The following is a 70,830-nucleotide window of genomic DNA, read 5'->3' on the forward strand; positions in this document are numbered from 1 at the left end:
TTTGCTAGTTTATTTATCACAAGGGGGGTTTTGCTATTTGGAGATTACATAAGGGTATTTTTTGCAGTTTACTCGTATATTGTTGGACCATTTGTATATGAAAAACAAAAAAGATAGCAATTAAATATACAAATTGAACCGATCACCACGTCTCATTCAATTTCCTATGTAAGAACTCGTCTCCTTGATCCTTCAAAGCCTGTTTAGATCAATTGAAGAATATTCAGCAGATCATTTTTTTTGTAATCCTCGAGAATATATATATATATATATATATATATATATATATATATATATATATATATATATATATATATATATATATATATATATATATATATATATATATATATGAGATTGGAATTTGAGGTTATCTTGTTCATCCTCAATTTAGACTGTGTTTGAAAAGTGAAGGAGATCGATCATCTGCAGATGGAAACACTCCATTTCAGCCACCCGCACCCTTTGAAGCCCATCCCGTATCAACAAACCCTAAACCTAACTTCGCCATGCCCTGCATGCAAGCTCAAACCCTCTGCAGGTATTCTCTACACGTGCACAGTTTGCAAAGACTATTTCCTTCACAAGAAATGCTCCGACATGCCGCAGAAGATAGATCACTTCTGTCACAAGAAACCTCTAACCCTTCTCCCGAAGCCCGCGAGTACCAATGGCCGCTTCGTGTGCAACGCCTGCGGCAAATCGGGGGACGGCTTCTCGTACAATGGCATCGACGTCGATCTGCACATGCTCTGCGCGCTCATGCCTTTGTCCGTGGCCCACGAATCTCACGTGCACATGCTCAGTCTTATATTCGAGTCGTCTTATCCTTTCAAGAGTTACTCCTGTGGGATATGCAACGCGCCTGGTTCAACCCGACACTGGCTTTACAGGTGCAAATTGTGTGAGTTTAATGCACATCTCGACTGTGCCACGGCTGTAGTTCCAAAGAAGGACACGAGTTTGAATATCGGTTTTGATAACCAATCGCCGTGCAAGACACCGCCAGAGGCGGCCGCGGCAATTTTGTCGAGATTGGCTCCATCCGCGCCACAGCTTCCCCCTATACAGATGCGGCAGAAGAATGTTACGATGCCTCGTGATCCTTTAATGATGAACATTAACGATGTAGCTTATGGATTTTCATTGGGGGTTCCTGTTTCGCCTAGTTTTCATGAGGTCAATAGAAAGCTCGACAATGATTTGGCACTTTTGACCGTTCAGAAAATGATTGTCAACAGAAGTAACGCCATTGCTCAGGCGGTTCAGCAAATGATTGTCAACAATAGTGAAGCCATAGCTCAGGGCATACTGATTTCGGGGGGGAGGGGTTATGGAGGCGGAGAGAAGGAAGGATTGCATTTGCTGACTGACTTAATATGCGTACTTACTAACGCTGGCGGTAGTGGTGGTGGTGGCCAAGACTCGGTAAACAATGGTGGTGGTGGTGGTGGTGGTGGTGGTGGTGGTGGTGGTGGTGGTGGTGGTGGTGGTGGTGGTGGTGGTGGAACAAATTATGTACCATCTTTTCCAGGTGATGGAAAGGCATGGTATTGATATTCTTGGGGCAATTTGTGTGTGTGTGTGTGTTTTTCTCTTTCATAGCTTTCTAATGTGAGATTTGTTTTTCTTGGTTTGTTGGGGTTTGATGAAGACAATAAAAGAGTAATGTATTTCAAATGATCATTATTGAGGTCTATTCCTTGTGTAAATATCTTGTTTGCTTATAGATTTTATGTGTTGTAATCTTTACCGTTGAGAAATCTGATGTTTCTGTTTTAATACAAATTCCACCCACTTCTAGTAACGCCAAAATTTGTCACCAAATGTCCACCTTTTCGACACCCGAGCTTTTTTGTAACGACATAATTGGTTATCTTTGTTTGTCCTATAAAGCTCGATGCTAGAAGTTAAGGTAAGAACTGCTGATGATTCGTTACCAATACACTAGTAACGCAACATAAATTGTTACAATAACTTCTTACCAGTGACAAATATATATGGTCCTCACTAAATTCTCTTTTTGTCGTTACGAAAGTTGGAAAAGGTCGGAATTCGTTACTATAGGAAGAATAAAATTGAAGAATGAGAGAATTAAGACGCAACGGAGAAATATTGCAAGGTTTGATTTGTATTGATTATATATAGAGAAATATTACAAGGTAATAGACTAATGTAGAATTCTAATATTACAAAAGTTCCATAATATAATATACTCTAACACGCCCTCTCAGTCGAAACGTGACGAACATGAAGACTGGACGATCACTTGCTAACAGGAACGAATAAACACCAAACGTGAAGACCAGATAAGAAGCCACAAAATACAGCAGTAGCGAGAAATCCGTTGTGAAAATATATGCCAAATTGATGAATTCAAAATAGGAAGAAGGAAATAACCGGGGAGAGAAAATAACACCGAGAGGAGACGTGCTAGGGAAAGGGAAGATGGGTCCACCTATGCAACACCGAATAGTATTTGAAGGTAACAAGTGGAGAACACCAAAAGGAGGAGAGACTGCCAAGAAAACGAAAAGAGAGAAGAACATAATAGAGGGAGGAAATAAATTGCTTTTGCAATATTTTTTTTTCTTGGTAGCTGAAACGTGAAATCTATCATTTAATATTAATATCTCCAATATTATTTAATACGCTCCCCTCAAGTGTAAGGGGCATTTAATATTAATATTGTAGGATTCGAACTCAGTACCTTTGGTTTAGCTTGCCTCTGATGCCATGTTCAATGATCATCTCAACCAAAAGTTTAAGTTGTTATTGAAATGTATCAATTAATATTAATATCTTCAATAATTACCAATAATCAATTTCATATATATTTAATAAATAATAGGGTTGTCCGGCAAGGGATGGCCTAGCGGTTGGAGCAAGTGATTTTGTATCAATTGACCCAGATGTGAATTCTCTTGCCAACGGTCGGTATCATGAGCTTGTGACACCTGATTAGCCTAATGTGAAGTTTCTTTTTGTAATAAGAATTTTGTCACTGATACTAAATATGACGAACAAAGTTCTCCGCAAATAACTTTATTTTTCACATTATCTTTTAGGTATAATTTTCAAAAACAAAATCGTAAAATAAAATAATAATTGGGAATTTCTGATAGCAAAGAATATTCATTCATAATATAATAACTATGTAAGATAAATATACCATTCCAAACACAGAAAATAATAAACTACTTTGTCTCAATAATGCTGCTGAAAATACAGATCGTGCATCATGAATGTGTCACTTGGTTTTATTCAATTCACATACGTTTGGAAGACTACTGATTCTATAATTGGTCTATGCTATATTTCGTTTGAAGCATGCCAAGAATCAAGAAAGAAGAAGTCTAGAGAGAGAAACAAAGGATATATAATATTCAAGGGAGTTTTGTAATTAGTCAATTGAGTGAGAATTATAGCAAAGTGCTTTTTTTTTTTTTTTTTTTTTTTTTAAATCTCATCTCCACTTCTATTCCTTTAATTTGTATTTCGTATTTTAATTCGTGTTGGTGTTGCGTATACACTTTATCTAACTGCAGGCTTGAAGCTACTGGATTTAATTAACGTATAAATTACGGCCACCCCTAATGTATGTTTAAATTATGAAAAAAAATTCTCATGTTTGGATAATTACAACTAACCCCTTAACTATGAATTTCCTTACACATTTACTCCTGCAGTGTCAAATTTAGGGGATTCTTCTAGACTATGTGGAATATTGTCCAATTTGTACATGTTTTACTCCACATTTTGAAATAAGATGATCCTAAATGTTTCTCTTGGTTTGTAAATATCAGATTATAGTGTATTAGAAACTGCATTTCAGCACAAAACGAGTACAACCAGAGAACATTCCACGGAGGCTAAAAAATTATGTCGAATTTGACACCATAAAGATGGATGTGTAAGAAGATTCATAGTTGAGGAGATGCTTGTGAATGTAATTACCCAAACAAGAGGAGGTTTTTTTCGTAATTTGACCTTAATGATAAAGCAGAAAGCTGACATAAAGTCACCAGCTGAAAGTCAAGTCTTTATGTACCTCCTGAGGAAACTTAGAAGTTTAAGAAATTCCAATACAAAATTATATATGATAAAAATTTGCAATATGATTCGGTTCTAACATTCGTCCAAAGTTTGGCTCTAAAAGAGACGATGGAAGAATTCAATCGAGAAACTGCAAAACTCCATTTCAGCCACCCACACCCATTGAAGCTCATCGTCTACAATCAAACCCTAAACCTAAATTCACCATGTTCAGCATGCAAGCTCAAGCCCTCTGCGGGTATGCTCTACTCTTGCATAATTTGCCCAGACTATTTTCTTCACAAAAGTTGCTTCGAAACACCACTCTCTAGATGGATTATTCCCACACCATCGCGGGTCGATAGTAGCGGACAAAACAATGAAATGGCCGTTGAGGTAGTTCAGCAAATGATTATCAACAACAGTAAGGCCATTGCTCAGGCGGTTCTATCAGGGGACGGTTCCGGAGATTACAACAGTGGATTTCATCAGCTGATTCAATTGATATCTGTTATTAACAACAACAGCAGCAGCACTAGCGGTGGCGCTGCAGGCGGCCCCCAATACTCTTTGCAGACGACAGTATCGGGTGGTGGTGGTGGTGGTGGTGGTGGTGGTGGTGGTGGTGGTGGTGGTGGTGGTGGTGGTGGTGGTGGTGGCTCCTCTTTGCCGGAGAAATTAACTCACCCTATCGATAAAAGACATGCTTTAACCCTCTTAGCGGAGCCCGCCTACGGCGAAGGGCAATTCCGATGCGATGCTTGCAGAGAGAGCGGAAATGGTTACTCCTACCATTGCCGAATTTGCGCCATTGATTTGCATGTATCTTGTGCCATGTTACCGTTATCAGTCACACGTATATCGCACGTGCACACTCTACATCTTGTTTTTGAATCACCATATACTAACAATAAGTTTCCGTGTGATATATGCATGAAGCCTGGTTCGCGACAGTGGCTTTATAGGTGCAAACCTTGTGGATTTAATGCCCATCTCAAGTGTGGGGCCCCCGGTGCGATGAACGGTGGTTTTTCAGGGGGAATCCCGACTCAGATTACGAATACAAACAATGGAGCAAATACGGATGTGGCTCAGGGATTGATCGGATTAGTATCCGGAAATGGTGTTGATATTCTTAGTGGCTTACTTGGAGGATGACTTCTTAAATATCCATGAACCTGATTAAAGATTGCCCGATTGCTGTAAATATTCTCGTTTTTTTCTTTCTTTCTTTCTTTTTTGTTCTTAAATTTGTCTATGCAATTTAATTTAATTTGCTTTTCTTGATTTGTTGGATCAGCTTGATTTGGATGATGTATACATGCATTCCTGGTGTAAATTTTGAATTCATTAATGCTTCGACGATGTTAGGTATTGTTTTTGTATATTCAATATTATTCATAAATTGATTGAAATAAATACATTATAAATAACTAAATGAAAGAGTTAATCCAGGAACAATACTTTAATTTGAACTATCTAAATTACATGAATTGTTTATTTGATGGTACGGGTAAATAGCGTAAAACCTCCGCAGGAAAACTTGAGTCAAATTCCCCCTGTGTTTTTTATCTTTCATAAAACTTCTTTATGTTTCACTTTACGTTGCACGAAATCCCCTTTTCCGTTAAAAGTTAACGCCGTTAACTATAGAGGAGATTTTATGCATTTTTTTTCCTAACAAGTGGGATTTAGTGCATAGTTTCTAGAATACAAGGGGATTTTATGCAAAATTAATTTATTCATTTAAATATCACATTATTTTCTTAAATTAAGTCAACACGTTTATTCAATTAGAACATGTGCATCGCACGTGCGTCAGTAAATGAGATGATTCGTTGGAATATTCGCCGTAGATGGTTATGTGCGTCAAAAAAGTGAATTTGGGTGTGCCCATGTGATTTTTTTTAGTTAAGGTAGTAAAGTGAAAAAACAAGCAAAGTACAGGTGGCAAAATGCTAATAACCATAATATTAATATGCAAATTATGTTTAGTGATTCAAATTGCATGATTAATTTCGTTTTTGGTTGAATCAATTATGATTATCGTATTTATTTGGGTGAAATTAGTCAATTGATGGTTGATTGATTTCATTATGAAATACGTTTGTCTGGCCTGTTATTGTGTTAATTAATTTCAATTTGAATAAAATTTGCATGTTCAATATGATTAACCGAATCAAGGTTTGGTGTAAATCTTATATTCGGATTGATAATTAAGGTTTAAGGAATGAATTTTCAAATTCAGTAATCACTAAATCTGAAATTCCTACTCACAACGGTAAATCAACGGCGGCTGATTTGGTTTGCCGGCGGTGGGTTCCGCTGTGCGAATTATTCCGTTGGTGGTGTTTTGTGGGTGATGCGGCGGCCGACGGTGGATTTGGCATAGGTGATGTGAAGAAGCAGCCAATTGGGTTTAATGAACCTTTTGGAAAATTACAAATTAAACCGCCAATTTCAATTTGATCCCATATTTTGGTTAGTCCCGATTTCGGGCTGGGGTCAATTTGTAATTAATTGAAATCTGATTTGAACCCCCTAATACTTCCGAAAAGTGAATTTCAGTCCCCAGTTTTAAAGTTTCTCTCAAAACTGTGATATATTTTCAGAAAATATATTTTCATCCTAAAATTAAGTATTTCTGCATTTAAGATCCTCTTTTCAATTAAAACAGGTCGAATGAAGGAAAAAGGATGAAGAAGAGAAGAAATAGAGGGGAAGAAGGAAAAACAAGTCAACACAGGAAATTTCAACGATTAATGAGGGGGTTCGGGAATTTTGATTGAAGTCAACACAAAAAATTTCAACGATTAATAAGGGAGTTTGGGGATTTTGATTTGAAAATACAATTAAGCCCTTTAAATAGCGATGTGCAATGCACAAGTTGTGAATTCAGGCCAAAATTGCCTGAAAATAGACAACGCGATACAAAATAACGAGTTTGGGAGTGATCGTGCAATGTTTTTTTTTTAGGTGGTAATTCACAAAAATGGGCAAAGTTTAGGTCGTTTAATGCTATTTACCCAAATTTATTTTGAATATGTTTGTAAGAAAATATATAAAATAAAAAAAACTTATATATGATTATATAGCATATACCCCTATACTTTTAGTATTTATACATTTCTCCTAAATTCCCGTATCCCTATTTTTGGGACATGCCGTTTCTCCATGTTTGTTTCCCCGTATTGTCGTTTACGTGTCCGTGCTACATAGACTCAATATAGATCGTGCAATTGCATGCGTAACTTGGTTTGATTCACATATGATTGGAAGAGTATTAATTCTATAATTGCTCTATGCAGTATTTCATTTGAAGCATGTTGTAAACCACAAGTTTTTCGAATCTGTAAAACATAAATACAAGACAAGAAAAATATAGGAAAACAAATAAATATATTATCAAACGAAAGCGGATTACAATCTCCGTAATTCCCCTGATTCTTCTCTCCTATTCCAATTTTGATTCAAGGGCTTAAAAGCTTGTTCTTGAATCGAACATATGATTTCCTATCACGAACATCTCGAATCTAAATATGTTATGAATTCGAGGAATCGAATATATGGTTTCCTATCACGAACATCTCGAATTCAAATATGTTATGAGTTCGAGGCGGAGGCTCGAGACGTGAGCTTGAGAGCTCGATATGTGTCTGTGTGAGTCTTATTTTTACATGCACCGAAAGCCCTCTTTTTATAGCCGCGAGCTAGGGTTTCTTGACTTGTAGGATGGGCTGGTCATTTGTAAAGCCCAAATATATTATGGACTTTGAGTGAGACCCAATTTAATAATCGATTTATTGGATTATTAATTGGTGATTTATCTCAAAATTTCGATGTCTACAAATGCCCCCACTTCTAGTCTCGGCGAAGAACATGTCGAGTAAATGTGAGACGAGACTTGAAGTACTTGAGTTCCCTTTCATTTACTTGCTTCAAAACCCCTTCCCTCAATTTTGGGGTGTAATTTAATAAATCCTTCACCTTGAGGGAGTTAACTAATAAGTCATATTCTTTGACTTTAGCGAAGGACCCAACTGCAAATACATTTTTCTTGACTTGAGGATCTATTTGGAATTATCCTTTCATTTCAAGGGCCCAATTGTAGTTTTAGTCTTGATTAGAGGATTGATTCTTCTACCCGTCTTCTTCATGAGGCCCACCAAAATCATCTTCTTCAATTTTACTGGTACCATTCCACAGCCGCGCAACATATTTTGGTAGTCAACCGCCGCTGGAGCTCAACCTTTTACCAACTCTCGTGCCCTTCTCGTAGGTTTAACAAGCTTCGTACTGAGCTGCCATTTATGTAACGAGTAACTGCGGCGACCATGGCGGCAGCGAGGAGGAGCAGAAATAGGCAATATTTGGCTTGTGAGCAAACGTCTTTGTGTCTACGGAGTACATGCGGCGCGGTCCTCCAGTCGATGGTGATTTTGAGGCGGCGGATTTGAGCGAACCGAGGTTTGCTGAGGTGCTTTGGGCGGCGATGGTTCTTCTGGCCGGCGGTTTTGGGTGATGATGTGGGAGGCGACAATCACATTTTTCAGATTTAAAGCGGCGTCGCTCTGGACGGAATTTTTAGGCGGGACGGACGTTCCTGCAGCCTCCCCGTGCTAACGGTGGTGGAGACTGGAGAGAGTTGTTGGTAGCTCTTGGGGCTGCTGTGGCTGGTCTCACGCCTCTTTTTTTTTTCTCTCTCTCTCCCATAAAATAGGGATATGGCAAAGATACGGCAAATTCAATCCGCAAAGCTTGGTAGCCCTTTTTATGCTTTTTTCACGTAAATCTTCCATGATTTCTTTTTTTGGGGAAAATCTTCCGTAATTGATAGGTGAAGAATTTGTAATCCTTTCAAATTTTTAGAAAGGAAAATACGTCTCCTTTAATTACTTTGCCCCCAAGCAAAAAAAAAAAAAGGTTTTACCTTTTCTTTATTCCAATCAATATTTACGAGCAACAAAGCCGGCCGTCGGGTGGTTGAACTTTGACGTAGGAGAAAGAGATGAGGGGCGGAGATTGTCCCACCGGGCGTGCCAATTTGTAAACCACAAATTTTTCGAATCTGTAAAACATAAATACAAGACAAGAAAAATATAGGAAAACAAATAAATATATTATCAAACGAAAGCGGATTACAATCTCCGTAATTCCCCTGATTCTTCTCTCCTATTCCAATTTTGATTCAAGGGCTTAAAAGCTTGTTCTTGAATCGAACATATGATTTCCTATCACGAACATCTCGAATCTAAATATGTTATGAATTCGAGGAATCGAATATATGATTTCCTATCACGAACATCTCGAATTCAAATATGTTATGAGTTCGAGGCGGAGGCTCGAGACGTGAGCTTGAGAGCTCGATATGTGTCTGTGTGAGTCTCATTTTTACATGCACCGAAAGCCCTCTTTTTATAGCCGCGAGCTAGGGTTTCTTGACTTGTAGGATGGGCCGGTCATTTGTAAAGCCCAAATATATTATGGACTTTGAGTGAGACCCAATTTAATAATCGATTTATTGGATTATTAATTGGTGATTTATCTCAAAATTTCGATGTCTACACATGTCAAGAAACGAGAAAGAAGAAGTCTAGAGAGAGAAAGAGAGAATAATCAAGTAAGTTTTGTGATCCCACCTCCCCTACGCTTTACTATTCCTTTGTATTTTCGTATTTTATTCGGTGTTTGGGTGTTGCGTATACACTTTATCTAAGTGCAGGGTTGCAGCCACCGGATTGAATTATATATACAGCTGAAAGCTGACAATGTCATGACCAGCTGAAAAGTCGAGTCTTTCTGTACCTCCTGATGAAACTCAGCAGTCGTCGAATAATTTAAGAAATTCGATCCACTGCAAAATTAGATATCATAAATTAATTAATAGGACAAAATGCACTTCATCTCCTATAAATTTTTCATTTTGCACTTTGGCCCCTAAAAGTTCAAAAATGATACTCTCCCTTCGAAATGTTATTTTGGTTGCACTTTGCTCCAGAAGTCAATATTTTGAGGGCATTGTGCAACAAACATAACATTTTGAAGGGACAACGTGCAAAAATATAGTATTTTTGAGGGGCAGAGTGCAATAAAAATAACATTTAGAGGGCAAACGTGCAACAAAGATACTCAACTCCGATGAATAATCCATTGGATTTTCGCTATCGGGGCAATTTGCAATAAGAATAACATTTTGAAGGGGACATTCACTCTTTATAATTTTGAGGGGGTAAAGTGAAATAATTAGAAATTTTGAGGGGGTGATGTGCAATTTTTCCTAAACTAATAGGACAAAATGCACCTCACCCCCAACAGTTCCCATTTTCACACTTTTGCCCCCTAAAAGTTCAAAACATGGTACTTCCTCTTCGAAATATTATTTCAGCTGCACTTTGCCCCAGAAATCAATATTTTGAGGGCATTGTAAAACAAACATAACATATAAAGGGACAACGTGCAAAAGAATAGTATTTTTAAGGGGCAATGTGCAATAAAAATAACATTTAGAGGGCCAACGTGAAACAAAGATACTCAACTCCGATGAATAATCCATCAAATTTTCGCTATCGGATCAATGTACAACAAGGATAACATTTTGAAGGGAACATTCATTTTTTAAAATTTTGATGGGGTAAAGTGTGAAAATTAGAAATTTACGGAGAATGGTGTGCAATTTTCCCTAATTAATAATATGGAAAATTTTCAATCATGAATCTATAAAACTCCATTTAAGCTACCCACACCCATTGAAGCTCATCGTCTACAAGCAAACCCTAAACCTAACTTCACAGTATGATCAGCATGCAAGCTCAAGCCCTCTGAGGGTATGCTGTACTCTTGCATAATTTTCCCACACTATTTTCTTCACAAAAGTTAAATCTCATACATTATTGAACAAGAGAAATTGGGAAACGGGATTGGGGAGAATCAGTAAAATGAAAGGGAAGGGTGTAGACATCGAAATTTTGAGATAAATTACTAATTAATAACCAAAATAAATCGGTTATTAATTTAGGTCTCAAATTAAAGTCCATAATATATTTGGGCTTTAAAATGTCTGGCCCACTCTGCAAGTCGAGAAACCCTAAACCTAGCTTGTGTCTATAAAAGAAGATCTTTGGTGCATCTAAAAAATGAGACTCACACAGACTCATATCGGGCTCTCAAACTCACGTCTCGAGCCTCCGCCTCGAATTCATAACATATTTGAATTCGAGATGTTCGTGATAGGAAATCATATATTCGATTCCTCGAATTCATAGCATATTTAAATTCGACATGTTCGTGATAGGAAATCATATGTTCGATTCAGGAACAAGTTTTTAAGCCCTTGAATCAAAATTAGAATAGGAGAGAAGAATCAGGGGAATTACGGAGATTGTAATCCACATCGTTTTGATTAATAAATTATTTGTTCTCTATTTTCTTGTCTTGTATTATTATTATATTTTGCAGGCTCGAAAATTTGTGGTTTACAAAGGGGTTTAATAATTTATGTTTCTTTTCTCCTTCGTCGTGATTCAAGCAAGGAGTCGACGGTCCTTCGGTTTCTCCACCTGGTTTTTGCTTGAAAAATTCACAATGATGAAGTGGTGCTGGGAAGATGGCTTTTATGAAAACATGAAGGACTGAATTGAAAATTTTGAAAACTTCACCTTGGGTCTGAAACTTTTGGGGTGAATCTGTAATTTTGAAAATATTCTAATTAAAGGGTATTTAGGTCTTTTTAGGCCAAAAAATGCACCCCCGCTGCTGAGTGTAACGCACGATAAGCTGTCAAGGCCTTTATGGATTTTTTTAAAACATGAAGGCCTGAATTGAAGCTTTTTAAAACTTGACTTTGGGTCTGAAATTTTTGGGGTGAATATGTAATTTAAAAAAATTCTAATTAAAGGGTAGTTTAGGTCTTTTTTAGGCCAAAATATACACCCCCACTGGTGAATGTAGCACGATAGACTTTCAAGGGCCTTTATAGCTTTGACTAATTTTCATAGAGGAATTCTTTCTAATTTTTTTAATATGAGGGTGTTTTTGATAATTAGAGATTTCACATGAGTGGTTTCTGCGAAAAACCCGATATTTAATACAAAGAGCTACTATCTATATATGTATATAGTTCTATTATTTGAAATATATTTATATTATTTGACAATTTTTATATATACAATAAAAAAACTTCCAAGATGCATGTCAATCAAATATAAAAAAACCTACTGATGATCACCACGTCTCCAAATTAAAGTCTGTAATATATCAACTTGTCCGATTCCTCTAGGGAGAAAATTGCAATTTTAAACCCAACAAGTTTGCAAATTTAGCATTTTTGATAGAATTTGGATCATAATTCATATGAGATAAGAGTTTATAAACCAAGTTAGAAGAGCATTTATAATTTCCAAACCTGCATATAATCAAATTCCATAAACTTTTTTAACCACATCATTAATCAACGCATAATATTGAAGTTAGAAAATCCAGCGAAATAGGACCAAAAATGCTAAATTTGCAAAGTTATTGCAGGTAAAATTAAAATATGACAACTTAGTGGGATGAATTCATAAATAGTCTAACATAAGGGACCAAATTACAATTTCCCAACAATTATATGTAAATGAGGTTGGAATGAATTTGGGGTTGTCATCTTCATCCCAAATTTGGACCAAGTTTGAAAGTTGAGGAGAGAGAGATGGAAAACAGAGCAGACCATTTCAGCCACCCACACACGTTGAATCTCGTCGTTTACGATCAAACCCTAAAGCTAAAATCGCCATGCCCGGCATGCAAGCTCAAGCCCTCTGCAGGTAGGCTGTACACCTGCACAGTAAGCAAAGACTATTTCCTTCACAAGCAATGCTTCGAAATGCCGAAGAAAATCGATCACCTCTGCCACAAGAAACACGGGCTAAACCTTCTGCCGAAGCCCGCTTATAAACAAGACTACTTCGTGTGCAACGCATGCGGTGAAAGTGGGGTTGGATTCTCCTACAACTGCGGGCGCTGCGACGTTGATCTCCACATAACGTGCGCACTCTTGCCTTTATTCGTCAAGCAAAAATCTCACGCGCACAAGCTCGACCTTACTTTTGAATCTCCCTACCCGAGCAGGAGTTTCACATGTGCGATATGTGATGCCCCTGGTTCGCGCCACTGGCTTTACAGGTGCAAATTGTGTGAGTTTAATGCTCATCTCACCTGTGCTAGAAGTGTTGATCAAACTCTTGATGCTCCACCTATGCAACCAAAAAAAGAGGTTAGTTTGATTGGTTTTGATGAGTCTCGGTTAATATCGCCCAAGGCGGCACCACCTGATTCGGTGGCATCGTGCTCTGGATTGACTCCGACGGCGCCTCAGCTTCCACCTGTGCAGCAGTCGAATATCATGACTAATAATGTAGCTCTTGGTGTTGCTTCGGGAGTTCCGATGATGCAGCCTCGTTTTCATGAGATGAACAGACAGATGGTCAACAATGATTTGGCCCTTCATGTGGTTAAGCAGTGGATTATTAACAATATTGACGCCATAGCTCTGGCGATACTTTCCGGCAGGGGTTCTGGAGGCGGTGGCTTTGGCGGTGGTTATGGAGGTAATAACATGGGGGCGGGCTTACAGCAGGTGATGATGCAATTGATGTCTAGCGGTGGTGGCATCCCTGCTTTTGGTGGTTATGGTGGCGTTAGTGGTGGAGGTGGCCAAGGCTCTTCGCCGGCAGTAACCGGCAGCCAAGTCTCCATGCAAGCGGTAATTGGCGGTGGTGGTGGTGGTGGTGGTTGCATCCCCGGTTTGAGTGGTTTTGTTGGTGGTGGTGGTGGTGGCATCCCTGGTTTGAGTGGTTTTGTTGGTGGTGGTGGTGGTGGCATCCCTGGTTTGAGTGGTTTTGTTGGTGGTGGTGGTGGTGGCATCCCTGGTTTGAGTGGTTTTGTTGGTGGTGGTGGTGGTGACATCCCTGGTTTGAGTGGTTTTGTTGGTGGTGGTGGTGGTGACATCCCTGGTTTGAGTGGTTTTGTTGGTGGTGGTGGTGGCGGCGGCCAAGACACTTCGGAGGCGGAGATGGGCGGTGTTAGTGTTGGAGGAATGGTGAATCCTATAGTACAAACTTTATTGGGCGATGAAAATGGTATCGGTTTTCTTGGTGCCATGCTTGGAGGCTTATCCAACTGAATTATATGTGTCCATAAACCTAAATAAATTAGAGATCGATCACTCGATCGTGTGCGAATTTTTTCGGTGTTTTTCGGTTCCTAATTTTCTAAGGTGGAATTTGGTTTTGTTCCTTTAATTTGTTGAAGTTTGAAGAGAATAAAACGGTTGTGTAAATGACTAATTTGATTCATGTCTATTGTGGATAAGTTCCTTGTTGATTGTTTTTGTTTAATTCAAACTCTTCAGCTTTATCTTTAGTAACTGAATGGAAAAATACAGCTTTCAGTTTGCACCGATTTCACATTTGGTCATTCATGTTTACAAAAAATACATTCGGTTCCTTGTGTTTCTAAAATTCGACATTTTAAGTCATTTCCGTCAATATCCCGTTAAAACTAACGGAATCAAGCGTGTCTCGGGGTGAAAGTCGGATGGATCAGATCGAAATTAGCCTTTTCAGAAAAATTCTAAAAAAATTCGGAAGTAAAAAATCAATTCTCCAATTCCAAAATTTTCGGAATCTAAAAATTCATTCCAATTCCAAAAGGCCCGGAAATTTCGGAAATTCTAAAAAAAAATCGGAAATCACATAAGCTTAAAAATTTCAACACTTAGCGGAAATTTTCTAAAACGTTCATAATTTTCCAAAAATAATTATTGTATGCATTTGACATTGAAAGAGAGATGGAGAAGAAAAGCTCTGAGAAAGAAACCCCATCTCCAGTAATTACCCATTTCAGCCATCCACACCCATTGAACCTCATCATTTATGATCATCATCAACAACATCAACAACAAACCCTAAATTTATCATCTTCTTCGTCGTCTTGTTCAGGATGCAATCTGAATATTTCGGGAACATTCTACTCATGCACAATTTGCAGCGACTATTTCCTCCACAAGATCTGCTTCGAAATGGCCAAGAAAATCATTCACCCCTTTCACAGGCAACACTCTTTAGCCCTTCTGCCCATGCCCGCGTACGGCAAAGCTCGATTCAGATGCGAAGCCTGCGGTAAAACAGGGAAGGGCTTCTCCTACAACTGCAAACCTTGCCGTGTCAGTTTGCATGTATTTTGCACCCAACTGCCGTTATCCGTCACACATATTTCCCATACCAAGCATAGTCTCGATCTTACTTCTGAATCCCCATACCACAACAACAGGTTCTCCTGTGATATATGCCGTTGCCTTGGAAATTCACGCGACTGGCTTTATAGGTGCAAATCTTGTGAATTCGACGCGCATATCAACTGTGCCAGAGGTGTTCCGCCTACTATCCCTTCACCGTTAGAGCCCAACGCAGACAAGACGCCCGCCACGTGTTCGATATTGAGTCCATCAGCGCCTCCGCTTCCCCCTATGCAGGGGCAGCAGCAGCAGCCAAATGCAATGAATGATCCTCCTTTTGAGGTCAGCGTACAGAAAAATGAATTGACGCTTAAACTCCTTCAGCAATTGATTAGTGCCAACGTAAGCGCGGTAGCTCACGCGTTACTTTCAGGGGGCGGCAGTAGTTCTGGAGGAGGTAATAACAGGGGATTACATCAGCTGATTCAGTTGATATCTGACAGTAATAACCACAGTGGCGGCGGCCGCCAAGAGGATGGTGGTGAAGGCGGCCAAGAGTACTCTTTGCAAGCCCTACAAATAGATGGTGGTGGTGGCGCCGGCGCCGGCCAAGAGTACTTTCAGGCAGTAATGGACGGTGGTAATGTTGCTGGTGACAGTTCCGATTTGCAGGCGGCGGTGATTGAAGGTGATGGTGATGGAGGAATAAGTGGAGTAGATCCGATACAATCTTTATTGGAAGATGGAGATAGTATTGATTTTCTTACTGGCTTACTTGGAGGGTTTACCTTTTGATTAATGTTCCATAAATAGTAGATTATTATAGTCTGTGTAGCACATAAACTTCAACTTCTCAACGTTTCCGCGTTTCGAAAACGTTTTCTGTCGGAAACTCGAAGACAGCTGCCGGACATCTTATGGGCCATTTTGCAATTTTTAAAAAGTTAGAAACATGTTTGAATAGCAAATTTTTAAATATTTTTATTGTTTCTCAAATTATTACACGATTTAATGATCAGTTGCAAATTAAGAGTTGATAGTAAAATTTAATTTCAATATGTTTGTATAAAAATATATAAAAAGAATTTATATATAAATAAAAACTTATATATATTTATATATAATATTAATAAATACACCCTTATACTTTTAATATTTACACGTTTCCCCTAAGTTTCTGTGTTCCCATTTTCGGAAAATGCCGTTTCCCGAAATGTAATACGTAGGCACTAGATCACTTTTATGAAGTGTATTTCAAGATTATTGCTTCTATTGGATACGACGTGACGAGTAATCTACAAAATGTAATACGTAGGCACTAGTAGAAAAATGATTTTTTACTACGATCATTAACCGTAGCAAAATGTAACAAATTCGTACTAAAAAGGCTTTTGCTACGCATTTGCTACGAATTTACCCCGTAGCATATACAGGCGTGACAAAAGCTTTGCTACGGTAAATGGCCGTACCAAATACTTTTTTGCTACGGTAAATCCTAGTATTTACTACGACATCAAAATTGTTCCATAGTAAAAAGTACATTTTATTACGGTTTTTAACCGTAGCAAAAAAATTCGTACTAATAAGCAAATTTTCTACTAGTGAGGATCCAGCCGATAATTCTGAAAATAATCATTTTGTACCAAAAAATTATGTTTGAAGTTCTAATTTTCAATTTTACAAACACTTTAGAATGTTTAATTTCAAAAAATATTTGTTTCTAATAAATACTAAATCTGATGCGATCGGATTTGCACACGAGTAATTGATACAGCTTTATAAGTCAGTGTCATTCCGTTGTTATCACTAAGATATACAGTAGAACTTTGATAAATTAATATTCGATAAATTCATAAACTTTTTTAAATAATATTTCTTCAGATCCCGACTCAAGAACAATGTATTAAAAAAATATTTCGCTAAATTAATATTTCACTTAATTAACAGAATTTGACTTGTCCCTATTGTATTAATTTATAGAAATTTTGTAATAGAGTTCCACGTGGTCGGTTGTAATTATCCAACCAGAAATAATGCCAAGTAGTGCGCCTGGATTAATCAATGATAATCATGGTTGACTTGGTCTCTCACTCAAGCATCAAACCCTGGCTTCTTTGACTTCTTATACAAGAGTTGACTCCATTTATCAAAGTCAACCATGTATTATTGTCTTCTTAAAACCTCACCACTATATTCATTATTTGAAAATTGAAAACATACATCACACAATTAACGAAAACCAATCAGCCAATGGGGAACGCAAACGCCGCCAAACCCTCCGATGAAACTCCGGCGATCACCCATTTCAGCCAACTGTTAAGAACAATCAACCCGTGAATCATGGCTCTATTGAAAAATAATATATGGAGCTAAACTATGGCAAGTGATCTTGAAGATAAAATCAATATCAATTATGTGAATATTCTGTGCAGATTCGATTGCAGATTTCCTTGTATTTTCTATTTGTATTTTCCTGTAAATCTTGCAACTTCATCCTCCACCAGAAATGCAAAAGAACTCTCCATTTTTATTTCACATTTTTAAATCAATCAAAAGAATTCGTCAATGCAAACAGCCAATTATTATATTTCCTCTCTTTTAATAAATCAAAAGAATTCATCAAAAAATGGAGAGTTCCTTTTCCACTTATTTAATTAATTTTATGAAATAATCATAAATAATATATGATGAATTCTGAATAAATCATTGTTGATTGATCTTTGTTAAAGAAAAAAAGTGTTGAGCACTCTTCACCATTTTGCATACAAGTCCTGCAATTGAAACCTGATATATCTTTATGTTTAGGGTAAATTACACCTACACCTCTGAGTTGTGCTAAAATAACGTTAAGGTCTCCGTGGTATTAATAATTACGGTCACATCCCTGAAATAATTACCCGAGCCAAGATTTCATGTCTTGGGGACCGATTTGCATCATATTTGTTTTCCGAGGGGCCGTTCATGCAGGTTAGACAGAGCCGATGGAGGCGGCGAGCTCTATGTTGTCAACACCACTTCCTGAAACTAATAGCCCGTTAGAACCCTAACGGAATAATTTATTATCCAATAAAATATTCAGTTAGGGTTTCTAACGGTCTGTCAGAGGGTCATTGTAATTATCAATATCACATGGACCTTAAAATTATTTTAGCATACCTCAGGGGTGTAAGTGCTATAATATTGGACTATTCAACTAAATTGATAAATCAATTCATTGCATCATAACGAGGTCACATCATTATATTATTGAATCCCTAGAACAAATAGTTAGGTGATGATGCAAGTAAATAATATATATCAATGTATTCATGACCATAAACTAATTAAGAGAGAAATAATCAGATAGAGCTTGGAGAACTACTGTAATCTTCTAGTTATTTAAAGTTATATATAAAACCTAGATACTCATCATGTCACTTTAATTTATAATTGAATGCGTATAATTATATATATATATATATATATATATATATATATATATATATATATATATATATATATATATATATATATATATATATATATTAATATATGTGTGTGTGTTTTCTTTCTCCCCATGAACTGGCCCAGAATTCATCAACTATCAGATTATATTATATATCTAGGCTCTGTTTGATTGGCAAGATAAGATTAGCAAAGATAAGATTAAATAATTTAATGAAACACAATTATTTTATTGGAGTTTGCCCAACAAAAAAAACTCACAAGAAGCCAAGATAAAATAAGATAAGCCATGATTATAGATTATATAATTTTGGCGGGTCGACCCGGCAATTTATTGGAGATATCAAACATCAAATTAAGTCCAACTATTTAGTTAATCATGGCTTATCTTGGCAATCAAACGGGGCCCTAGTATATTTTACTTCCTCCGTGATCCCTTTTAATCGTCGTTTTTTTTTTGGTTTTACACAAGGATTAAGTATTTCATTAATAGTGTCTTGATTTTAGAAAAATCTATATTTTTTGACTAAGATGACCTTGTTTTATATTTAATAAGAGAGATAACTGAGTTTTAAAAAAAAAAAAAAAACTATTAGAAAGAGTTAATAATGGGTATAAACTGAAAATAAAGTATTGTTGAAAATTTGAAGTAAAAGAAAAAAGAAATATTATGGAACAAGTGGAGTAATTAGCAGAAATTGTTTGACTAGTTTGTAAATAGAAGTTTACACGTAATGCATGCACTATCAATAAACATATGACAAGATTTTGTAATATAATTAATATCCTACTCAAATTAAAGCTAAGTCCTTTTATCTTATCTTCTTAAGTATAAACCTAAACTTTGCAGAGTTGTTGTCTCATGTATGTGTGAATTTGAAAGTGAAAAAGGAGATGGGAAACAAAAGCTCTAAACCCAAGAAAGAAACTTTACCAAAGCATTTCAGCCATCGCCACCCTCTAAAGCTCATCACTCATGATCCCGAAACCCTAACCCTAATTACTTCACCATGTTCAGCATGCAAGCTCGAACTATCCGGTACGACGCTCTACTCGTGCACGGTTTGCAACGACTTTTTTCTTCACGAGAGTTGCTTCGAAATGCCCAAGGAAATCATTCACCCTTTTCATAAGGAACACGTCTTAGTCCTACAGCCGAAGCCGGCTTATAAGGAAGGCCGTTTTCGGTGCGATGCTTGTGGTGAAAAGGGGAAGGGCTTCTCCTACCACTGCCACCCTTGCGGCACTGATTTGCATAATTATTGCGCAGTCATGCCGTTTTCTGTCACGCATGACTGTCACGTGCACAGGCTGAAACTTGTTTTTGGATCTTTGTATGCTAACAAGAAGTTTTCATGCGCTATTTGCCAGATGCCCGGTTCGCGTCAGTGGCTTTATAGATGCAAACCGTGTGAGTTTTACGCCCATTTGAAGTGCGTGAGAGGCGGTGGCGGCGGCGGCGGTGTTGGTGGTGGTGGAATTGCTGCTTTGGGGACTTTGACTGTTGGTGGTGGAATTGTTGTTTTGGGTGCTTTGCCGGGGGAGATGGATGACGACGGTGGTGATGACGAAATAGATGGTCAAGATTTGGCGGACGTCGGAAATGGTGCTGTTGATTTGATTGGTGCCTTGCTTGGATTTTTGGTTTGACATTTTCTTAATGAAGAATTAAGAAATAACTTTTGTGAATTTGGGTTTTTTCTTTCTTTAATTTCCATTATTTGTAAGATGTGATTTTGCTTTTCTTTCTTTGGTTGAAGACGATATAAAGTCGGTGTAAATTGTTGGCCTGGTTTTGGCGGCAATTATGTATACGTGGTGGTGGATCGGAATCGAATAGTGTCGATGTAAATATTTTTTTCGATTTGAACGCATTGCAAATTAAAGTTATTTTGTGTACATTTTCTCTCTAATAGTTCAACTTCTACATGTGTCTCAATTTTTAAAAGAAATAGATTATTAGAGAATGATGGTTGGTTGGTGTTGATCGAGATTAATAAATTGGTTTAATGTAACCGAAGATCTGTAAAATAGGTTTATGTACGTAGAACACAACTTCATTAACCGACTGGCCGAGCTCAACCGTTGAAGCAAGTGAGTTTGTGTCGATTGACCCAAGTTTGAATCTATTTGCGAAAAGAGATTTAACTTAATTATTTCAATATATCAAAAGAGAAAAAATGGTGAAATATATATGAAAAAAATTATTTTTCATAAATTTATCAAAATTATTTTTTTGGTTAATTAATTGAATTCGTCAAACCAAATGACGAATTTTACTTCATATTTTTAAATTAATCAAAAGAATTCGTCATAGTAATTAAATGAAAATTTATATTTCATTTTTTTTTAATTAATCGAAAGAATTCGTCAAAATAAATGACGATTTCTATTTCAACTTTTAAATTAGTTAAAAAAATACTCATAAATAAATGATGAATTCTTTAATAAATTATTATGAATGAAATCATCATCTAATTTGATGGATTCTTTCAATTAATTAAATAATAAGATAAGTTTAAAATTATCTTTTGTTTGGAGTTGGACGAATTCTTTCAATTAATGAAAAAAAAATGAGATGGAATTTAGTGGGGAACCACTTGGAATAGTTTAATGCGTCCATTAGTTAAAAATCGATTAAAATTGGTCATGTCTTTACATTTCTAGCCAAAGTCAATGCAAAAAAAATATCATTAATTTTTTATTTTATTTTTTAGAGGAAAAATATAATAATTTACTATAATCAAAATGGATATGAATTAAACTATACCATGTTGTATTTATCTATAACCTAATCCACGATAATTTGATTAAAAAAAATATTCACCCACAATCTTACCACCTCCGTAATCAGTTGAGCTACACCATGCAGGCTATCCACCCACAATATTGTCTCATTTTATTTAATTTATTACAAAATATTACTTTAATTATTGACTTTCAAGATTCATTTATTTGTTTTACGATAGAAATTGTAACCACATGTTTGTACCGAGTAAAATTTGTAGTGCAATAGTCCATAAACTACACGAGATTTTTCCTTACTTCCCCAATTAAGTTTCATATAGGAACTTGTTTCGTTCAACATGGCGTTTTATTTTCCTCCGTCAATTAAATCATCGCATTGCGTGCATTCCAAGATTATTGCTTCTATTCATACGAGGTGATTAGGGTCGATTCTGAGGTGAGGTGAAGTAGACGGTCGTCTAGGCAGGGGCGGACCAAAGGTATGTCTTGGAGGGCCCCGCCCCTGCAGAAAAAAAAAATTACCTCTTTTTTATTATATTTTTAATAATTTATGTTATTTATCTACTAATTTATACCCTTTAACCCCCAAATTTCAAATTTGGTACCATTTTAGCCCAAAAAAATTTTTTAGCCCCCCACCCAATACCTCCTGGGTCTGCCCCTGCGACTAGGGCCTACGGATTTTTTTTTAAATTTAGGGCCCCCAAATTTTTTTATACCCTTTATATGTTAATATTTTATCGAAAAGAAAATTATATTATATATATAATTATTGAGAACCTTAATTCGTAAATAGATATAAATCAACAATTCGTACTTGTTTCTATAATTCCTCTAATCTGGTGCCCCTAATTATTAAATTTATAATGTATCAGTTATTTATTTTTATATATATTCACTTGTTTTAGTGGTACTTCATGCAAATTATCCTTTAAAAAAATCAGGGGCGCTGCCCTCGAACCCCGTAAACTTTAATGCCACTATATCACAAATTTATAGTCTTGCCACTGGCTATTTACCTTACAAAATCGAGTTAACATAGAGTTTATCACAAAAAATGAGTTTTATTATAAATTGTAGAAGGGCCTCATTTTTTAGCCGTTTTCAAATCTCGCCTAGAGCCCCAGAATCTCAGGAACGGTAATAAAGGTGATGGGTAATCTATAAAATGGGTCACACGTATTGTTTTCTAGATCCGTTTATTTATCAACTTACCAAAGTCTCTGATAAAATATTTTTTAATCCAATTTTCGAAAATTCTATATATAACTTCGGTTTTTGATACAATTATAATTTTCAGAAATAATTCAATTTTTTTTTTTTGAAAATTGTAATTTTGATATCAATATTATTTTATATAAGAGGTGAATAGAATTGGGATAGTCGAGTTGCATTTGAAAATACAATTTACGAATTCTGAAATTCTAATTTTCAATTTTTTAAAGGATATTTCAATTAAAAAATAGATTATTTTCCGAAAAGTTACATTCGATATATCCATAACGAGTAATTGATATTTGATACAAGTCGGGCATGGCTTTGTAATCCACTAATCCTATAATAAGATGTGGTTTATTCTATGCTACAACGAGTGAAATACATCAGATAAATTTTTACCATTCATAAACACATAAACACACACCCACATTGGTGTGTGTAAATCAACGATTAAAAGAAAAACCTGGTGTAGTCTTCACCAGGCGTGGGCATAGAAATAATTACTCTATGACATGATGTTATAGAGTTGACTTGGACCCTTGTAACTAGAAATAGAGATTAAATTCTCAGCGGATCAGCCGATATTTAATATTAATCGGATTCCATTATTTTTTTTTGACATGTGGCACTCTTAAGTTTTAACTCTTAATAAATCGCGCTGATTATAACTAGGGTTAGAGGAGTTACGGGTTATGCTGGGCTTTTTTTTTTCTTTATTCCTTTTTTATCTAATTATTAGAATCATAATTATATTTTATTTAAACTATCCATGTGTCAATCATCCCATGACATCCGATTTTCCAATTAAAAAAGATCATCCGGTCTAAATTTGCAACCCTAGAAATAATGCATAAATTTAGTAAAATCCAAGTAGTGCGCCTGCATTAATCAATTAATCCAGCAAATTAATCATGGTTGACTTCATCTCTCTCTTTGTCTTCCTCAATATAGTTAGTTGACTCACTTCGTCAAAGTCAACCATTTGTTGTCTTCTTAAAACCCTCGCCACCATATTCATTATTTGAAAATTAAACAAATATCACACACTTCACTTCTGCAATTCACAAACACCAATATCAGCCAATGGGGAACCCAAACGCCGCCAAACCCTCCGACCAAACTCCGGCGACCACCCATTTCAGCCACCCACACCCACTGCAGCTGGTAGATCCCCAAACCCTAACCCAATTCTCCCACTGCTCCGCCTGCAAACTCGACGCCGCCGCCGCCGCTGCCGTCTACACGTGCAGACCCTGCAACTTCATCCTCCACCAGAAATGCTACCAAATGCCGCAGAAAATGAACCACCCGTACGACAAAACCCACGCGCTTGTTCTCCAGCCGAAGCCCGTCTACGCCGAAGGCGTCTTCCGGTGCGACGCATGCGGGAATGAGGGCGGCGGGTTTTCTTACACGTGCGGGCCCTGCGGCGTTGACCTCCACACGACATGTGCATTTCTGGCGGCGGAGCTGCCACACCATTGCCACCAGCACCCGCTCAGCCTCACTTACTCGGCGCCTTACGAGGAGAACACGTTTTCTTGCGATGTTTGCAAGATTATCACCTCCCAAACCTGGATGTACCGCTGCAATGGCTGCGAGTTCGATGTTCACGTAACCTGTGTGGCGAAAGTAATCCCGCTGCCGCCGCGGCCCCTGATTCAGCAGCAGCAGCAGCAGCAGGCGCCGCCGCCGATGATTACGGCGAGATCGGTCATTCCGCCGCCGCCGCAGAACCCACAAAATATGGGATCTTATAATAATATGCATTTGCCAATTGGACAACCCCATAATCAGCAATTTGTAGGAACCGGAACCCCTTATCCGGCAGCTGGAATGCCTATTCAGAACGGTGCGCCGCCGCAGCATGGCAACTTTAATCAACCGGGTAATGCAGCGGCCGGCCGGCCTCCTAATGGGGGCCAAGTCGCGGTTGCAGCGACGCGGGCGTTCGTCGACGGCATGGTCCAGGCGGCAGGGGGGGCTGTTATCCAGGAACTCTTGGGTTTTGGCGGTGGTGGTGGTGGTGGTGGTCTGTTTCAACTAGATGTTTTGGGAATTGGAGGCGGCGGTGGTGGACTATTCGATGGAGGTGGAGACTGTGGCGGCGGCGGAGAATTGTAATTCCTGCATGCAAGAAGAGAATTAATATTATTTTTATTTTTGTTTTGTAATTTCATACAATTGTTTTTATCTCTTAATTTTTGTTTGTATGTCGTTTTTGAGTCTACTTACATAAAATTCGATTTTGAAATTTATTATCGTACTCAATTTCTTTCCATATTATATTGTTTGCTACAATAAACTTGGGTTTTAAATCTACTTTGATTGTTAAAATATACTTGCTATGTTCGATAATATCTATTATTTTTGAGAAATTTCTTTTCTTCTATATTATCTATCACTTTACAATTCTAATACTGCGGTAATTACAATAATACCCGTATTAACTCTCCAACACAATTTTGCATTAATTAGTAAACAATGATATTTTGGTCTATCAATATCTATTTTCCTAAAATCAAGACATTAATTTATTAAGATTCTTGAAATTTGAGCTAAAGTGAAATGCAACACCTATTTAAGAACAGAAGAAGTAGCATTTTGCCGTTTTGTTCTCTCCTTAATTATTAATAGTATTTTGTTCTTTGAAATCGCAGTAAATGCGATTCAAATGTTGAGTAATTATTTTTAAAGGATTTCTTTTAATTTCTGGTACAAATGTTAAGTAATTATATATACCCCGTGATCTTTGTTCTAATGCTACTTGTAGGACCTCAGGCACTACCAGTTGTCCTAAAATTAAGTGGTGTCAGGAAAGGCGCAAACCCTAGCATTATAGTGTATTCAACACACACAAGCGTCCACGGCATTCGATTGTGGGCCGCCCATAACCGGACCTCCACCACGTGAACAATTGCTGCCAAACTCAGGGTAACAAAATGTTTCGACAAACAAAAAATTTACGATTTGCAGTTAATTTTCAAAGTAATGAAGTTCCGATTTTTTAATTCAAATGATTTGTAAACTTTAGCGTTATATTTTTTTCCTTTTGAACTCATCAAGTTTATAAAACTGTGTCTAAACAAAAAGAACTTAAAATGTCCCTAAATGGCGGTCAAGACACTTTGCAGGCGGTGATTAGGCGGCGATGGAAATGGTATCGATTTTCTTAGTGCCTTACTTGGGGCTTTACCGACCCATCTGCAAAATATATCTCCATATATTATTAGAAAAATAGTTTTTTACTACAACCATTAACCGTATTAAAAGGTATCAAATTCGTAGTAAAAAAGGCTTTTACTACTCATTTGCTACGAATTTGCCCCGTAGTATATACGGGCGTGACAAAAATTTTGCTACAGTAAATCCTAATAGTTACTACGACTTCAAAATTATCCCGTAGTAAAAAGTTCCTTTTGTTACGACTTTTGACCGTAGTAAAAGATGTCGTAGTAAAAAGAAAATTTTCTACTAGTATACATTGGCGGAACTTTTAAGGGGCTGGGGGGGCTGTTGACCCCCCAAGATTAAGAAAAAAAAAAATTTTTTAGGTATTTTGGATTGCATTTTTTGAATATTACTTTTGGCCCCCCAAAGTTTTTGTAAATATGTGTTTTTAATCCTTAATTTTTTTTATCTCTTCTCAATATATATATATATATATATATATATATATATATATATATATATATATATATATATATATATATATATATATATATATATATATATATATATATATATATATATATAATTTTTTTAAATAAAATGGTTAAAACTTCTATTATTTTAAAATTTATGAATATTTATTTATTTGTGATTTTTTTATCAACGACTCTACGAAATAACACGAGACGATCCCATGGATTCCCAAAATATTAAGTACGATACATTATTAGAATAATTTGGATTAATTTAGATTTTTTGTCATGCTTAAAATATGATAAAATTATAATATATATGTCATTTTAATTAAAAAATTTCAATATAAATTATGTTTGCAATGTCTTGTAAACCTAAATTTTTTTTCGGGGCACTGCCCCGAACCCCGAAATTTTAACTAGCCCCCCTACGTTTTGATCCTGGTTCCGCCCCTGCTAGTATAAGACTCAATAAATTAAATTAGAGATCACTCGATCGATTATGTGAATTTTATTGAACGATCGAAATGGTACGATCTGCTCATCAACAACAACAACAACAACAAACCCTAAATTTATCATCTTCTTCTTGTTCAATATGCATGCAATCGAACATTCTACTCCCGCACAATTTGCCAAGACTTTTTCCCTTCACAAGCTAAGATTTGCTTCGAAATGGTCGAGAAAATCATTCACCCCTTTGACAAGCAAATGATGCGAAAAATCATTTTTTTTAATTAACCGAAAGAATTCATCAAAAAAAATGACGCGAGTTCTAGTATTTCACATGCAAATTGATTAAAACAAAAAAAAAACTCATTAAATAGTTATACATGAAACTGCACGTCAGATAGTTTGAAAGGATTCTTTCAATTGATTAAAAAAATGGAATAATATTATATTATGTCTTGACGGGTTTTTTTAATTAAGGTAAAATAGAATTCGTCATTTTTATTGACCGGTTCCGTTAATAAATTCATCAACCTTGCGATAAAATGTGAAAGATTAAAAAAACAAATTTGTAGATATTTCATGACTTAACAATCAATCCAAATAATACTTTTAGCAATTTAGTAAAAAAAATTAAAAAAATTAATGACCAGAAACTTTTCGAAAATAGCCTATGTTTGTAATTATCATCGATCTCGACCAAATAAAAGCTTAAAGATCAAGACTGGAAATATGTAACATAACAGAAAAAATTATATAAATGATTGGTATGCATGGATGTCTTAATTAAATAGTTGGTCTGATTGCTATATATGTTTATGTTTCAATAGAAGCTGGAAAAAAATTGTTGGGGTAAAAATATCTTAATTGTCCCAAATGTTCGACGACAACCAGAAACATCGAGAACATGTTTACTTTGATCGAGTCGTCGAACGCGTTAGGTTATCGAACCATGCTTGACATATTTGAGACTTAGTGTTTAATTTATTTATTTCTGCAATTGGAAACTTAGTGGGTAATCACATGGATTATATTAATATATACGTACGTCATTTAGTGAAAAAATCGAATAAACCGGTCATTTTTTTTCCAAGTTTTGCCAAGTCTATCGAGAAAAAATTATGTAATTAACAATATAAATCAAGTTGGACATATATAAATAATACAATGTTGTCTGCATCTAATTACCTAATCCAGGAAGAAACAAAGCCCTGAAAATGAAACCCTAGACCTTTTCAACCTTAAAACGTACCAGGTTGCATGCCTTGTCTATTTATGGATGAAACATGCATGAGACCTTATCTTGCTCCACACGTACGATAAGTTGACGTCGAAAGATCGATTTCACCAAATCGCCCCCTTGATAAAGGAATTTTTTTTTTTGAATTATTACAAAATATTACTTCAATTATTTGCATTTCAAGATTTTTTTCTGACAAATGAAAATGTTGGCAAGATGGATATATATCGAACACAGATCGTCAGACGTAGCACTCTGCATTTCGAGATATTTGATTATATTCGATACGAGGTGATGGGTAATCTACGAAATGTAATATATATAAGTCCCACGACCACGAGCCCCTTGTAAGGCTATACTCAATCAAGAATTTAAAAGTGATCATGTATAAAAAAAAAAATATTGTTGTTTCTAGAGTTGTAATAGAAATTTCATATATTGGGAAAATGCATTTTCCATCTATATATATGTTGATTTATTTATTTTTGTTGAAACTAAATATTTAATTAAAATATAGATCGTGCAAGGGTTCATATTTTAAAGACCATAAGAGCCAAGTCAGTCAACTTCTATTGATTATTGATTCGATTCTAGGGGGAATACGATGCTACACCCGGTGATTTTCACCGGTGGCTCTCTTCTTGACACATGTGTCCTTTTTAATTTATTTTATAATTATATTTCTAAAACCCAATGGGTTATAACTGAACCCGTGGTGGGAATCTTATCAATTAGAGTGTCTGGTTCTATTCACCAGTTGTAGCATAGATATTGCCCGATTATAGGGACTCCTAGCAGCAAACTTGTATAAAGGGGCCCACATAGAGATGCAGCTTGCAGGAGATGCCACCCGGATCGACCAACAAATCATCTTTATTTTAATTTGGGTAAATTACACCCACACCCCTGAGGTATGCTTAAATAACTGTAAGGTCCCTGAGGTATCGTTAATTACACTCACCCCCCTGAAAGGTACTTAAAAACTCTAACGGGATAATGTATTGGATACATTATTTCGATAGGGTTCTAATGGACTATTACTTTTAGCTAGTTGTGGAGATAACATAGAGTTATAGGGAGTTATGGGGTGACATGGCTCCCCCAATATTTCTTAAATCACCCATAACTTTTTGTTGTCTTCACCACTTCCTGAAACCAATAGTCCATTAGAACCCTATCGGAATAATGTATCCAATACATTATCCCGTTAGAGATTTTAAGTACCTTTCAGGGGGGTGAGTGTAATTATCGATACCATAGGGACCTTACAGTTATTTAAGCATACCTCAAGGGTGTGGGTGTAATTTACCCTTTTATTTTTTTAGAATTACAACAAATAATTTTTATTTATTTTTCTGAGATTTACAAGAAATAATCTTTAGAACGACAATATATTAACAATTTCGAAAACATTAAATAACAAGTAGTTGATACGGTATGCCCCTTGTAAGATTTGTTCGATGCTACACCCGGTGAAAAACACCGGGTGCGTCTTCTGCTGCCACGTGTCTCTTTTTTATATTTTATAATAGATTCCCCGCTAGGGTTTACCTTTAGGGGTTTTAGAAAAATAAAAAAAAGAACACGTGGCAGCAGAAGACCCACCCGGTGTTTTTCACCGGGTGTAGCATCGAAGGAACCCCCCTTGTAATATATTCTTGTGATGTAGAGTTGACTTGGACCCTTGTAATTATTGGTGAATTAAATGATATACCTGATTATTTATAATTGTAAATTTGATGAAATAATCACTCACTAAGCACACATATATACCCGTGTATATAATCATATGTAAATGTTAAAATATAAATTCACTTGATATAAACAAATAGATGTAGCATCTAATTACATAATTACCTGTAATCATCCAATCAGAAATGATGTGCACCATGCATAAATTAAGGGGAAATATGCAATAGCCCCCTCATATGGGAAATATATTGAATTAAACTCAATTGACTTTAAAGACTTTTGTCTACACCCAAATCTCAGTTTTAATTTGTGAGACCCCCCTAGACCTATGTGATAAGACAAAAGTACCCTCAAACACAATAACCCTAAATCCTAATTCTTTTTCTTCCGCTCCCTATCGTCATTCTCGTTCTCATCTGATTTTTTTTCTCTTTTCTCTGTTCTTCATCTCCCAAATCCTAGATCTAATATTTCCACCACTAAAAAATCGAGGAGGCAACAGAAGATTCCGGCGGCAGGAATCGACAATCACAGATGGTTAAGGATTCAAAGGACTAGCGGCAGGACACCGATGGAGATCTAGAAATTACCCCACGCCGCTCATGTTCTCACCACAGCCGCCGCCCTCCGTCGAAATCGCCGCCGTCGTCTTTTGCCAAAACCGCAATTAATGAATATCTACTAATTAATCGGTATAATTTTTTTTTCTCGAATTAATTTGATATAAAACTTGTTATGGATCTGAATTTTTAGTTATATTATTTTATTTTATTTTAATTTTTCTTTAGTAAAATGGTTATAATAGCATGAAAATTATAATGGCATTGTTGTAAAACCGCAATGGTTATAATTTGGTTTGTTATAATGCGTAGATTTGAATTATCATGCATTTTATTAATTTTTGTGAGTTTTTGTTTTTTCTTATCCTAGAGCATGTATCTATGCATTTGTATGCATTGACAGTTGTGGATTGACTTGCATGATAAGAGTTGTGATTTATATTTTTTTTCCGTGTTTCATGTTGTTCGGATTTCGGGTTAGATTTGTACACAACTATCACCGTCGCCGTTCGTTGCCGCCGCCTCCTCCTTTTTTTTGTAGTGCTGCATATGTTTAACGTTGTAGTCATATTTAACAGAGAAGATCAAACGAAAGATTAATTGCAGTCGGTGCAACCGAGTTGGATACCGCAACAAAAAAACATGTTCGATGGGAGATCACATTAGTTATTTTTGTTTTTTTTAGTCATTTTTTTTCTTTTTGCAATGTATTTTGCTATTGCAAGTTTTTTCAAGTGCTGATTACATGTAGTCACATTACGCAGAACCTAGTCACATAATAGTCATATTCCCACTGTCATGTTCAGTCATTGTTATACAAACCGTAGTCACATAATAGTCATATTTTTCCTGTTTTTGTTAAGAATCATGCTTCTACTGTCTGTTAATTATAATGTTTTACAAAGCACAGTCACATTCACATAATAGTCATATTTTTACTGTTACCTTAATAATTATGCTTCTACAATATGTTAATTACACTAATTATGCTTCTACAATATGTTAATTACACTATTATACACAACGTAGTCACATAATAGCGTAGTCACATAATAGCCATATTCAACTATAGTCATATTCGGAGTTGTAAATCTGTCGAGAAAAAAAAATTCAATTTTTTGTTTAAAAAAAATTAAAAAAAATATTTTTTATTAGGAAAAATATTAAAAAATAAAAATAAATTAAAAAATGACCATAAAATCCGAAAATAATAAAAAATAAAAAATAAAAAATAAAACAGTTTTTTTGATTTGGTAGCAAATTTATAGGAATTTGGAAGCAGATTTTTAGGAATTAGATTATTGTTATGGAAAGAGAGAAAAAAGGAATAATTGAGACTAATTATGCTAATTGACATAAGGGTAGAATTGGAAATACAAATTCTAGGGGTTATCAGAAAGAAAGATTTAAGGACTGGACATATCACCATTTATTATCTAAATGAGTGGTTTATTGCTAATGACCCCTAAATTCAAAGTAGTGCGCCGCATTAATCAATCAACAAAATAATAATTATAGTTGACTTATTCTCTCTCACACACACAAGCAAACTCATCTTTGCCTTCTTTACAACATGTAGTTGACTTCATCAATCAAAGTCAACCATCTATTGTCTTCTTAAAAACCTCACCACATATATCATCACACAAATCACTTCTCCAATCCACAAAAGCCAATGGGGAATCCAAACGCCGTCAAGGCCTCCGATCAAGCTCCGGCGACGACCACCCATTTCAGCCACCCACACCCACTGGAGCTCGTGGATCCCCAAACCCTAACCCAATTCTCACAATGCTCCGCCTGCAAACTCGACGCCGCCACCGCCGCCGCAGCCGCCGTCTACGCCTGCAGAACCTGCAACTTCATCCTCCACCAGAAATGCTACCAGCTGCCGCAGCAGATCAACCACCCGTTCGACAAAAACCACGCGCTTGTCCTCCAGCCGAAGCCCGTCTACGCCGAGGGCGTATTCCGGTGCGACGCGTGCGGGAACCAGGGCGGCGGATTTTCTTACACGTGCGAACCCTGCGGCGTTGACCTCCACACGACCTGTGCATTTCTGGCGGCGGAGCTGCCTCACCGGTGCCACAACCACCCGCTCAGCCTCACTTTCACCGCGCCTTATCCTGGGAACAAGTTTTCCTGCGATCTTTGCAAGAAGATCACTTCCAATACCTGGATGTACCGCTGCAGCGGCTGCGAATTCGATGTTCACGTAACCTGTGTGGCGAAGGTAATCCCGCCGCCGCGGCCACTGATTCAGCAGCAGGTGCAGCGGCCGATGATTACGGCGAGATCGGTCATTCCGCCGCCGCAGAACCCACAAAATATGGGAGCTTATAATAATATGCCGCAGCAGCATCAGGGTGTGGCTATCGGACAACCCTATAATAATAATCAGCATCAATTTGTAGGAACCCCTTATCCGGCGGCGGCTGGAGTGCCGCCGCCGCCGCAGTATAGCAACATAAACCAACCGGCCGCCGGTCATGCAGCTGCCGGACGGCCTGTTAACGGTGGAGGGATGAGGAACCAGGTCATAGGTTCGGCGGTGGAGGGAGCCGCCAGCGGAGTTGCTCAGGCGGTGACGGGGGTTTTCTTGCAGGAAGTCTTCGGTCTTGGCGGTGGCGGTGGCGGTGGTGGTGGCGGTGGTGTCTTTCAACTGGCTGCTTTTGGAATTGGAGGAGGTGGTGGTGAACCAGTCGATGGAGGTGGAGACTATGCCGGCGGAGATGTCGCTGTTTAGATCTGTTTTTTTTTTTTTTACAAGTATTTGTGCTTTTTTATCATTAATCTCATCTTAATTAGCGGGGATTAATTATAAGTCCTGCAAGAAGAGAATTTATATTTTTATTTTTTGTTTTAAAATTTCATACAATTGTTTTAATTTGCTTAATTTTGTTTGTATGTTGTTAAGTCTACTTCAACAAAATTCGATTTTGAAATATATTGATGTACTTGATTGTTTGCTATATATATTAAATAAAAACTTTGTATGATCCTACAATAGAGTTGGGTTTAATAAATTATTCATTTAAGCGAGGTTATTAATTTATTGAGATTCTACTATTATTACAAGTGTAAAAAATAAAATCAGGATTTTTGAAAATTAATACCGCATAAAAAATCCTAATCTATTATGTATTTCAATTTGTTCCCAAAAACAAATTAAAGAAAAAAATTGAAAAATATTAAATATTGTCCCAAAATAAAAAAATTGAAAATTAGGGAGAACTACAGTTTTCACCATTAAGTTTACACTAATTTCACATTTAGTCCCTTATATTAAAAGAAAAACACATTTGGTGTCTCATGTTTCAAAAATTTAACATTTTTGGTCTCCCGTTAGTACTAACCGAATCAAGCACAGTGTGTTGATGACTACCTTAACTGACGAACTAACGATAAATTGACGAAAAGGACAAAAAGTGTTGAATTACTGAAACACGATAGATCAAATGTGGTTTTCCGTTTTTGTGAATATGGGACCAAATGTATAATAAATGAAAACTTAAGGGGTGAAAACTGTAATTGTTTCCCAATTAAAAATATTGGCCGAAAATAAAAAAAATATCCATTTTAATTTGAACAAATTTCCATCCCCACTCGACTTTCAATTACTTCACCAGAGCTTAGTCAGTTTGCAATGGTGGACGAGCTCTCTCTCACCTATCCCCTTCTACTTTCTCTCTCTAGAATTGTCCAAATTCAAGGCTCTGTTCTACATAAGAAGATAGGAAATCGGCGAATTTTATGCATGAGTAAAACTAATTTCTTCTCTCATCTTTGATTTTGATCTCAATTTGTTCAGTCTACAGTTTGCTACACAGCCTCCTACTTGCTAATCAAGGGTTTAATTGCTAATCTGCAAGTTCTAATTTTTAATTTATTTGGGGATTTTAATTTCTGCGTCGGATTAAAATTGGGTTTTTCTGCCCCCAATCCTCCGAATCGGTGGCGCGGCTTTGCTTGTGATGGTCGATGTCAATTTGATGGATTCGAATTTCTCGGATCTCGATTTGAACCAGGAACCCGCCGACCCGGTTGCCGGTTCCTTTCTGAATGGATTGGCGACGGCGCGTGGGACTATAGAGGAGAGGATCCGCCAGCTCGAGGCCGTCACCGCCCGGCAGCGCCACCGGCAGCGGCAGAGGAGCCTCCACCACCAAAACCCTAACCCTATGGAAATCGTGGATGGAATCAACAACATGGGCATAGCAGAGGATATTTCTCACAAGGGCAAGGGTTTCAAAAGAGACCGTTCCCATTTAGTAGCCACAGCTCTTGAATCGAATTCCGCGATCAAGAGAGACGATCCCGCCAAAACCGGAAGCTTCTACGATTGCAACATATGCTTGGATATGGCGAAGGACCCCGTCTTAACTTGCTGCGGTCACTTGTTCTGTTGGGCGTGTTTTTACCAGGTTTCGAACATCGATTCGACCACCAAAGAATGCCCCGTTTGTAAAGGAGAGGTGTCGAACAGCACAACAGTTCCTATTTACGGAAATGGAGGCGGTCACGAACGCGTGTCGATGACAGAATCTGGATTGATGATACCGCCGAGGCTTAAAGCTCCGAGAATTGAGAGTGTTCGGCAACAGCAGAGAGCGAACAACAATGGTGGTGCAGTGAGCCCGCCGAATATTCCTGTTTTAGAAGCGCTTAGGCGATTGAGGAGTAGTGGTGGTGCGGTGAGCCATCAGACACGAGAAAGAGAGGCTGCTTCTCTTTCGTCGTTTTCGTCTGCTTTGAGTAATACGGAGAGGCTCGTTGAAGACCTCCAAACTGTGATCAACAACCAGTTCTCGATAAACGATGCGCATGCGCAGGCTTCTTCTTCGTCTTCTTCGGTTAATGTAGAGTCGCATGTGCCTCCTTATTTTCTCCGAAGCAGGAGCATGGTGGCGAGGACTTCAGATGTGAACAATCGAGATACACGCGAAACGAGGAGGAGGAGATTGAACTGAACTGAACTGATGCTTTGGAAGCTGGTAAAATCTTGATTTTATTTTATCGTGTACTGGAATTTGATGTCCGTGCGTTAAATGAAGTCGTGTATTGGTTCTATTTGTTGTCAATTTGATGTCGATAACTACAGTTTTTGATAAGGGTTTTTCTCTTTGCCGGAAGAAATATATATATATATATATATATATATATATATATATATATATATATATATATATTATCTGTGTTACTTGTAAAAAAAACGAGCTTTCGCCCGTCTGATGATTGCTTCTCTGTTTCAGCACATACGAGTAAATGGAAATGATTTTTTCTTATATCTGAGTGATGCATTTCGTTACCGTTACCCTTATCTTCTTCTTCGTTATCTTCTCTACATGTCTGAATTTTTATTATGTGAATCCGAAGTCTCGTGTTTACTACGTTTTCTAATGGATAATCAGCCAACCTTTTTGAGTTGAGAACTACCGAATGCCCCCAAAAGTTGTCTTTATTAGTATAGATATTTAGGCAAACTGCCCATGTTCCGTACTTAATTGTCGTTGCAGTATGTGCAGACTCCAATTTTTTCTTTTTTTTTCCGTTTGAATTGGAACGAATAAATGAGTTGACACGTTATGAGATATGCAATGTACATTTCATTTTTAAACCATTATCTGTCACAATTGCAGGCATCATCAGTAATGTGGTTTAAGGTGTTATATAGCACATACTATTCGATAAATGCACCATCACCCTTAGCGGAGTTGACGGCAGTACAAGAAAGGGGTTACAGTTAATGTCATGCGAATTTATGTTACTATGATTTACCGATTTACCCCCAAACGGGCTTCGGTTAGCCTTGGATGAGGATGTAATTTGGTTTTTGTTTCTACTACTGACGAAAAAGAAACTAATTGCCCGTGCCCCTTGAATTACGGAATTACCCCTCCCCTTAGAATTACAGAATTACCCCTTCCCCCAATATGTTACATCAAAATCACAAGATTCCGGTAAGAGTAAAGCCTCCATTGCAAAAAGACTCGGGAGGTCCGGTCTGGTCCGGTTAATTTTTATTTTTTCTTCAACTTGGCTGAACTCGCTTCAGGCGGTAGTGGAGGTGTTACTCCGACGACAGTGAAGCGTGGTGTAATTGTTTTCCGATATTTTCGTGAAAAAATAAGGTTTTGTATAGTTCTTATCGATAAGAAAATACAAAAAAAGGGGGCAACGTTTCATTTCGCCTCCTAGAACATATTGATTTTTGAGTTATGTTGAAATTTGTACTGCGGGATATAACAAAATGGGAAAATTGTAATTTTGGACCTATATGTTGGTCTATTTAGGGATTTAGTCCTATAAGTTGTCTTATTTCAATTTTGCATGCAATAACTATACAAAATTAGTATTTTTAGTCATATTTCACTCGAACTTTGAATTTTAGCCAACGTTTAATGATGTACGTAACAAACTCGCAGAAATTTATTTATATGGACACTTAAAAATTATAAATGCTTCTCTAATTTGGTTTATAGATGTGTCGTCTCACATAATTAAAGTTCTACCAATGGTAAATTAGATATCGAAATTATCAATTTCCAAGCGTCTGTATAAGTAAAAATGCGTCAAGTTTATTTGCCGCGTCGTAAAATTAAAAATCGTGCAAAATAGGACTAAAAATACTATATTTACAAAGTAATTGCATGTAAAACTAAAACATGACAAGTTAGAGGACTAAATTCCTAAATAGGCCAATATAGAGGACCAAAACTACAATTTTGCCTAACAAAATTGTACTGCATTTTATAAACTCCCTAGAATAAATATACATGTAAATGATAGAAAATAATGTAAAGAAGTTTTCCCTCCATATTCGACTCTTGATTCCTTTGCTAATTTTCCCTCCAAAAATCATTCAATTCATCAGCCACAACACCACCTTTCTTAATTCAAAGAATGAAAATAAAAGAAATTCTTACATAAAAAAAAATAAAAAATAAAAAATAAAAAAAAAGAAAAAGTCAAAAAATAAGAAACTAAAAAATAGTAACCGTAGCACAATTCTCTCTATCTCTTACACGATGAGTTACACTCATCTTATGAATAGAACAAATCATAACTGTCACTATTCATAACTGATAAATAATCAATCTCTAGCCCAAATAATTAATCAATTCCATTGCATTTTCTTGCAGATTCATAACTTCTTCTCGTCATCTTTTATTCTGATCCCCAATTTTGTTAGATTATTATAGTTTCTTTTGCAAGCTTCTATTTTTTTCCGAAAATCTCGAGAATTCGTGCGCTATGGTCGTCGTGATGGACGACATGATCGACGTAAGTTTCACGGATTTCGATGTGGACGCGGTTGGAGTCGGGTCTTTCCTGAACGGATTGGTGGTGGCGGCGGCGTGTGGGAGTACTATAGAGGAGAGGATCCAACTTCTCGACGGCGTCGCCGCCAGGCACCGGCGGATCACCTGCCGCCGCGTGCGGCGGAACCCTATTCACATCAGTCACTATTCCAGCTTGGGAATTCCAGCAGAAGCCGAGGAAAAATGCTCGAAAACGGAGAGCTCCCGTTTAGTAGCGGCGGCGTTGGAGATGGATACAACGGTCGAAAAGATCGACGGTCGTTGTAATATATGCTTCCGCACGGCGAACGAGCCCGTCTTGACTTGCTGCCGTCACTTGTTCTGTCGGTCGTGTTTCTATCGATTTTCGGACGTTCATTTGACTTTCGAGAAATGCCCCGTTTGTCAAAAAGGTGTGTATTTTAGCACCCCGCTTGTTTCCTCCTTCGATTCTCGAAGCACCGAGAAAAATCGAGGGCGTTTGGCGGAAACGAGCTGCGAAAGAACGGAAGGGCAACAAAATGCAGAGGCGTTTGTAGTGGTGTCTGAAAATGATGATGATTATAGAGAATGGCTAGTTGATCAAGAACTGCAATCTTTGATTAACGACGAGATTTCGATAAATGATGTATTGTTTAATGATTCAGATCAGGATTTTAATACTGGTGTGCCTCCGTTTTCACTCGCAGGAAAAGGCGCGTGGACTGAAGACACGCGTGAAACCCGAAGGAGGAGATTGAACTGAAAATGATTTGGTAGATGGTGATTTGTTTTTTTTTTTTTTCATTTTTGGTTATGCTGTTCATTTCTTGTTGTCTGATCGAAGTGCAAATAAGTTTCCCTCCTTGGGCTTGTATGCAATTCGCCCTAAAGTTTATTACAAACCCCCCAAATGTTAATAGAAGAAAAAAAAAAGTTATAAAATATTAGGCTTACTGTAGAAACATCTATTTACACTTAAAACTCAAAACACAAAATATATTTTTTTCTTTCACAACTGATATTTGTTTGGTCCAATTATAAGAAACAAATCAACGTTCTTAAAACTGAAATACTGTTATGCTCTAAATACTAGCAAAAGCTACTACAAATATTAGATAAAACTCATATTACAAACAGGAAAAGGCAAATTGGAACAATCGCCCATTGTACTCCGAGAGAAACGGGAAAGATGCGATTCGCCATAAAAAAATCTCAAGAAAGTAAAAAAAAAAAATACAAGGATCAAAATTTTCTTTTCAAATAAAAACTAGGCCTCAACTCCCACTGTACGCTGTCGTTTCGCGGATTCCTCGTGTGGTTCACTACCATTCGCGGTGAATTTGAATTCCCAACCAGGAAAATCGGACTCTGAGAACAAAAATGTAGGAGTTGCATTGTAGAATGCCCCCGCTACTTGTTTCACCCTTCGCTTCATCTGCAAAAACATATATATATCAATGTTGTGCAATGATCAATAAATCGAGGAGAGAGGTACTGTACTAATAACAGTAGCTGGTAGCAGCTATTTACTATAAAACCGAAGAATTAGAGCAAAATGAAAGCGGTTTAATTACCTCATCGTTGAAAATTGTTCCATATGAACCGGAACTTAAATCTATAACAGAAATTTCAGGAACCCTTGCACTCACGGCCAAATCATTCGATAGGGACACTGCGAATCTGATTACACGTAAGAAGAGTAATGTATCAGCCAATCACGGTGGAGATATTAGTTGAGTCTGTGTGTGACTAAACATGCAGGAAATACGAACATATACAGAAAGACTGTAGACGTAAATAAAATACCTCGAAACTGGAGCGCAGTAATGATGGCGAAGAGTATCCATTTCCCAGAGTGAGCTCCCTGCAAAGTTATTCCCACGGATATATGCACATGTTAGTTAATTCTTTAACCCAACCGAGAATACATCAGATTTTCTTATAGTAAAACCTCGAAGTCGAGAGGTTTTTATTCAAATAACAAAAAATAGAGAACAAACTTACTAATGGCATTAGTCTTTTTAGGATCCATTTCCTCATTTTTGAAGTGATCGATTCCTTGCTTTCTTTTTTCACCTACAGGAGTTTCTCCAGTATCTCGTTCCTACATGCCAGATATATGCAACGCTGAGTGAGCTTTTCAACACCGTTAAAAGGAATGCACATAATATGATTAAAATCGATACTTCTATGACTTTTGCAATGGCATGATCTCCTGATAATTTTATTGTAGTCACTAAATTCAATACATTTAGTGTTCTGAAGATCTATTATGCGAACTCCACCCGTATAATCTAGAGAAATTAATGTAAAAAAAAAAAAGAAGATGGTGTTCTTACTTGATGCACCAAACAACTAATTGAAGGATGTTTCTGTAGAAGGTTGTTAACCAGGGCAACAATGACAATTGCTCCTGAGGGAGGAACAAAGAGTGTGAGTCTGCTCAATTTCTTACAGAAGGCAGCAGCCAGATAAGCTGGAAGGAGCGATGATTTCAAGCTTGAATCCAGCAGCTGAGGAAACGTACAAAAAAGAAATATAGTTGGCAATTTTGTGCTATTTGATAGTTTCCATTATCTGAAAAGGGTATGCACAAACATTTTCTCCACGAATTTCTATCATTGTAATCATATGAATTTATATACGTAATATAATAGCCAGGGAAGCAAAACAGGAAATTAAAAGGGTTCTCGTATATTCATAGAAATAGCTTGTTGAGCAACTTTTCAGGGATTTATTAGTTATTGCTAAATCCTTAGAATGAATTCCAACCATGCAGACAACTGAAAACAGCAGAAAGACTCGGAAGACCACAGAAATTTAAGAAACAAAAAAAGTGGCAGTGGCAGAAATTCTCGTGCACACGTGTACATGGATATAGAATTACAGATATCATTTACCTATATATGATGGTGTACGCAAATGACGTGGTTTTGATTTTATATTCAACAATGAGAAAGTTCACCGTCTAAGATTGCACAAATGCATATAATTTGAATGAAAAATTTCTCTTACCTGAAAAAATTTTGCTCGGTGTTTTGCTATAAATATAGCCGGCTCTAGTAGAGCATAAAGTTTATCATAGAAGTTAGGATATTCAAGACCATGTTCTGTCATGAGAACGTACAGACTGCTAAGAGCCATAACGCTGACAACACCACCAATGTCATATGACTGAGTTAAGAAATCACTGCATAAATAGAGTTGAGAAACGAGTAAAATATAGTATTTAAGCATGAAAAAGTAAATAATCTCTTAAAAATGAAAAGGGAATATACAAAATCCAGTATATACCATAACATAATTGGATTAGAGATATAAGGTATAACAGACTGATGAAGTGCAACAAGAACCTGAAAAATCAATAAAAAGACATTAGAAAAAGATTGTAATAAGCAGGGGTGTGTATATGCGAAATGAAGAACAGTTTAGTTTTACCTCCTTGTATACAGAAAGAGGAAGGGGCAATCTGAGGAACGATAGCCATGCTTTAGTTAACTTCAATTTCATTTTCTTAGCAATACTTCGAGATGATAAAACCTGTTAAATACCGAATGTAGTGATTATTGTAAGGAAACTGAAGTCAAATATCTGCAATACATATTTCTCTACGGAACTTGCCTTGTCACCGGACTTTTGACTCTTCTTTGTGTTTTTATCTTTTACGGCAATAGTTTCCTGCTTATTGTCTTTCTCAGCGAAAAGGCCTATATGTACGCAGAAGAGGAAACGGAAATATGAATATGCGGGGAACACCACCATTTCCAAATGAAAACAAAAATTGGGCTAAATACCAGTATCCACGAATCCAGTCGAAAAAACGAATTACCACAATCTCTCTAATCACATGAGATGTTCTATTGGTATATTGCATTGACAATGAATTCTTATAACCAAATTAGAAGAAATGTCATGTTCTAACTCAGTGACTCCTTTTTTGCGTACATCAAATTTGACTTGTGTAGTTACAAGTTAAAGTAAACAAAAAGAAGACATTAATTCTGACGAAAGAAGTGAAAGAGCCACACGAAGATTACAATCATATAACATCTATGACAAGGAAATATAAGCAACGTGGAATCCAGAAATATTACCCAAACCATTCCACATCTGTAGGTTTTCCTCCAACGCTTCCAATTGTGGGATACGAGATAGTAAAAATTTCATCTTGTGAATGGAAAGCTCCATGCTACATGTACAGACAGAGAAGAATCATCAGCGCCCCCTCCTCTTATGTTTTGGTTTTCTTTTTAAGGGAAACGGAGGTAGAAGTCAATCAAGTGTAAACAAAAACCAGAACTTATTACATTACGAAATGTTCACACTAATTCCGTCCTCTAAGCCAATAATGCTTGGAGGACTGACTAATGGTCATTCAAGCTCTTTAGTAAGTTGTCCAAACTAGGAGGATGAAAGTGTAATTTCACCAATTTCATTTCAATCTAAGGGTGCCTACTTCTATGTGAGAATATATGCTGACCTTGTTTTCGACTGGATTTTCTTCTCCGCATCTAGACTTGCATTTCCATCTTCTGCGGGGGCCAAAGTTCAATCGAGAAATAAGACAAGCACTTTGAGGAATGAAATGGTACAGAACTACTGACACTATATTTTTAGAACCAGCATAAAGGGGAAAGAGGATATACCTTTCGCTTCCAAAGTCCGGACCAGCTTTTCCAAGCTAATGTAAGTAAAGTAACTGTACAATACAATGGCAATTGAACCCGAAAAAATTAGGATTTGGAGAAGGGCAACGATTTCAAGAAATACGCTACACATCAACAAGAAAATCAAGACAAACGGTAACACTAAATAGATAGTGTGAAATTTCTTGAGAATAGAACATACCAAACATCAATGTAAGTGAAATACTTCGACGCAAGCAAAACCAACACAATGTCCTCAGCGCCCAATTCAGAGTGAATCTACAAATCACATTTTAAAATCCATGAGGAACCAAAAAGAAATTACAATTTACAACCAAAGGAAAATTGTTTCAAACGTACGATAGCGCGGAGAAGCTTGTGATAGATGGCGGAATGGAACTTTCCGAGGTTGCCCACTTTAACGAACTCCATTACAGCGTCCAACACAATTTCCTGTGTATAATTACATTTTAAGAAAAAAAAGTAAAAAAAAAAAAATTAATTATACACAACAAAAAAGGGGGGAAAATTGTACCCGCAGAGCATCTTCGGATTGGGGGGAAACGAGAATATCGACGAGGCAGCGTACAAAATCATCGAATTTGGAGCGGAGCCACGTGAGGTAAACAATCTCCGGGTCGGGTTCCTGATTGGCGGAATTTGCGGCGGAGGAAGAGAGCTGGGGGAGGAGGGGAGTGAAGAAGGATTGTAGAGAGAGAAGAGATTCTAGGGCGTGCTGCGGCGGAGAATTGGGGGTGATGTAGGTCAGAAGAATTGGGAGGTTGTTGATGTGAGCTCTAGAAGTTAGCAGCTGCTGCCCTAGATTCTTCAAGTAATCGCCGTTCTCTTTCGCTTTCTCTCTCTTCTTCTTCTGTTGTTTCTGTTTGTTAGGGACGAGAGAAAGCTTTTCGCCGTTCTTCGCCGCCATGGCTGTGTAGCAGAGGGTAGAAAGGGAGAGAGAAGAAGGGAAGATGAGCGAGAGAGAGAGAGAGAGAGAGATTTAGCGGGCCGGGGTTTAGAAGGTTTAAGGGCTGGGAGAAAGAAGTTGTGACCCGACCCGTATATTTTAACCCCGAAGGGTTGGATCCATCGACCCGTTATGCTGCCTAGTAGACGTCGAAATTGAAACGTAATTTTTAATGGCAACGAATATATGCAAGACGAAAATTACTAAGTGCAAGACCTTCTTACTTCATGCAACACCAAAATATAAAGTAAACTTACTAAGATCAAGACTGAAAATTACAAATATAACCCCAATATTAATTTAGATATTATTAATTCAAATTAGGCTAATTGCTATTGCAAGACTAAAAAAAAGAATAAAAAAAAAAAGGAAAAAACGAGATGGAACTCATTCCCCCAACATCTTCTTCTTCACACTCATTTTACACAATTTTTTCCACAAAAAAATCTTCCATATTCTCCAAAACCCTCATCACACAAGACCCTCAAATCTTTACTAAAACTTGAAAATAAGGACATTATGGATACACAAGACATAAATATGGAGGATTCTAAGGTCGAAGAACACAAAGAGGTAAGGAATATTGTACTTTGTGATCGTTTTTCTCGTTTTTCGCACCTCATTTCACGTACAAAAAATTCGACGTGTACAGGTCGAAATATGCTCCGAATATCGACACTCTAGTGTCGAAAATTTCAACATAAATCGACACTCTGTTACTGTCGATGTTTATTGAATTTTTCGACACTATGGTGTCGATATTCGGTGCATATTTCGACACTGGTGTGTCGGTTTTTCACTGTTACAATTGTGTAACCAAATTTCCGGTTTTTCTTGCAGACGGTGACGGCGACGGGGCGACGGCGAGTGCTGCAACTGATTTTTTTTTTGTTTTCTTCCCTCCTTCTCGTTTTTCAATTTTCGTTTTTCAATTTGCTTTTTCTTTCTTTATTTATTAATTTTTCTTTTTTAAATTGGTCTTGCAAAAGTAAATTGATAAAAGGATTTTTATTTTGTTTGTATTTTATTAAGGTTATTATAGTCTTTTTATACTTAATTTGATACAAAAAATTAATTTGGCCTTGCACTAAGTAAATTTGTGATTGCAAATAATCGCTGCCTTTTTTTAATTCCGCCAATTTATAATCGGAGATTTAAAATCAAGAATATATATTGATATTTTTTTAGATTCTCAAAGTTTTGATTTCCGACTCTACCGAACTTGTTTCGAACGGAATTGTAATGCATATTAGATTCTCAACTCCAATCTGATTTAAATTTCTTAAAAATATTTTTTAAATTACAATTTTTTTTCACGAAATATACACTTTAAATATCAGTATTACTCCGTATTTTATATGACAAATGATCTCGGTAAAAAAAACTTGAATTCCACCAAATTTTCAACAAAAAGTTGAATTTTGTAACAGGGGTTTTGCATTCCGAGTTTCCCATATTTTTAGAAATTTTTTCGATCCGTCCGATTTTCATCTCTACTGCCACGATTTTGAGCTGAATTTTTATTTATTTATATTAGGGTTTTTTTTCTTTTCCTTTTGTCCTCCCTTTGATAGGCAAAACTGCAAATAGTGTAGAATATGTTAAATTTGTGGGCTTCATCTCATAATCGACACTACGTAGTCTACCCTTTATATACGATGGTGCGGCCCATGCATGCGAGTAATATTTCGGCCCAGCCCGTCTTCAGCCCACTTAAGGGTTTGGAATATTCAGAGTTAAATGACCGAGCCAACTCTCAATGAGTCGGTCCGACAAAAACTCGAGCTCCTTTTTCATCAGCTCATTATCGCCTCGGGGTTTTTTTATCGTACATTTATATAATATAACTAAAAATATATTTTTAGTTTATTTTATATTTGTTTAATAATACTAAATATTTTCTTAATAATAAAAATATTAATACAATTGTTTTTTAAATGACTTGAGCTCGAGTTCGTCAATTTTGATTTTTGATATCGTCGGATGGGCAATAACCCTTAAATAAATAATTATATAATGATTTTTATGAAATAAGATAATACTAGATCATAAAGTATTTAACAGTTGTTATATAATGAATTAATGAATTTTATATAAACGGTTGAGTATAATAAAAATTACTCTGACACATTAAATCCTACTACTAATTTCAAATTACAAAAGGGGTAGAAATTTTAGTAAAAGAAATGAATGATATCACGTGAGGGAGTCACGTGGCGAGCAATGAAGACCAATAATGGGGAATGTACTTGGGGCGTGTGTAGTAATAATTGGCGGTGGTAAAAGGGTACCACACTTTAGCAGACACATTCATAAATATGCCACCTTTGTCCCCATTTTTACTTAAATGATACTACTACCACCCTTCTCCCCCCACGCCTTTCTCTAGTCAAACAATAAATACTTTCTAATTTCTATCGTATATATAAATAAATCAATTTAATAAAATAAATTACTAAGTAGTAATAAAAATCATTTGAAAACAATTAGACAATTAATGAGTGATGACACACTTTTGCCTAAAGCAAGCCTCGAACACCGGGACACCCCAACATACTTCCACCTATTATGCCTATTCACCATCATTTCATTATTAATTACTAGTACTATTTGTTTGTCCCCAAAGAAAAGAAATTCATATATGCATATATACATATGAATAATTCGTGTTTCCGTGCAATAGTTTGCAAATTACATGAGATGTGTTAACTATGTTGGTTAAGCTTCATACGACGGGCTCGACTTATAAGTGTTAGACAAGAAGAATCGAACTCGTGTGATTAGATGTCGCGATCTATTTACAAGGTCTATGAGATGCTACACCTAATGAAAAATAAAAAAATGATTTTCTACTATAGATTTATACAAAGAACTACCTGCTAAGCACACATTCATATATGTGTGCGTTCACGTTCATCCGAATTCGAGGGATGTAGGTGAGTTTAGTAGAACAACTCAAAACGGGATCCTCCGATCTAGTGTCGAATATACTAAAAATATAACTTACATTTGACAAAAATGGACTAAAAGAGTACAGGGGATAATATTATGGTGAAGTTTAAAGCAGTATTGAAAATTTAAAGTAATAGTTGTCGGCCTCATAATTACAACTAGTCAACCACAGCCTCTCAATTGTATATTTTCTTACAAAAAAAACTTCTTATTCAACAGATAAAATTGGACACTATAAAGATGAATGTGTAAGTCAATGCGTAGTTGAAATTATAGTTATAATTATCTAAACAGAAAAATAAATTCGTAATTTGAGCATACCTAAATGAACGACTCAGATAGTGGCCGTAATTTATATGAAAGTTGGATAACATAAAAGACCATATTGCAAATGATTTGCAAGCTATTTAATTCCAAATCGATGGAGAAAAACAAATTAAAGGAATGCTTCTATTTTTTTTCATTTTTTTTCTTACAAACTATTACTATATATTAGTTAATTCTATTCTCCCACAAAATCAACACAAAGATCAGCCAAAAAAAAATTTGCTCAAACACATGAACAAGGCCTCATATCCCAACACTACTACCAAACACAAGCCACACAAAAAAAACCCAATAAATAAATAAATAAAAAAAAAGAACACTAAAAATAATTATATATATAAAAAAAGAAAAAAAAAATCTATATTTACAAATAATTAATCAGCAGGACCACCAGCAATTCATGCATACTGTAAGTTCTGATTTGGGGCCATAAATATGATATCAATTTATGAGGCCGCAGGCTGATGATTGTGACGGGTCGGGCTCTGCGAGAACGGGTGGAATCTTGGTCTGGTTACCGGAAACGGAACGGCCTTCAGCGCCGCCGTGGAATCCACCGCGGCGGCGGGGGCGGGCGTGGAGGCGACGCGCTCGCAAGAAGGGCACATGGTGAGAGTGGTGGCGGGAAGCTGCATGTAGAAAGGGTTGTTGGAAGAAGTCTTGAGGGATCTCAATTCCTGCAGCTCCTTCTGCAGCCTTCTGTTTTCCTCCGTCAGCGTTTCGCAGCACCGCTTTAAGTACTCGCAGTCCACCTCCGTTTGCTTCAACTTCGTCCTGCGCGCGTGTCATACACACACACACACCTTAAATTTATAAATACACACACACACACACAAATATAAATACACACACACACACATACCTTGCTCTTCTGTTCTGAAACCAGACTTCAACTTGACGAGGTCTCAGATTTAGCTGTTTAGCTAGCGCAAGTTTTTGTTTCTGCCCTTGTCCGAACAAATTAAATTTAATTATTCAAAAAAATAGAATAAAAATTGGATCTTTTTAATTTTTAAAATATTATGATAAATTTAAACAAATATATAACCAGAAGAAAAAAAATGAATAAAAATTCGATCTTTGATTTTTTTTTAATATCAATTATGATAAATTTGAACAAAAATATAAATTGAAACAAAATGAATAAAAATTTGATCTTTAAATTTTAAAAATATTATGATAAATTTCTACTCACAGGATTGAGTGTGTTGTGTTCTTTAAAACTGTCTTCAAGAAAAGCGGACTGTTCTTTAGACAATCGGAGCTTTTTTCTCGCGTTGAGGGCATTTTCGTCATCGTCGCTGGTTGCTCTGGGGGACGATGTTCTCTCCGCCTCCGCGCCGTCGCTGCCGGCGGCGGAGGATTCAAGGTCTCTCTTCTGACCTCTCGGATGCGGATTCCCGGTGGCGGTATTTCTAAACATGTTAAACCCCAGGTGGTGGCCGAACGGAGAACCACCACCACCACCCATGCTGTTAGTCGACGATACCTCCTCCGCCGCCGCCGCCGCCGGCCTGTTCACGTCAAACCCAATCCTCCCCGGCCGCATCCCCATATTTCCCGACGACCCATTTTCCGAACTCCCTTTAAAAAACAAAAGTTGGAATCTTTCTTCATGGGTTTAAACAATTAATAAGATATTAATTCAGACAGTGATTTTTTTCAGACAAACATAAAGATTCAAGAACCCACCATTATCAGAAGACCAAGGTAGATGAGAGGAGATCTGGGGAGGGACAAAAGGGACAAGACTCAGCTTCAACGGAGTAGTTTCCCCTCCGCCTCGAACATCATCGTCATCATCGCTCTCGTCGCCGCCGTCATCTTCATCACCGCCGTCATCATCGCCGTCATCTTCGGATTTCTCAGTTTCTTGATTTCCGACAACTGCCGGAGACTTAAGGCCCAAATCCATGCAGAAATCAAGAGTACCGCTCTTCTTTGAAATGGGTTTTTGCTGCTGGTTATTTTTCTTCAAGAACCCATAGGGTTCTGATACATCTCCTAAACTCAAGCCCAACTCCATCTTTTGCCGTATGAGGAAGAAGAAGAAAGAAAGAAAGGATTTTTCGAGAGAGAAAGTGAGTTGTAGAGAGAGAAATAGAGTGGTCAATCCAATCTCTGTGAATTTGTTTAAACATATATAGTTTACAAATTTTAATCAAAATTATTGTGTGTGTTTTGTGGGTGTTTAGTGTGTGTGTGTGTGTGTGAGAGTGAGAGAGAGAGAGAGGGGACAAGGGGTAGTAGGAGTGGACCAAAAATGTACTAAAGTCCATTTTTTTGCTTCACTTTATATTATATTTAATGATATGCAATTATCTTTTTATTTTCTTTTCTCCTAAACTTTTTAAGGTTTTATTTTCTTTAAATTTTTTTCTTGCAGATATTAAGGTGTTTGATTTTGGAGCATTAGGAAATGTAGTTGTGATGATGATTAGCATAATTAATGGAGGGGTTTGACCGACATACTCATGTTGACAAAAGAGCACACGTGAATTTAAATAAAACCCCTACTTTTTTTATTTTGAAGGCCCAAGACATGTCCCTCATTCAAGATTTTGGGGGACCCCTCATCTAATTAATTACGCCTTTTCTTTAATTAATATGGCCTAGCGGTTGGAGCAAGAGAGCTTGGGTCAATTGACCCAAGTTCGAATCCCCTTGCCAACGGTCGCTAGGTCGAGCTTGTCACACATGGTTAGCCTAGTGTGGTTTACATCTCTCGTATGGTTTGCAAGCTATTATACGAGAGTGTAGGTTTACCCAGTGCACCTATATGGTTGGCTGCGGGTTCCTGCATTATCAAAAAAAAAAAAAAAAAAAAAAGAAAAAAAAAAAAAAAAAAAATGTCCAAACAAACCCTTATGTAGATTGGTGTATTAGTTAACGGGAAAATATAGTTTCAGTTCCTCACATTAGCACAGATTTCATATTTGGTGCCTCAAGTTTAAAAAAGACATATTTTGTCCCTTATGTCATGTGTCAAAAATTCAACATGTTTAGTTATTTCTCTCAATTTTCCATTAAAACTAACGGAATCAAGCATATGCCTGTCAATGACTTAACTGACATACTAACAGTAAATTGACGAAAATGACCAAAAACGTTAAATTATTGAAACATGGGGGACTAAATGTATTTTTGTGAACATAGGGGACCAAATATGAAATCGGTTCAAACTTGAGGGATGAAAACTGTAATTTTCCCATTAGTTAACTATGATTTTCTTTTTTTTTCAATAAAATACTTGTAATGAAGTAACTCGCACTCAACCATATAGGTGAAGTGGGTAAATCTACACTTTCGTATAATAGCTTGCAAACTATACGAGAGACGCAAAACCGCTCTAGGCTAACCATGTGTAGCAAAGTACTTCAAATAGCAACCGTTGGCAAGGAGATTTGAATTTGGATTAATTGATACATACTCATTTGCTCCAATTGCTAGGTCATCACTTACGGGACATTTGATTGTAATTTAGATTCTACATGTAAAACGCGTCCTATTTTGTGTTACAAGAAGTGATCAAATTACAGTTAAGCCTCTATAAATACATACAGTCGGAATTAGGAAAATTCTATTGATTTAGCGAATTATTAAATTACCGAGTTAATAATTTTAAATATTTTCACCGAGTCGGGACCAGAAAAAACTATTATTTAATCGAGGTTATTAATTTATCGAGTAACTACTGTAAATGAAAAACTAGCAACTCGTTATCATATCAATTTGATGTAAATTTGCATCTACCTCCCTAAAATTAATTGGTGAAAATTGATTTAACAAGTTAAAATTGGAAGAAAAAAATTGGCTTGCTATTGTAAGTTGTTACACTAGTCATGTATTTATTATTTCAATTTCACTATACCCAAATCTTCTCTCTTTTCTGAGTGTAGAGTGAGTCAGTTACACTGTGTAGAGATGATGAGTACTCAAATACTGTCTTATGTTGTGTGATTAGTAGTTGGGTGCCTCTAATTAATTATAGGGTTAAATACAAAAACACCCTTGTACTATGGTCTTTGTATCATATACCCCCATGTACTACACATAAATATAAAAATCCCCCTGCTGTTATATTTTTTCCAAAATCTGACGAAAATACTCCTTCTAAGCCTATAAATATAATGGTTTGTTTGAGCCATTTTCCACTATTTTTTTAACATTTTCGGTTAATTTTACTTGGAATTTTTTTATATTTTTCTTCAAAACATTTAATTACTTAGATTTTTTTTCATGAGTAAAACCTTCTATTTTTGTCTTTTTGAATTTCTTCTTTTTTTTTTCTTAAATGTCCTCCGGTATTTCAAATTCTCAACAATAATAATCTTAGGATAAACTACCAGAAAACATTACAGAAAAAAAAATGAAGAAACTCAAAATGACAAATATAAAAAGTTTTATTTAGAAAATTAAAAAAATCCAAGCAATTAGATGTTTTGGAGAAAAAAAATATAGATATCAAAATTTTTCACGTAAAATTGACTGAAAAAAATATATGGTGGAAAATGGATATATATATATATATATATATATATATATATATATATATATATATATATATATATATATATATATATATATATATATATATATGTATATATATATATATATGTATATATGCTTGAGTAGGCGTATTTTCGTCATATTTTGGCAAAAAGTGTAATGTGAGGGGGGTTTTTGTATTTATGTGTAGTACATGGGAGTATATGATACAAAAACCATAGTACAGGAGTTTTTTGTATTTAACCCGTAAGTATAATGAACTCCGTATTTACTATTTACCAAACATAGTACCCAAAAGAAGGGGAAATTAAATTTGAGACCCAACCAAATGCTTGATGGTAATCAATAATCATAGCAATGGTTTGCACTTTTGAACGTTATTGCATTGATTGGGGGTGTAGTGGGGGGTATTGGGTAAAACGAACGAACCGAAAATCGATGAAAGGGGAAGGGAAGACCTATCTACTTCCACAATTAGTCGGGCAACGCTCGGACATATGGGTAACCAAAAAAATAAAATTAAATTGGATGGAATGGATATATCGTAATTGACCTCGTCGTAAAATTTCGAATTTCTTTCAAAAATACAAAAAAATAACTATTTCAATTCAAATACGAGTTCCAAAATTTTTAGGATCTAGAATTCCGTTCCAATTCCAAAAGTTTCGGAAAGTTTAAGAATTTTCCAAAATCACACAACTTTTGAAAATTTTGATTTTTTTTTTCTTTTTTGTAATTTTTTGTAAATTTTAAATTTACAGTTTACATCCCTCAAGTTTACAACAATTTCACTTTTGGTGCGCCATGTTCACGAAAACAGATTAGGTCGCTCATGTTTCAATAATTTAACACTTTTGGTCATTTCCGTCAATTTACCATTAGTCCGTCAGTTAGCCAGTGTTCACACATGCTTGATTCTGTTATTAGTAACGAAAAACTGATGGAAATGACTAAAAGTGTTGAATTTTTAAAACATAAGGGACCAAATATTTTTTTTGTGAACATGTGGAAGATCAAATGTTAAACCAGTCCAAACTTGAGACATGAAATTTGTATTTTTCCCAAATAATAACAGTGACTTTTATCATATCATCAAGATCATGAATTTCACCAATAACTTATTGTGAATCACCCAAAAAAACAAAGTCATGTCTTTTACCTATGTAATTCATATTTATGATGAATAATGATTCTTAATAACCAGAATATGAAATTAGAACTTGAACTAAAGAAGATGAAGGAACAAAAATATACAAAGTATCAAAATTTAATATGTAAATAATTATTGTTTGAAAAAAACATATTATGAACAATTACATGATAATCTATTATCCAATTGCAACCATTGCTAGATGGTCACTTCGGAATTTCAAGATGAGACAATTTTAAATTTTTTTTCCAACTTTACCCTTAGATTAATGAAGTGATAAAGAGAAAATAAAAGGCCAAAAAGGGCTAATATTTTGTCAAATAAGAATTATTTCCTCCAATATCAAGAATATTTAATAACTTTCTTAATTAGTGTATAATACAGTTAATATGAAACGGATGCAGTATATAATTAAGATAGAACAATTTTCAAAAACCACTTAGCTAAGCATGCATGGCTAACTAGCTTAAGCAATCCATGGTGTGGGGTTCACAAAAAAGAATTATGGTACCAAAAAGAATATTTTAATATAATTTTTTTGATAATCATTTGATTAGCCGACCATGGACCCATTCCCATAATCCTGATTAGCAATTAAAGTATAATTAATATATTGTGAAAAGTGACATAATCTGATAATCCCATGACCTAGTCATGACATAAAATATAGAACAATTCAACCACCAATATTATATGTCAATCCAATGATTTGAGTAACGTTTTGTCTATCCCAAATTCATCTTCCTCATTAAAAGGATAATAAAAATGAATAAAATAAATAAATAAATTAAACATGGAAGCTTTAGGGTTTTGGAATTAGGGGGATTTTGGCGTGAAATGAGAGATTACTGGAAAAATTAAAGTTTTCATCCATCAAGTTTGCACTGATTTAATATTTGGTCCACAAAAAATATATTTGGTCCTTCATGTTTCAATATTTTACCACTTTCGGCACTCTCTGTAAATTTACCGTTAATTCGTCAGTTAAGACGATGAAGGACACACATTTGATTTCGATAGAACGAACTAAATGACTAAAAATGTTGAATTTCTGAAACATGGGATACCAACATGTGTTTATTGTGAACATGGGGACCGAATGTGTAATTCATGCAAACTTGAGGGATGAAAATTGTATTCTTCCCAAAGATTAATGTTTTAGAAACTGTCTATGGTAATTATCGTGTGGAAGTTAGTAGGAGAGATTCAGTTTTCATCCATCAAATTTATACCGATTTCACATTTGGTCACTCTACGTCAAAAAAAAAAATATTTGGTGCTTATGTTTCAAAAATTCAACTTAATCATTTCCGTTAATTTTTTTATTAGTACCAATAGAGTCAACATGTGTCCCATCACTACCTTAGCTGACAATTAATTGACGAAAATAACCAAAATTATTAAATTATCGAAACATGATCAATCAAATATGTTTTTTTTATATATAATGACCAAATATGAAATTAATACAAACTTACGCGTTGAAAACTGTAATTTTCCAAAAATTAGCAATTCAATTACTTTATATCTACCTCTTATTCTTTGCCACTTGCCAAATCAAATTCTAAAAATCTTTCAAAAAACGGGGATATAATTGTAATCCTATTCAAAGATTTTGAATGTGACAACTCTTGCACACCTATCTTTAATTATATTTATTTACTTTAATTTATATTTAATTGTAAGACAAAGATCATTTGCGTTGACAGTTCTAGTGCTTTAGACCAAACAAATTAAAAAAGAGGTAGTGCCCACTTAATTTGAGTGCTTTTCCTCAATTATTTTTAATTCCAATCAATTATGTAAAGACCAGTGAAAAAGAACAATTGATAATATCAGACATTATTGTAAATATTTATACATTTAAACATATGTAAATTAATACAGTCGAGACTAGCAAAATCTAATTAATTTAGTAAAGTATCAAATTATCGAATTAATAATTTAGTATGTTTACAGAGAATCAGGATTTAAATAAATTATTATTAAGTGAAATTATTAATTTATCGAGGTTCGACTGTACCTGGAACCCAATGTTTACATAAAAGTAAGCCAATCAGCTAAGAGAAGATTGCATTTTCTTAAGCCTTTACACTTTGCTGATAAATTAGAAATATCTATCTAATTGTCACATTTTAAAAAGTAATAAAAAAGTCTAATTACATAATTAACCGTTCTGTTCAAGATAAGATTGGGTTACATTATATCACACTAAAACTGTTCACTTAATCTTTTTTTTGAAGAAAAGATGATGCATATTATTAGGCAATATGTGCCAAATGGGTAGGAAGTGTAACACCTTCCGTACAAGAGTGACCATAACATTTAGCTATCGCATGGGCCAAACAATTACCCGAGCGTTTAATATATTCAAAACAACAAGATGAAAAGGAAGACGCAATCACAATACTATTTTCAATGTACGCACCAAAGGATGCCGAGTTGACGGAGCAGTCACGTAGGTTTTGGATAACCGAGAGATTATCACCTTCAATGATAACTTTGGGCCATTCAAATTCTTTAGCTTTTACCAGAGCTCGGAAAACCGCATGAGCCTCTCCGTCTATCGCCTTTGGACGTCCATGAATTTTATATGCCGCCCACCAGACACATTTACCACTATCATCTCGAGCAATACACGTTAGGGAGTAGAATGTTTCTCCCACCGGAAACGCGGCATCTACATTAATTTTTATCACTCCTTTTTCCGGTGGCTTCCAATGAGCTGGATGACTTCTACTCCGAAGCTCGAGGGGTTTAGTCATTCCCTGCATAAACTCCGCTAGATAGGCAATGCTCCAGCTCCAGACCTCGTTTAACGGGGTCCCGTTTTCCCCGTGGGTTTGCTTGTTCCAATTGTCCCACAACTTCCACATAGCTATCACCACCAAACAAACTTCATCAACTTTAAGCTCCTTGAGTAAAAAGTCAACCCAACCCTTTGATGACGCCATTTTATCCTCCGCGAATAAAGCCAGCGGTAGTGCCCTCCAAACCACCTCCACCCCGCTGCATTTGGTGATAATATGGAGGAATGATTCGTGAGCAGCTCCACATTTACGGCAACGAGGATCTGTGACAATTTTTCGACGGTACAGTTCCAAGTTAGTCGGCAAAATGTCGGAGCATACACGCCAAATGAAGATTTGAATCTTCGGAGGAATAGTTAGCTTCCAAATTTTCCTCCAGTCGAAGTGTGGTAATCCGCTAGTCGAAGACCCATCTGCCCCACGATCATGCTGGAGCGGCAAAATAGACGTCAAAATGTGATGGTAACAAGAGCGGACCGTAAACTTACCGTGATTTGAGAACCGCCAGACCCAACGATCTTCAACTTGAGGGCAACCGATTGGGACTGCCATTATCCGATCCTGATCCACCTGCCAAAAATTATCTGCAATAATTTGGAGATCCCATGAGTTCGTCAACGGATCAATAAGATCCGACACTTTATTCGGGAAAGAAGAATCATTTGGTCTCCTCGTAAAAATCCTAAAACGGCCATCCTCCATCAGCCATGGGTCTCTGCCCAAATGGATGTAGACTGTCCGTTTCCCACCCTACGACGTAGCCCTGACAAAACATGTTCTCGAGCCGACCATATGCTCCTCCATGTTGCCGAGGGTCGATAGCCCAAATCTGCCGAGAATAAGGAGCCATGCGGGAAGTATCTTGCTTGTAGTATTCGAGATAGAAGAAGCTCAGGTTCAGTCATGATTCTCCAAGCTTGTTTAGCAAGCATGGCCAAGTTAAAGCACCTCATATCTCTAAACCCTAGACCGCCAAGATCCTTCGACTTGCACAACTTTTTCCATGCAATCCATGACATTTGATGCTTCGATCCATTTCCCCACCAGTAAGCTTGGATTGCTGACTCAATCTCCCGGAGAAGACCTGATGGGAGCAAAAAACAGCCCATCATATAAGTAGGGATGGCCTGGAGAACCGCCTTAATGAGAACCTCTTTGCCCGCTTTCGAGAGGTATTTTTCACCCCACCCATTAATCCTTGCCCAAATACGTTCTCGAAGAAAGCTAAAGATTTCCCGCCTCGTCTTGCCCAACGCTGCCGGCATGCCCAAGTACTTCTCATGTTTATCGACCACCTCAAATCCTAAAATTCTCTGAATTGCTTCTCGTATAGCCGGTGGTGTTGATGGGCTAAACGATATTTTAGACTTCTCATGATTAATCTCTTGTCCCGATATATGCGCATATTTGTTTAAGATCTCCCTCAGAACAGTGGCATCAGTCTCGGCGGCCCGACAAAATATAAGAATATCGTCGGCGAAGCATAAATTAGATATCATTGGGGCCGATGGCGCTATTTGAATACCACGTATACCACCTCCACTACTCGCCCTTTGTAACATTGAAATTAACGCCTCCGCACAACAAATGAAGAGATAAGGTGACAGAGGGTCGCCTTGCCTGAGGCCTCTCCGAGGTTGTAAAGCACCAAACTGCGAACCATTGAACAAAAACTCATATGAGACAGTGGAAACACACATCATAATTAGTTCTACCAGAGAACTGGGTATCCCTAGACGACGTAAAACTTTTTCCAAAAAAGGCCATTCAATCCGATCGTAAGCTTTACTAATGTCAAGTTTAATAGCCATATAGTGAGTTTTGCCTCTAGTCCTAGATTTAATGTAGTGATTGATCTCATATGCAACTAGGACATTATCAGTAATAAGCCGTTTCGGGACGAAAGCGGATTGAGTGGGGGAAATCAGATCGTCTAAGAAGGGTTGAAGCCGATTAGCAATAGTTTTAGAACCAAATTTGTATATGACATTACACAAGCTAATAGGGCGAAATTCAGTCATTTTCTCGGGTTTTTTAACTTTAGGAATAAGCACGATATATGTGGAATTAAGAGTAGGTGGGAGATTCTTATTATTGAGGAAATCGAGCACACAAGAAATAATATTAGAACCTAAAATGTGCCAATATTTGGTGTAGAATAAAACAGGCAAACCATCGGGGCCCGGAGATTTAAGAGGAGCCATCTGTGAGATGGCTCGAGTTACCTCCTCCGAAGTGAAAGGGTTGGAAAGGGTATGGTAGGCCTCAACGGAAACTCTCCCTCCTAAGTGCTCCAACACCTCGTCAATCTCTCCGGCTCTTGGATTTGTGGTTGCAAAAATCTGCTCGAAATATTCTGACACAACCTTCTCAATATCCTCCATTTTCTCTTTCCACACCCCTGTATTGTCTCTAATACGATGGACATAATTGCGTTTATTACGGGTAGTAGCTTTGGCATGGAAGAATTTGGTATTCTTGTCTCCCTCTCGAATCCACTGCACTCTACTGCGTTGGCGCCAATAGACATCGTTTTCCGCGTACAATCTTTCAAGTTCAACTTTCAAATTTTTAATCTCACCCATTACAGCTTCGGTTTGGACTCCATTACGGAGATCGTGGAGTTTCTGTTGGACATATTTGATTCGCTGTCTCGGAAGCTGAACTGAATTTTTACTCCAACGTCTCAAGGCTACTTGGCAATCTGCATTCTTACTAAGTAACCCCTCAATAGTATTTGAGTAACCATGATCATCCCATCTTTGTCGGATAATATCCTCACATTCGGACTTTTGAACCCACATAGCTTCAAAGCGAAAGGGACGCTTCAACTTGTATCTAACAGGTGGAGGGTTCTCATTAATCGAGAGGAGAATGGGTGCGTGGTCAGACCCTTGTTGACTAAGATGATTCACCCGGGAATGGGGAAAAAGACTGCGCCACTTGCCATTAGCACATACTCTATCCAAGCGACAACGAACCGTGTAAGGAGATACCCGGTTGTTGGACCAAGTGAATGGAAGGCCCTCATAACCTAAATCGGATAAATTGCAAAATTCCAAAGCAAGACGGAAGGCTTCGATTTGGCTTGGTTGTCGTGTGTTGCCTCCTCGCTTTTCCATATTGCTTATAATTTCATTGAAGTCTCCACCCACCATCCATGGCAAATTCTGATGGGTACTGAGATTCCGTAGAAGTTCCCATGTAAGGTGACGACGATCAACCTCAGGATTGCCGTAGATTCCAGTACATCTCCATTTTTGGCTCATAACTCCACCCTCAATCACGACATCGATGTGATTTTTGGAAAAACTAATTAATTGGACCGAGATATCTTTCCTCCACAATAACGCTAGTCCACCTGATCTCCCAATTTTGTCCACGGCAAAACCAAACAAATTCCACTTGAGTTTCAAACGATCAATCAATGAAGGTGAAGCCCTCGTTTCCGAGAGAAACACCAGACTGGGGTTTTTTTGTCGGAGAATTTCTCCGAGTGCATGAATTGTCAAGGGCACCCCAATCCCTTGACAATTCCAGAAGAGGCAATTCATTGTGATCGGCGGGACTGCTCTGCAGTCTCCGCCGTTGACATAAGATCTTCGTCTCGCAGCCGAAGAAGCTGCTTCTTTCCTTGCCTGAAGTTATCAGTTTCCAATGGGTTTGCCGCCTTCTTTTTCTTGGTGTTCCTTGGTACTGTGACATGTTTTCGGGTACTGATTGCTGAGGTTCCTGCCGACATAAGTTGGACTGTGTTGGTGATGAGATTGGCTTCATCGATCGCCGTTGTAACTGCATTCTCCTTGTCATTTCTTACCCTCGGACCCCCACTGTTGGTCTGACTTTGGGCCGAGAAATTGAAGATATTGACCCCTTTTAGAACTGGTTGGGGGCAGACACGTGTGTAGGTGGGGGTTGATTGGTGTAATGGTTGAAGAGGAAGCCTATTGGTCACTCTATCTTCCGCCATATTTGCTCGCAACCAAGTGCCATATGGGAGGTCATCCCCCGGGTCCACAAATCCATTCTCATATCGGAGGTGGCACTTGTTCTCGCCATGTCCGATAATCCCGCATAAGAAACAGAAGTTTGGTAGCCTTTCGTACGTAAACGGAATCCAGATCTTTGAACCATCCCTACCATGCAAAAACATCCCTCGTTGCAGACTGGTCTTCACGTCGATCTGAACTTTAACCCTTATATATTGACAAAACTCGATCTTCTTCGAAGGGATAAGTTCTACGAAAGAACCTACCTTATTCGCGATCTGCATCGCCACTTCCACCGTTCGTTGTCTCGCCGGGATCTGGTGTAGCCTCACCACAATTGGCATATGAGATAAATCGATATTAGCCGGGTCATCAACCGGGTTCAGGTCTTGAAGGATAACGGCATGTTTGTCCATGAGCCATGGGCATCCAATCAGCGCATGTTTATGGTCCAGATGGTGCGTGAATTGAAGCACGAATTTGTTGGGCCCCAGCGAGGTAAATTCACATCCTTTAACAGGTTGAAGAATTCGTAAGATATTAGCTTTTATAGTATGTGAAGAATACTCTTTCATCGAGATGATTCTGCCCACCAGATTGTATGCATGATCCGAAACCCTAGTGTCTGTCGAAGTTGAGTCAACTACGACCCCCTCCTCTTCCTGGTTCGTCAAGGTAAATTTTCGGGCGAGGATTTCTGTAATACTTTCCATATATGAGTCGACTAGATTGACAAAGGTGGGCACTTAGAGGAGCGGAGAGACCGAGAATGGTAGCAAGATAGACGATCTGCAAAAGAAATAGGGAAAGAGGAAGATAGGAGAAGAGAGAAAAAATAAAGCAAGGCAGAAGGGACTACGCCGTCAAACCCTAATTAAATAAAAGACTAAAATTAAAACTTAGTATATGACAATAAACGACTAAAGTAAAGAGAACGATCGGAAATCCTAGCAAATCCTGGAGCAAATCTGAAACACAAAAGGGTGAGATACGGGACGAGGATCGCTGGAGATCTGAAGAGCAGTAGCCGCCTCTCAGTAGAGAGAAAATCGCCTCTCAGTAGAGAAAATCGCCTCTCAGTAGAGAGAATTAATTCACTTAATCCATGCACAAGTAATGTTGACATGTGTGATTTGATTTAATATATATCTAAGAGAAACTTAAGAATTAAGATACTGGATTTAGTATTTTGTTTTCAAAATTTTAATTTAATCTTAAAATTATACTATTGTCAAATTAGATTTAAATTTACAATTATAATACAAACTAAACCTAACCCACAAAAAGACTTTTGTTTTACATATAAACTAGCATTTTTCCCCGTGCGATGCACGGGATATTATTTAAATAATGAAAAAAAATAATCAATTTAATACGTAATAAGAAAATATAGTACACTAATATAGTAAAATTTAATAATATAGTATTATTCATATTTCGTAAAACATTAGTTTTTTTAAATCTTACATATTAAGATTTATAATCCAAATAAATAGACTAAGATTTAACAAATCGAATTTCTAGCTTTATCTCTTAAGATTTGAGATATATTGATGAAAAATAGGAGATTAATAATTATTGAAAATTATAGTTAAAAAATAACTAGAGAAAAAATATATAATTACATAAGTACCAATAAGGTAGGATGCGGGTTAGTTTTAATTTTGATAATTATTGAAAATTATAGTTAAAAAATTAGTAGAGAAAAAATATTAAAAATAAATAATTACATAAGTACCAATAAGGTGGGATTCGGATTAATTTTAATTTTGATAATTGTTAAAAATTATAGTTAGAAATTAGTAGAGAAAAAATATTAAAAATAAATAATTACAGAAATACCATTAGGGCTTTTAAGGGTTACCCATCGTTTATCTCTTTTATCTATATAAGATAGCAATTATTTCAAACTAGAATAAAATAATTACTTAAATATATAAAAATGAAATTTGCATGCGACATATTTCACAGCAATTCTGAAATATTTATCTGTGATATTTAAACCATATTAATATTTATGGATTATTAGCAAGACCCCCCTCATCTAGGAAATTTAGTTAAGAAAACCCCTTATTCCAAAAATAATTTGAGAAAACCCCCTTGGTTAGTATTCCACCAAATATTATTTTTATAATTCCAAATCTACCTTTAATTGTTAATATACTATTTTGAAACCCTAATTTCTCTTTCTCAAATTCACCTTCTCTGCCTTTCACCACCGCCACTGTCTCTCTCCCACCGTCCACTTCTACCGTCGCCAGATCCTCACCGACCACCACCGTCCCCTCGTCGTTCCACCGCTTCCACGTTTCCGGCGAAGACGAGCATAAACGGCGGCAGAGATCCCAGCTCGTAGATCCTGTATCTCTTCTGAATGCTCATCCAGTACTCGAGCTTCCGCGTGAAGCGGTGGCTCCTCCACTTGGCGAGGTCGATCACCATTACTCCGGTGTTGAAGTAGCAGGGCTTGCGGTTTCTGAAGGTGGTGGAGAAAAAGGGGTTTGAGTTTGACCAGAACTTGGGTTTGAAGTAATTTATAAACAAATCTGGATATATGCTCTCCTTTCTCTCTTTCTTACTGTAATTATCGCATTTAAATTTTCAGCCAAGGGGAAAAGAAAACTCCCACCAAGTCCGGCGGTGTGGACCGTGTGGTGACGATGGGGGAGGCTGATTATGCGTTTTTTTGTGGATCGGACGGAGGACGGCGCGTGTAGAGAATTTCGCGCAGGCTGAAACCTTAATCGACTATGTACATGTTCAATAGTCGATCAAGCTAATCGACTATGTTCTGGCAGTCGATTAAGGTTGATCGACTCCATTTTTTTATTTTTATTTTGGATTTTTTGTTTATTGATTCCAAATGTATAAATCAATTATAATGTTTGTATATTTTTTGTTTTTTGTAAAATATAGTTGATTTTGCATTTTTTCGCAATTGTGATTTGTTATGTTAAGTAGCAGATTCTTAATCGACTATACTTCATCATAGTCGATTAATATACCTGATATAGAAAAAAAAATTAAAAAAAAAAATAAAAAATTAAAAGATTTTCCTTAATCGACTATGAAGCATAGTCGATTTAAGGCTAATCGACTATGCTTCATAGTCGATTAAGGAAACTGATACAAAAATAAGGGGAAAAAAACGGAAAAAAAAAAGAAAAAAAAAAGAATCGATGAGCGCGTGACCCAGCTGTGATGATGTGGCGGGCGGGGGCAAATCTGGAAAACATAATGACTCAAAATGGGTGTGAGTTTTTCTCAAATAGACTGAAATATTTTGGACCTCTCTCCATTAAAAAAAGTAATGAGGGGTTCCTCAAAGAGCCCCTATTTAATAGACTCAACATCCCTACAAATATGATAATGGATAAAAATAGTTACAAAGATGTCATTATAATTTCTTAGAGATAACATAGCGTTTATCTTATATATAAAGGAAAGAAGGAAAGAAACAGTTACACTGGGCAACCCTAAAAACCCTAATGGTATTTCTGTAATTATTTATTTTTAATATTTTTTCTCTACTAATTTCTAACTATAATTTTCAACAATTATCAAAATTAAAACTAAACTGTGAAGAATCATACCCTAATGGTACATCTGTAATTACTTATTTTTTTCTCTACTAATTTTCTAACTATAATTTTCAACAATTATTAATCTCATATTTTTCATCAATATATCTCAAATCTTAAGAGATAAAGATAGAAATTATATTTGTTAAATCTTAATATGTAACATTTATAATACTACATTATTATTTTTTTCTATGTTAGTGCACTATATTTTCTCATTACATATTAAATTGATAAAAACAATGGATTTTATTTAAAAATAATGGATTTAGTACACGGGTTCTTCTCTATAACAACAGTGTAGGTTGACTTGGGGGAACTCGGTCAACATCGTCCATGAGTGAGTCCGCAAGGTGGATGTGGAGATCTTTGTGCAGAACTCCCTTCCTTATTCTTTTTTCACTTTTGAAATAATATCCCGTGCATCGCACGGGAAAAAAAATGCTAGTTTCTTTTATATTCAAAGATAATCACTCTTACGAAGTTTTTTTTTTTTTTTGGAAAATTACAATGTTCGTCCCTCAAGTTTGCACTAATTCTACATTTGGTTTTCAAAATAATTTGTAAATTACTCAGTATTTTCATCCTTCACGTTTTATAGATATTAAAATTTAAAAGTCATATCTAACAAGAATTTATCATATTCATTATTACCAAAAAATAAATTTAAAAAAAAAAAAGAAAAGAAAAAAAGAACGGGTCCTAATAAATACAATCATGTTCCAAAGGGACAACATAGTCTTACTAGGTGGTTGTTATTGTTCCCACCTAAACTTATGGAAAAGGAACCAATTAAATTCTTTAGTAAGGATTGCATTTTCTACACGCCATTTCTTTGTAATCATTTTGAATTTGAAAAAGACTATAACACTATATATTTTTTGGTCTTCAAATTAAACATGGAAAAATTCAAACGCCCTTAATTCTTATATGTTGAAAATTACTTTCAGTCTTATAAATTATTGTACAAGAATGTAAATTTGTTCAGTACACCTATATAGTTGGCTACAAGTTCATTCATTATCCAATAATATATATATATATATTGAAAATTACTCTAAATGGGAAATGATTGTTGTAATATAGTACTACTTACTAACGAACAAAGAACGGATTTTGTAAAGATATTTGGATGTGGTAGTTGGTGGGTGGGTGGGTGGTGTGTACTTATTATGTGCCATGATTACAATATAATTCACGAATCATAATCATTGTATGAATATATATGTATATAATAAATGATGACAAGATAAATAGTACTCCCTCCGTTCCTAAATAGGTGTCGTTTTTCATCTTGGCACAAATCTTAAGAATCTCAATAAATGTGTCTTGATTTTAGGAAAGTATATAATGATGGACCAAAATACCCTTGTTTATTAATTAATGCAGGAAGAGTGCTATAGAGTTAATAAGGGTAAAATTGAAAAATAAGCAATTAATGCAGCATTGGAATTGTAAAGTGACAGATAATATGGAACAAAAAAAATTCTCAAAAGAGACAGATATTATGGAACAGAGGGAGTAGATGATTAGTAATTAATGATTCTTTCTAATATCCCATTCGATTCTAATTAACTTTCATTTTTTAAATTATTAAGAATGTTAACAAACGTATCTTGATTTTAGGACAAAATATATTAAAAAAGACTAAAATAACCTTGTTCGTTTAATGATGTAATAAGAGAAAAACTTAGAGTTGAATTATTTAATATTAATATTTTCAATATCAGAAATAAAAAATAACAGATAATATGGAACAACAATATTTAAAAAAAAAAAGACAGTTACTATAGAACAAATGTTATATATATATATTGTTATAATTATGTCAATACATGTTTTTTCCTCAACAAATAAATATATAAATAATTGAGTAGATATGAACATGTGAATTATGATAATTCAATAGTTTCATTTATATTTCTCCTATTTTATCATTTTGGCGTGACCGATGGGTACTAATGACTTAGCATGTGATGATGGGAAAATGTGAATTTTGAGGGTCAAATTGGAGGAAAGGACAAGCTACAAGATTGAGAAAATTGGTGCAATTGATGTCACCTTTGTTTGGATGTCAAGAAAATCTGTGAGAATTTTGGTCAAATTCATTGTCCCAATTGCAAAACCTAATCATTTATTGGTATATATATTTAGTGAATTGATTATTAAATTAATTACTATCCACATATATTTATCAATAAAGCTACATGGCCAGATTCTGGCCAGCCAGAAAATGGCAATTTTGTAATATTAGAAAAAGTTTTAACGTGTAATTACTATTTTACCCCTATACACAGTTAATATTTTAATTTGAATACTTTGGTAACCTGGGGACCGGATATATTAAATAAGATTATATTACCAAAAAAGTTTACCTTCCAGATTCGACCTCGGGTGCCCCGGATGTACACAACAGCAGACAAACCACCGGGACAGATCAAATGCTTAGAACATTAATACGAAATATATATATAAGTTTAATAATTCTGTAAAATGATTTATAATTGTTATTTAGATAATGCTAAATAAATTACTAATTTTCCTATTTATTATTATTCAGTAATATATTAATAAATGTCATATATAAATTAAAAAAATATATAAAGAGTCGTTGTTCGACCCCCCAAATATCTATCATTAATTATTATATTCAATATTATTATTATTATTATTATTATTATTATTAATCTCCACTGTTGAAAAATACAAATAATTGAATTAACTAAATATATGCAAATGCATGACTTAATACAAGCTCGCTTATGTTATTAAAATCGATAGTGTGATATTTTTTAATAAAAAATAATATCAGATGTTTATTTATAAAGTATATATGAGGATTATAATAATATTATATGTGATTTTTCTTTTAATATTTAGTTAATCAAATAGTAAGATTTGGATTAATTATGCTCAAGTCCTATCAATTGTTAAACTTTTTTCAAAAATTTTAATCGATTGACATCAATTATTGACAATAACGTATTGAAATTATTGATTATTCTATATAGGACAAATATTGACAGTAATATATTTATAAGAAAAATGTAGATGATGTTTATTTTAACAAAAATAGATCATAACTCATTCCAATTAATCTTCATAATTTAAAATAAAACTATAGATGATTAGTAGTATTAAAATATTATGTTGTTATTTTTATTTTAATACTTGGTATAATTGTATTTTAGAGGGAGAAAGTGTTGACAAGAACATATTAATGGAACTAACTAATTATAATTAAAGTATAATATATTTTTAATTGAATTGTATCATAAAAAGTAATACAATATAATTCGTAAAAATCGTAAGAATCAAATTGTCAATCATAAGATTTGAATCGATTAAGCTTTCTCCATTGCAACCCATTTTCAAAATAGTGATGTAGGTGAGAATATTTCGTCCTTTTTTGTTGTAATAATAATAATAATAATAATAATAATAATAATAATAATAATAATAATAATTCATCCTTTTTTTGTTGTTGTTGTTATTATTATTATTATTATTATTATTATTATTGAAACTCGTAGAATTGATATAATGTATTATTTTTTACCGTGTAAAAACTAAATATGTAGAATTGAGTGGTTCTATTTTTTAGGAGGGAAAATAGGGAGAGGAATTAGGAAGAGATTTTAGAAACAAAACAATTAAGGGCATAAATGGTATTAGATATATAAAGAAAATAAAAAAAGTGAATTAAATGCTATTTTGGCCAGCCAGATTCTGGCTATTTAGCAAAGTCCTATATTTATTTGGTCAAAACCGCACTATTCGGAATTCTGAAGGGTCGTCGTCCTGGTGCAAACAAATTTAGATCCGCGAAAAGTCGACGGATAATCATATCAGAAGATGTTACTAAAAGTTTTTGCAAACACCACATAAATAAACCCATGATAAAAATAAATAAGTGACAAGAAAATTAAATTATTATTGACAATATTATCACCTAATATAATATTTAATAAGGTTAAATTACAACCTCTTCCTAAGATACGGTCAAATTACAAAAATTCCCCTCCTGTTTGGATAATTACAACCACCCCCTTAACTATACATTTTTTTACGCGTCCACCCTTGCGGTTTCAAATTTAGTGGAATTTTCGAGATTATATGGAATACTATTACTTTTGTACTCTCTTTATCCCATCGAAGTCTACATTTTGAAGCAAGATGATCATAATATGTGTTTTTTGGCTTGTATATATTGGATTGTGGTGCAGCTGAAACTGAATTTTTACACAAAACGAGTACAAACTAGAGCACATTCCACGGAATCTAGATGATTATGTTGAATTTGTCACCGTAAGGGTGGAAGTGTAAGAAGATTCATAGTTCAGGGCGTAGGTGTAATTATCCAAATAAGATGGATTTTTTTCGTAATTTGACCATACCTCAGGGATGGTGGTAATTTACCCTATTTTTAATAATTTATATATATATATATATATATATATATATATATATATATATATATATATATATATATATATATATATATATATATATATATATATATATATTTTTTTTTTTTTTTGGTATTATCACCATAAAAAGGCCCCCTAATTTATTACGTAATGTTTCTATGGGCTAAAGCCCCATTGAGCTCGGGCCGAAAAAAAAAAGTACTTTTCTGTAAAATTAACTCAAAACAATTTTCCGCCCAATTTAATAAAAAAAATCTCAACCGTCTCGAAGCTTCATTATTAACTAAATTTGAATCTGAACTTGAGTTCCGGAAAACCGCCTCCCTCCAATCGTCGCCCCCAAACCCTAGGGTTTTGCCGCTGTTGTTTTTCTTACATCATTTCCTAATAATTTTCCCCCAAATCTCTGAATTGAAACTCTCAATCATATATAAAAGTGATTTATCTGTTTGAATTTTTGTTAGCGTTTATAGATCTAGCAGCAGCGCAAATGGATTTTGGGCGCAAAAGGGGCCGACCAGACGCCGCTTTTTCTGGGAATGGAGGCTCCAAGAAGTACAAGGAAGGTTAGTTTTCGAATGTAATGATTTCATTTTTTGTTTTTAATTTACTTTGTTGATTGGGAATTAATAGATTTTGCGCTGTGACCTAATTTCCGATTCAAAAATAGTTTAATTTTTCCCTTTTCTTTTAGGATCTGATACAATGGATCTAATTTCTCAATGTTTGCTTGTCCGAACTTCATATTGTTATTATTACATGTTTGTGTATCCGTCGAAAGAAATTCACTGTAGGGAGGATATATATCTAGAACTTTCTAGGAAAGTAATGTATTTCTAATGATTGTTTTGTTTATAATCTTTATACATCTAGTAAAATATTTGTAGATATCTGATTTTAATGTGGGCGTTATCAATTAATAGAAGTTCTGAATTGGATGTTCTTTTAAGGCTCGATGATTTAAAAAGTGTCCGATGAAATATTAACTGAAGAAGGAAATAAATTTTCTGGTACAGAAACGGACTCGTTTACAAGTGGTGTAGGAAGCAAATCAAAGCCATGCACGAAGTTTTTCAGGTTATAATCTTGAATCTATATATAATAACAACAAGCTTTGTATGATCGAAACATATATTTTTTGCGACAAAACATTGCGGAAGTAGTAAAAGGTAACCGAATAGCATTTAAATTTTCGAGCTTTAAGTTCCATCTCCAGAGTCGTAGAAATTCCAGGTATTTGACTTGGCTTATATATGTTGACTTGTTTCATTGAGAAAGCCGAAGAGAAAGAACACCAAATAAACTTTCTTCTTGATTACCTATACTATGGGATGTAAAGATATATATTTGTCGGCTTTATAATTTTTTTTTTTCCCGTTTTCTATCTTGTTTGTGATATTCATGTTTTGCGTTATCAATGCAGCACATCTGGGTGCTCATTCGGCGATGCATGCCACTTCCTTCACTATTTCCCGGGCTACAACGCGCATTCGCAGCTGGCAAACATGGGCGGAAACACTGCAGCTCCAGCTGGAAGAAACGGAGCTTTTACCGATAACCCTTCTCCGAGCATGAAAACGAGAATCTGCAACAAGATCAACACTGCAGAAGGGTGTAGATACGGCGACAGTTGCCGCTTCGCCCACAGTGAGATGGAGCTCGGCAGCAAGCCGCCACCTATGCACGGCTACGAAGACCACCGAATGATGGGCCCACCAAGTGGTTTTCCCCAACGGCTTGAACCTGTGGCCAACTTTGGTGCATCTGCAACAGCTAAAATCAGTGTGGACGCCACTTTTGCCGGACCTATAATTGGGAAAAACGGGGTAAACTCGAAGCAGATTTGCCGCCAAACGGGCGTTAAGCTTTCTATAAAGGACCACGAGACAGATCCAAACCAGAGGAATATTGAGCTTGAAGGAACCTTTGATCAGATTAAGGAAGCTAGTTCGATGGTTCGCCAGCTCATCATGAATATAAGTGCAGCTGGCGGTCGAGGGGAGAAACCACCCATGGGTTCGTTCGGCGGTCATGGTGGTGGTGGTGGTGGGGGTGGTGGTGGGGGTGGTGGCCCACCAAGCCATTATAAGAAAAAAATGTGCGAGAAGTTTCCAAAGGGGTTGTGCACGTTCGGTGATAGGTGTAATTTTGCTCATTCTACCAGTGAGTTACGGTAGTTGTTGGGGTTTGTTTGTCAGAGTTACGAAACTTTTGTAGCGAAAAAAGAGAGGAAAAAAATGATGCTTTAGATTAAAACATAGACTTTTGACTGTATGCTTCTTTGTCTTGTTTTTGTTCTCATTAATTTGTTGTTTGTTTAAAAATATTAACTTATGGCAACTTTTCCTAGCTTCGATTGTGTCGATTTTGGCGTTCTCCCTCGTAAACATAAAACGTATTATGCATTGAGGTTTATTGAATTTAAAATAATACGAACAATAACAAAATAAGATGTCATTCAAAATGTGTCCATAAGCAACTTCACTCTTTTTATTTCTTGAATTTCACACTGAGTTTCCATAAACTTCGTGATTCAATAGACATATAAATCGAATACAAACCACGAAACCACATTTACCAAAATCGAAAAATAACGAAAAGATAACTTCTGAAAATTGTTGAAAAATCGAAACCAATCATATGTTCATGGCTCGGGGTTTGCTATAACCCAATCCACGATCGTCGGCAAAGCTAACTGAAAAAGTTTCATTGTAATAACAGATACAGGATCTTTAACACTCACTGCTGCAGACACAACATTCTGCACACAAAAAACGAGAGCCGAAAAACTAATAAATAAAAAGTGAAAAAATTGAGAGAAAATTAAATATAAAATGTGTGTAAATAAAAAATCAAACGACAAACGACTTACGAATAGTTGAAGAGGACCCGTGTCGAATAGGTAGGTTTTGTAATGTGAACCCACATCTCCAATTAATCTGCAAATTGTGTGTATTGTCGTTACCCGAAACTTTCTCCTATCCTCGTATCTGTTCATCGCAAACCCGAATTATATTACACGAAAATTCAGTCTCACTCGTCAATCAAAATTAATAAATTCTTGAATATTACGTACCTTCTAAACGCTAACGTTAGTTGATGTAACGGAATTCCGGAAACAGTATGCCTCTTAGCAACATTCTGCAGCTCAACCATAAGCCAATAGCAATCCTGCACAAACATTTCCAATAAAACATCAAACTTTCTTTTGTTTATTTACTAATTTCAATTTCTTTTTTTTTTTTTTTTTTTTTTTTTTATAATTGGTTTATACTGATTTTAATTTGTACCTCAATAGCCATGGTACTACCTTGCCCTAAATAGGGCTGCATCGCGTGGGCAGCATCGCCTAATAAAACGACACGTCCTTTTCCCCACGTGTTCATCATGTCAATATCGTAAATAGGTCTTCTTATTATCGTCTCTTCCTCTGTTCTTGATATCATTCCAGTTACTTCTTTGCACCAGTCTCCGTAACGTTCTAGAAGCATCTTTTTATAACCTGCACAATTCTTAGGAAAACAACAGAAGTTAAAACCAGACCAATTACATTTTTGATAATATATATATATATATGATATATAATATATGTTACCTTGGGAGGAAACAGGAGGATTTTTAACAAGGGCGTACCATTGCATCCTTCCCTTGCCAATATCTACGGCTAGTAAGTACTTGTTATATCCTAGGAAAAATTTGTACCTATATATATAATTCTAGATACAGTGAGTGAAGCACATATATACATATAATTAATAATGTAGGCACAATGTTTTTTCATTTCATGAACTTCATTAATGATTAATTACATTGGACGCTGTACTTTGTAGGATACACACACACACACACATACCCGGAACTAGGGAGATACGCGGGAAGACATTCTTGTACGCCCGTATAACATACGTATTTCGAGTTTTTTGGCTCATTATTAGGACCAAAT

At 36.0% G+C, this 70,830-nt stretch overlaps 10 protein-coding genes across 11 annotated transcripts in view; 6 read left to right on the forward strand and 4 right to left on the reverse strand.

Annotated features, from left to right (window-relative positions):
- Nucleotides 1–389: 389 nt before the first annotated feature.
- Nucleotides 390–1,745, forward strand: LOC105969402 (uncharacterized). Its single transcript, XM_012994154.2, has one exon. The coding sequence runs from the start codon at nt 433–435 to the stop codon at nt 1,555–1,557; it is 1,125 nt and encodes a 374-aa protein (XP_012849608.2). The 5' UTR covers nt 390–432; the 3' UTR covers nt 1,558–1,745.
- A 13,115-nt stretch (nt 1,746–14,860) lies between these two features.
- On the forward strand, nt 14,861–16,277 carry LOC105969404 (uncharacterized). Its single transcript, XM_012994157.2, has one exon. The coding sequence runs from the start codon at nt 14,861–14,863 to the stop codon at nt 16,040–16,042; it is 1,182 nt and encodes a 393-aa protein (XP_012849611.2). The 3' UTR covers nt 16,043–16,277.
- Nucleotides 16,278–23,703: 7,426 nt separating this feature from the next.
- LOC105969406 (uncharacterized) lies at nt 23,704–24,783 on the forward strand. The gene has a single exon (XM_012994159.2). The coding sequence runs from the start codon at nt 23,741–23,743 to the stop codon at nt 24,779–24,781; it is 1,041 nt and encodes a 346-aa protein (XP_012849613.2). The 5' UTR covers nt 23,704–23,740; the 3' UTR covers nt 24,782–24,783.
- Nucleotides 24,784–31,761: 6,978 nt separating this feature from the next.
- Nucleotides 31,762–33,250, forward strand: LOC105969407 (uncharacterized). Its single transcript, XM_012994161.2, has one exon. It carries the CDS (start codon nt 31,919–31,921, stop codon nt 32,987–32,989), a length of 1,071 nt encoding a protein of 356 aa, XP_012849615.2. The 5' UTR covers nt 31,762–31,918; the 3' UTR covers nt 32,990–33,250.
- Nucleotides 33,251–33,819: 569 nt separating this feature from the next.
- On the forward strand, nt 33,820–36,549 carry LOC105969573 (uncharacterized). The gene is made up of 2 exons (XM_012994346.2): nt 33,820–35,237; nt 35,883–36,549. The coding sequence occupies exon 1, from the start codon at nt 34,218–34,220 to the stop codon at nt 35,211–35,213; it is 996 nt and encodes a 331-aa protein (XP_012849800.2). The 5' UTR covers nt 33,820–34,217; the 3' UTR covers nt 35,214–35,237; nt 35,883–36,549.
- A 1,959-nt stretch (nt 36,550–38,508) lies between these two features.
- On the reverse strand, nt 38,509–43,287 carry EMB2762 (CCAAT-binding factor). Its single transcript, XM_012994322.2, has 15 exons — nt 42,708–43,287; nt 42,533–42,625; nt 42,375–42,451; nt 42,173–42,225; nt 42,007–42,058; nt 41,621–41,715; nt 41,148–41,233; nt 40,965–41,066; nt 40,821–40,879; nt 40,542–40,716; nt 39,866–40,039; nt 39,531–39,630; nt 39,333–39,390; nt 39,101–39,206; nt 38,509–38,961 (listed from the first exon to the last, which is right to left on the reverse strand). Exons 1-15 carry the CDS (start codon nt 43,098–43,100, stop codon nt 38,794–38,796), a joined length of 1,791 nt encoding a protein of 596 aa, XP_012849776.2. The 5' UTR covers nt 43,101–43,287; the 3' UTR covers nt 38,509–38,793.
- Nucleotides 43,288–46,629: 3,342 nt separating this feature from the next.
- LOC105969569 (homeobox-leucine zipper protein HAT14) lies at nt 46,630–48,523 on the reverse strand. The gene is made up of 4 exons (XM_012994341.2): nt 48,111–48,523; nt 47,614–48,002; nt 47,281–47,360; nt 46,630–47,192 (listed from the first exon to the last, which is right to left on the reverse strand). Exons 1-4 carry the CDS (start codon nt 48,442–48,444, stop codon nt 46,865–46,867), a joined length of 1,131 nt encoding a protein of 376 aa, XP_012849795.2. The 5' UTR covers nt 48,445–48,523; the 3' UTR covers nt 46,630–46,864.
- A 5,815-nt stretch (nt 48,524–54,338) lies between these two features.
- LOC148772432 (uncharacterized) lies at nt 54,339–55,031 on the reverse strand. The gene has a single exon (XM_088815037.1). It carries the CDS (start codon nt 55,029–55,031, stop codon nt 54,339–54,341), a length of 693 nt encoding a protein of 230 aa, XP_088671163.1.
- A 12,094-nt stretch (nt 55,032–67,125) lies between these two features.
- On the forward strand, nt 67,126–69,240 carry LOC105969528 (zinc finger CCCH domain-containing protein 14). The gene is made up of 3 exons (XM_012994296.1): nt 67,126–67,453; nt 67,904–67,964; nt 68,311–69,240. The coding sequence occupies exons 1-3, from the start codon at nt 67,378–67,380 to the stop codon at nt 69,062–69,064; spliced, it is 891 nt and encodes a 296-aa protein (XP_012849750.1). The 5' UTR covers nt 67,126–67,377; the 3' UTR covers nt 69,065–69,240.
- Nucleotides 69,241–69,353: 113 nt separating this feature from the next.
- LOC105969527 (zeaxanthin epoxidase, chloroplastic) overlaps nt 69,354–70,830 on the reverse strand; it is a 2,580-nt gene continuing 1,103 nt past the window's right edge. For both annotated transcript variants that reach the window (XM_088812513.1, XM_012994295.2), the window contains exons 4-9: nt 70,741–70,830; nt 70,483–70,589; nt 70,178–70,389; nt 69,964–70,058; nt 69,760–69,877; nt 69,354–69,648 (exon numbers count right to left, since the gene is read on the reverse strand). The exon at nt 70,741–70,830 is cut by the window's right edge and continues 14 nt beyond it. In XM_088812513.1, the coding sequence (XP_088668639.1) occupies nt 69,532–69,648; nt 69,760–69,877; nt 69,964–70,058; nt 70,178–70,389; nt 70,483–70,589; nt 70,741–70,830 (739 nt within the window). In that variant the 3' untranslated portion in view covers nt 69,354–69,531. The remainder of the gene's footprint in view (nt 69,649–69,759; nt 69,878–69,963; nt 70,059–70,177; nt 70,390–70,482; nt 70,590–70,740) is intronic.

This window comes from Erythranthe guttata, chromosome 2 (assembly GCF_056151865.1).
Source record: "Erythranthe guttata isolate IM_541 chromosome 2, IM_541, whole genome shotgun sequence".
Taxonomy (NCBI): Eukaryota; Viridiplantae; Streptophyta; class Magnoliopsida; order Lamiales; family Phrymaceae; genus Erythranthe; species Erythranthe guttata.

What these genes read in the sequence shown, in the direction of transcription:
- LOC105969569 (XM_012994341.2), bottom strand. Translation starts at nt 48,444, where the DNA reads ATGGAGTTGGGCTTGAGTTTAGGAGATGTATCAGAACCCTATGGGTTC. An exon ending in AACACAACACACTCAATCCT is followed by an intron (nt 47,361 to 47,613) that starts GTGAGTAGAAAT and finishes GGACAAGGGCAG; the next exon opens with AAACAAAAACTTGCGCTAGC. An exon ending in TTTCAGAACAGAAGAGCAAG is followed by an intron (nt 47,193 to 47,280) that starts GTATGTGTGTGT and finishes ACACGCGCGCAG; the next exon opens with GACGAAGTTGAAGCAAACGG.
- LOC105969402 (XM_012994154.2), top strand. Translation starts at nt 433, where the DNA reads ATGGAAACACTCCATTTCAGCCACCCGCACCCTTTGAAGCCCATCCCG.
- LOC148772432 (XM_088815037.1), bottom strand. Translation starts at nt 55,031, where the DNA reads ATGGCGTCATCAAAGGGTTGGGTTGACTTTTTACTCAAGGAGCTTAAA.
- LOC105969573 (XM_012994346.2), top strand. Translation starts at nt 34,218, where the DNA reads ATGGTCGATGTCAATTTGATGGATTCGAATTTCTCGGATCTCGATTTG.
- EMB2762 (XM_012994322.2), bottom strand. Translation starts at nt 43,100, where the DNA reads ATGGCGGCGAAGAACGGCGAAAAGCTTTCTCTCGTCCCTAACAAACAG. An exon ending in ACAAGCTTCTCCGCGCTATC is followed by an intron (nt 42,452 to 42,532) that starts GTACGTTTGAAA and finishes TGTGATTTGTAG; the next exon opens with ATTCACTCTGAATTGGGCGC. An exon ending in GAACAATTTTCAACGATGAG is followed by an intron (nt 38,962 to 39,100) that starts GTAATTAAACCG and finishes ATGTTTTTGCAG; the next exon opens with ATGAAGCGAAGGGTGAAACA.
- LOC105969528 (XM_012994296.1), top strand. Translation starts at nt 67,378, where the DNA reads ATGGATTTTGGGCGCAAAAGGGGCCGACCAGACGCCGCTTTTTCTGGG. An exon ending in CTCCAAGAAGTACAAGGAAG is followed by an intron (nt 67,454 to 67,903) that starts GTTAGTTTTCGA and finishes TTTCTGGTACAG; the next exon opens with AAACGGACTCGTTTACAAGT. An exon ending in CCATGCACGAAGTTTTTCAG is followed by an intron (nt 67,965 to 68,310) that starts GTTATAATCTTG and finishes TTATCAATGCAG; the next exon opens with CACATCTGGGTGCTCATTCG.
- LOC105969407 (XM_012994161.2), top strand. Translation starts at nt 31,919, where the DNA reads ATGGGGAATCCAAACGCCGTCAAGGCCTCCGATCAAGCTCCGGCGACG.
- LOC105969406 (XM_012994159.2), top strand. Translation starts at nt 23,741, where the DNA reads ATGGGGAACCCAAACGCCGCCAAACCCTCCGACCAAACTCCGGCGACC.
- LOC105969404 (XM_012994157.2), top strand. Translation starts at nt 14,861, where the DNA reads ATGGAGAAGAAAAGCTCTGAGAAAGAAACCCCATCTCCAGTAATTACC.